General features: G+C 37.2%; 2 long non-coding RNA genes across 2 annotated transcripts; both read right to left on the bottom strand.

Annotated features, from left to right (window-relative positions):
• Positions 1 to 26,939: 26,939 nt before the first annotated feature.
• LOC116586166 lies at positions 26,940 to 59,495 on the bottom strand. Its single transcript, XR_004283921.1, has 3 exons — positions 59,110 to 59,495; positions 28,380 to 28,610; positions 26,940 to 27,080 (listed from the first exon to the last, which is right to left on the bottom strand). It is a non-coding gene; the product is annotated as an uncharacterized LOC116586166 (long non-coding RNA).
• A 6,530-nt stretch (positions 59,496 to 66,025) lies between these two features.
• LOC116586165 lies at positions 66,026 to 71,687 on the bottom strand. Its single transcript, XR_004283920.1, has 3 exons — positions 71,453 to 71,687; positions 68,727 to 68,785; positions 66,026 to 66,176 (listed from the first exon to the last, which is right to left on the bottom strand). It is a non-coding gene; the product is annotated as an uncharacterized LOC116586165 (long non-coding RNA).
• Between the last annotated feature and the right edge of the window lie 402 nt (positions 71,688 to 72,089).

The following is a 72,089-nucleotide window of genomic DNA, read 5'->3' as shown; positions in this document are numbered from 1 at the left end:
GGTAGGTTAGATCTCTAGACTGGAGTGGGGAATGAGGAAGCAGCATTTCTGGGGTAATATAAATCATATCTTAGTGATGTATGTCATAAACTTTCAATAAAATGGCACAGTTAACATTTTATGTGTTTGATAAATTGAAGCTGGTATTCCTTCCATCTCCAGAAGTGTATAAGTCACTATTTTGAGCCAGAAGGAATAAAAAACCCCATTTTCTTCTGGGATATTTTTCTAGAACTGATGGCCTCTACAACAATAATCAAAATTGCTTCCCCACATAGTTTTATAAGGTACACAGTGGAGGGTGGCAAATCTTTGTCTAAACTAAATCACCCCTTCTGGGTGTGAATGTTATTCCTATGCAGCAGCAGAGAAATAATCTCCATTGTGACTTCTCTCCTCTCACTCCAATTCATTCTTCCATGGAAATGACCGGTCAGAAACGGGCTCTCAGACCAACTGTCCAAATTCATGGGGAAAAAAGAAAGATGTTAATTTAACTAAATCATTAAGAATTTAAGTCTTAATTACATCTCTAGAACATTCTAGAACTCTACCAGGAACCAGGGCTATGAGATAAACAGGGCACAGTGACTACCCTCAAGGAGCTCACATTCTAGTGAAGAATGGAGGCAAGATTACAACCCTTTTCCCCACTGTAATTAGTGCTCTGATTAGGACAAGGGCATAATGTTATGGAATCCTTCTGGGGAGTACCTAAACTAATCTTTAGGATAGGAAAGCTTTTTGGAGTAAAGATTTAATTCAAAAGGATTATTGAAATCAGGGGTAGTTGAATATGGCCATATGGAGAATACATAGATTATAAGATCTGAAAGGTCATGCAAAACAATGTTTTTTTCTTTTTATAGGAAGGGAGAGAAAAGCTAGAGGGAATCAGGTATGGGAGAGTGGGATGAGTAGGTATCATCAGATAATTATCAGGGAAGGTCTTTTCTTGCAGTCTGCTGATCATCTGGAGAGGCTGTTAGTTAAGGAGGGCTGTTCTGCCCTAAAGCCCAAGTGTGGGGCAAAGTTCAGGAACCTAGAAGAAGAAGAGATGCCTGACACAAGTTTGTCAAGTGAAGCATTTTGTCCAGATTGGCCAGTAGGACAAAGAGTTCACCCAAACATTTAAGAGGCAAAGAATGGAATGGGACTGTCGGTGTCTGGCCTTGTCGTAAGTAAACAAGGAGGGCATCAATAAGTCTTATTTAAGAAGGAGAAGAGTGACACTCTGCAGTAAGCCCTTTCCTGGAGCACAAAAGAACTGGAATAAGGCTCAGGTAAATTTCGATATTATCAATATCTACACTGATACTATTAAGCAAATCAAGGGGGCATTTGAGATGCAGGAACAGCTGTGAGGCAGGATAAACATGGTATATTCAAGGAATATGAGGAATTGGTGCAGTTGGCCTTGGAAACAGGAGACTGGAGTCTACTGAAGCAATTCAGAAAAAAATGTTCACTTGAATTGAGGAGTGATAGTCAAGTATCCAGATAAACGTTAGCCTGTGAGACAGGGTAAAGCTGTTGTAAAGGGAAATCTAGGCAGTGTGAGCTATTAAACTACCCAAGATTTACTAAGGAAGATGTGCATCTCAGTTGAGAAAGCAATCAAAAGAGCAATCAGATCAAGAGGGTGGATACTCAGTTGGATCTGAGATAAGGTATCAGATCCTTATATGAAGGCCAAGAGGCAGAACTACATAAAACAGAACTACTTTTTGGGCAATGATTTTTTGGATATGATTGCTAAAGCACAGGAAACAAAACAAAAAATAGACAAATGGTTAAAAGCTTCCTGCAAAGGAAATAATCAGCAGAGTGAAAAGGCAAACTACTGAATGGGGGAAAATACTTGTAAACCATACATCTGATAAGGTGTTAAAATCCAAAATAGATAAGGAACTCACATAGTTCAAGAGCAAAAAACTAATAACCCATTTAAAAAGTGGGCAAAAAAGATGAATAGACATTTCTCAAAAGAAGACACACAAATGTTCAACAGGTATATGGAAGATAGTTCAACATTACTAGTTATCAGGGAAATGTAAATCAAAACCACAATGAGGTATCACCTCATATCCATTAGATTGGGTACTATCAAAAAGACAAAAGAACTGAATGTTGGCAAGGATATGAAGAAATAGGAATCCTGTTCACTGTCGGTAGGAATGAAAATTACTACCAACATTATGGAGAACCATATGGAGGTTCCTCAAAAAATTAAATATAAAACTACCATATGATCAAGCAATCTACTTCTAGGCATAGATCCAAAGAAAATAAAATCAATAGCCAGAGAGATATGATCTGCAGTGTCATGTTCATTGTAGTATTATTCACAGTAGCCATGATACAGAAATAAACTAAATGTCCACCAACAGATGAATGGATAAAGAAACTGTGGTCTATACATACTATGGAATATTATTTAGCCTGAAAAAAAATGAAATCTGGTCATTTGTGACCATAAGAATGAATCTGTAGGATATTGTAATAGGTGAAATAAGCCAAACACAGAAAGACAAATACCGTATGTAGAGTCTAAAAAGTTGAAGTTACGGAAGCAGACAGTAGAACGATGATTGTGAGGGAGGGGTAGGGGCAATTGGGGAAATGTTAGCCAAAGGGTACTAAGTTTCTGTTATACAGGATGAGTAAGTTCTGGAGATCTAACTCACGCCATAATGACTATCGTTACTAATTACTATATTGTCACTTGAAATTTGCTGAGATCTTAAATGTTCTCACCACACACATAAAAACAATAATCTGAATTGATGGATATGTTAATTAGCTTGATTGTGCTAATCATTTCACAAAGTATACATATTCTGAAACATCAAGCTGTATGCTATAAATATACATAATTTTTATTTGTCAGTTATACCTCAATAAAGCTGGAAAATAAATTTTTAAAATGTTAAAGACTTATTTTAAGCTAATTAGATGACTGTGAACCCGCTGTAGTATGATATACTTCACCACCATGTTCACATTTTCAGTATCGATAGCTTTGAATTAAGTAGTACATTTATTGCTAGTCACATTTAAAGACTTAGCTAAGTTAATATATCCAGTACTAATCCAGAGCTTTAAGTATATCACTCATGCTAGAGGCCCATGACTCAAAGGTATATTCCCATTCCCATCCCCAGGCATGGCTGCCAGAGCAATTTTCCTAAATACCATACCCAAGAAATGAAACTTCATCTTCCTAGAAGTTCCATAAAACCAAGACCACTTTCCTTCCAGACAACAAATAAAATGAATTATTTGTCAAAATCCGCTTAACATTAGTCATTGTCAACAAATAATATGTAAGCCAGCAGAGTTTCTTGGGGCATGGGCTTGGTTTTGTTTTGTTTTTGTTTTTGTTTTTTTTACTGTTTGTACGGATGAAATTAATTGGGAAACTATCACTTCTCTTATCATTAGATAGCTTTTGCATATGTTATAAGTCATAATATTAATCTTTTTAGTAGACCTTCTCTCTTCCATTCATCAATTCCACAATTACTAAGTAACTTTGATGTGCCAGGAAATGTGCTGTGTTCCAAGAATAACAAAATGACTAAGACAAGGCTCTATTCTCAAGGTAATGAAAAGGATGAGCATCCACGTAGTTACAAGATGTGTATGTACCACATACTAATTTACAAACTAAGATGTGAGCTCTTTCATTCCCTGAAATCTCATTCAGCGCCCGGCTTGTTTTTGTATGGCTGGGAAGTTAAGAATGTTCTTTACATTTTTAAAGGTTTCTAAATAAAGAAACAAAACAAAGAAGACAAAATAGACTCCTTATATGCCTACAAAGGCTAAAATATTTACTAACTGGCTGTTACAGAAAAGTTTGTTGACCTCTGCTCTTGACCAGTGATTCTTAAATGAAGGTTTTCCTCAATTATTTGTGAACTTTGTCTTTTTTTAAATACACATGCTGGATGGGATCCTGGCATTGGTATTTTTACTAGAATCGGGTGATTCGCATATGTACTGTGTTTGAGAAGCTTTGCCCTATGCACTTTGCCTACGACAGTTTCCAGAACACTGACCTGGATTTAGAGAGACTCTCAGTAAGGACTTCTTTCATTAACATGGCTTACCCAACATACCACAGAAAGCCTTTTACCTTATTTCACATGCCTAAGTGGAATAGCCCCTACCTCTTATATAATAACATTTTAAATTAACACTGTTCTTTGAAAGGCAGAAAACACATTCACATCTATTATATAATTTGATCTTAATTATGGCCTAGAATTACTACTTTACAGATAAAAAACCTAAGGTTTAGAGAAGTCAAGTGCTCAAGGTCATATAGGGCTTCGGATTCCTACTTCATTGTTCTTTCTCAACATTGTCTCCTACTTACTTTTTCTGATTCTCCATTGAAATAGACTACACAGTCTATTCTTACTACCCAGTAGCAAAATTTCATTACATTCCATAAATCTGTTAGCTAAAGAACGTAATTCCTGTTTAACTTGAGAGCCTGTATGTCTTAAGGCAGACTTGTGTTACAATAATTCCTCTAATTTGCAAGCACTTTTTCACATATATTATGTACTTGAAATAAACTAGAAGCTAACTCCTACTCGGGTATAAATGGAGAAAAAAGTATCCCTCTAGAGCATTATTCAACATAAAGCTCATGAAATAATTTGCAGAAGCACAAGGTTCATCCCGCCTAAGCAAATTAAACAATTTTGTTAACCCTGATGTCTTTTGTTAGAAGTGAAATTTATGATAACTGTATTGGCTCTGCACTCCATAGCACCCAGAAGTCTTTGTTTGCTCTCAGCTAGAGCTATTTATACCCCAGGATATTGATATTCTTCTACTTAATCAAAAAATAGTTCAACTAAAAATAAATATAAATGCCACATTCTTTTGAATATGCAAGGAAAAAACAAAGGCAAAATAATCAAAGAATTATTTACAAACATTTTGGATATATTCTTACTTCATTCTTTCTACAAGTCTTTTGTTTTTGACTGATAATTATATTCAGAAAACGTCAGAAGATAGATAACTCAAACATATCCCTTATTAGATTGTGTGTCAGTTTCATTGGTAATACTGATGTTAGAAATGAAAGCGTAACACATCTTAACCCCATATTGGCATAACTTGGAAGGATATTTAATGCTGCTATACAGGAAGCATCACGATATCCATGTTGTCGTCCAAGGTGGGAAAGGGAGGGAGGGTTCAGTTAGGAATAAATTTAGAAATTCATGCCAAAGCGGAGAATGGAAAATAGAATTCTGTAACATTCACTGTATGCAGAACACAAAGGCAATTGATCAAAGGATTCTGAGTACACTTTAAAAAAAAAAGACTTCATTTTTTAAGAGTTTCATGTTTATAGAAAATTGTGCAAAAGTATACACCTCCCTCCCTTTGCTGTTTCCCCTAACATTGACACCTGCAATGGGGTGGTACATCTATCACGACTGCTAGACCTATACTGATAGATTACAGAGCGTAGTTTTAGAGACAACAAGTTCAAGTTGTGTAAATCAAAAGAAAAGCTATTTGGGGCTAATAATTAATAATGGGCCTTTTGAAAAGAATATTGGAGGAAGTGAAGTATTAACAAGAGTTTACTAATTCAAAGGTAAGAGAACAAGACTGGCTTTTCTGGGGGCTTCAAAGAAAGAAGGTTCTTCACTTTTCTGTGGTAGCTTCCAAGAGTTAGCCTTCTCCTTCTACAGTCATTTTGCCACCACAAGAGAAACTAACTTTAAATGAAGATATTGTAGAAGACAGAGGAGAGAGAGCAACAAAATAAAACAAACTCTGTTGTGATATTCTTGAGTCATTGAATCAAACCAGTCCTGAAGCCCACTCTATATTACTTTACAATTGGATGAAGTAAATCCTCTTTACTATTGAAGCTAGTTTGATTTTTATTGCTTGCAACATAAAGAATTAAAATGATGTGATAATTACACTTAAGATAACCACAGAGTGTGTTATTTTTCTTCAGTGTTCCCATCAAACACTGTTATGGATGGATATCCAGATCAAGTGAGTGTTTACCGGACTGCTTATAATCAAGATGCTGCAAACTGGTGGTAAACTAAGTAAACTGCAACTCATGCACCAACATTTCTTCCCTAATCATTTTCATTTCTGCCTGGGAGCAGCTGCCCATGTACATGGCTGTTAACTGCTCTGGGAAAGATCGCTGTGCCTGAAGAAACATTAGGAGTATGACCAAAGGCCCAATATGCAAGGATATTTTGAAAACTCTTTACCCCAGTTACCCTCACAAAGGCATGAAAGAAGAGAGCTCACTGCCTAAATAATTCAGTATGAAAAGTAGAGGTGGGCACATACAGTGTGATATTCTTTTTGTACAGTTAAAAATAAAATAAAAACATCATCTTAACTAGTATCTACAAATGCATTAAAACATACAAAGGAAAGCAAAGGAACTATGAAAGAGAAGGTAAAAAGATAGCTATCTCACTTTGGAGATGAGTTGGTAGAGAACCACCAGCTTAATTATAGGTTTTCATCACAGTCCCAATGTCCATGTTGAGATCTTTGCAGATGCTTACCACATTATTAAAAAAACAAAACACAAATTAAACAATAAAGTTTCAAAAAACTACAGGGTAAATTCATATAAAATATATTAATATTTTTTGTTTCCCTCCTGGAATTAAACAATTTCAGAAAATAAGCTCAATAGGGGTGTCTGGGTGGCTCAGTTGGTTAAGAATCTGCCTTTGGCTCAGGTCATGATCCCAGGGTCCTGGGATGGAGTTCAGAATCCAGCTCCTGGCTCAGCGGGGAGCCTGCTTCTCCCTCTTCCTCTGTCTGACACTTCACCTGCTTGTGTACTCTCTCTCTCTGACAAATAAATAAAATCTTTAAAAAGAAAAGAAACTCCATTAAAAGGCCTAAGTAGGAGACCTGTTTCCAAAAACTTTTCAAATGAGTTAAGGATCCTTCTTTCTTTGATCTGCCTATTTGCTGAAGTTTGAATGGGACAGGTAATGGCAAATAAAGTTAGATCAGTCAAATCAAATCTCCTGCTTTCTTCCCTGCTATCTTGTCCCCCAGGATGCCTAGCAATAGATTTTCAATGACTGTATTAGAGTGCTCAGGCTGCCATGACAAAAGACTATAGACTGAGTGGCTTAAACAGCAGAAATATATTTTCTCACAGTTCTGGAGGCTGAGAAGTCCAAGAACAGGGTGTCAGCATGTTTGGTTTGTGGTGAGCACTTTATTTTTACCCTGCAGATAGTGTCCTCACATGGAGGGGAGCTAGAGCTCTCTGGTGTCCTCCAGATACCACTCCTATGAGATCAGGGCCTCCACTCTCTGACCTCATTTAAACTTGATTACTTCCGTAACGGACCTATCTACAAATACAGACACATTTGGGGTTAGGGTTTCAACAAATAAATGTTGGTGGGACACAAACATGTAGTCTTTAAGAGTGACTATTTCCCTAAAAGTCTTTTTTTGTTTCCTCCTTGGCAAAATTACTTATCTAGTTATCTTAGTCCTTTAAGTTACAATTATATATAGCTTTTTCATATTTTCATATACAAAGGCAGAGAACGTTTTGAGAACAGCAGATTATTCAAAATGGAGAATATGCTTAGGTGTCTCTGCCAATCTGGCCACCCCTGGAGCTGGTGCATAGACATTGCTGTTGGTAGATAGAACACTCTGCCCAGGTATAGACAGCATCTAAGAGGCAAAGAGCCAAAAAAGCAATATGATTTACAAAAAAGCCATAACCACAAACCAAACTCCCCTTATCCACACTTCTAAATGCGTTATTGATTATGAAATACCCTTTCAGCCACATCTTCATGTGATAGTAATCACTGTCCATAGTATTTTCTTTTAGTGTAATAACTACACATGTACATTTTTATATATGCACAAACACACACACTTAATTTGTTTCAGAAATCATCTTTTCTCTTCAACTAATCATTCCTTTTCTGGCACCAAAATACCCGAACCTTTTTATATGGTACGCAGGACCAAACAAGTGTTCCAAATTTGGGGTGGTAAAAACCCAGTTTTTAGAGTTGTAATAAAATCTCATGCATGAATATTCATAAAGTAACTTCACGTATTTTAGGCAAACAAATGGCAAACTTCGGACTTAATCTTTTGACATCCAAGTGTGAAAATTACTCTCTCTGTTTCATTTGGGAAATAGCTACTGTTCCTCTAAAGCTAACTTTTAATTTATCAATGGTGACACCATTTTTCTATTCTGAATTAAGAATAAAATTACTGAACAAGAAGCAGATTCTTGAGCGCCTGGGTGGCTCAGTGGGTTAAAGCCTCTGTCTTCAGCTCAGGTCATGATCCCAGGGTCCTGGGATCGAGCCGCATAGGCCTCTCTGCTCAGCAGGGAGCCTGCTTCCTCCTCTCTCTCTCTGCCTGCTTCTCTGCCTACTTGTGATCTCCTGTCAAATAAATAAATAAAAATCTTAAAAAAAAAAAAAAGAAGAAGAAGAAGAAGCAGATTCTTGCTGAGAAACATAGGATGTACAGGAAAAACCTGTGTGTTATGACTCGGTTTAACAACTAAACACTAACACAGTTTCAACAATAACTCTCATTAGGGGACTTTCTTGTGAAATACGTAAGAGAGGTATGGGTATGCTCTTCTTCATTTATCATTTGAGTTTGTTATTTCATTTAAAAAATATTTACAGTTCAGGTACATTTGAATCCTTTAGAATTAGTATTTGAGAATGACAGTAAAAATTAAATTAAATTAAATTTAGTCTATTTTCTCACATGGGGCCTGCAAATTTCAAAGTCCTAGCATGAATATGAGAACTTCAAATTGAGAGAACTGTTCTAGATATGTACCGAAGAAAATCTAAAGTCCTTTTCAGCGTATCTAGTTAATAGATGTGAACAAGAGACTCAGACCTGCAGTGCATGAATGGGGAAAGCGGCTTGTGCAGGGTACGCGCACAGCATCACCGAAGGTCTTATGGGTCAGAAATGGAATTTTAAAATCACTCCACTGCTTCACAAGGAACCTGTGTAAAGAATAAAGTCAGTCCCGTGTGCTCTGAGGCTAGGGAGCGACTTAACAACCTGGTGGCAACTGCCTTCAAAAGCTGTGCAGAAATGCTCCCGTCCTCTTATGTATTCCAAGGCTGGGGCATGGCATCTCCACCTACTGATCCTCAATTTTGATGAAAATACAACCAAAGGACTTGGCTTGCCCTGAAACTGGTTTCTTTGGGTGGCCTCTGCGGTTAGAGTGGAAGGTTAAAGAAGCTCCAAGTCTAGACACCAATAAATAATGACCTGGGCCTCACAAGTCAGCATTTTTGCAAACTGCAGCAGGCTGTCTTTGGTTCCGTAAGCCAGCTACAACTCCAGGCATCCTTAGTTTATGGAAATTGTAATAACCTCACCTCTAATGGACTTTTTAGAAATGCTGAAATGAATAGCATGATGATGTTTAAGGAAGTCAACTCTTTAACTATGGAGGATCCTTTTTGTGCCTAACTGGTCAATTAATAATTCTAAATGTTATACACAAAAAGTGTTTTAGAGAGGTTCTCCTTTACTAATACTATTTGTGTCCTACAGATGTTCAGATGCTTTGCTGAGACTACACTGTAACAGTTGGCTTTTCAGAGGAGGTCAAGTAGAAATATCTGAAAATTTTCAGTGATTAACAAATCAAAGCCATTAAAGATTTTGGTTGTTTTTGTGTATTTCTTGCTTTCTAGGATTAGTATTAAATGGAAAGAATAAGATCTCGTTTAACTTGGAAAGACCGAAATAATCTGATATGGACTGACTAAGGACAAAGTTTTTAGATACATCCAAATATGCTGAAAATAAGATTAAGAGGAAGAATTTAAACTTCTTAAAAGGAGGAAAAAAATTCTATTTGCCTGGTAGTGATTATAAAATTATGCTCACAGCAAAAATTTCAGGAAATGTAACATCTCATAAGAGTAACCATTAGTTACTGGTAAAATGAATAGTATAATCTAGTTGCTGGCAAAGGAGGCTCAAGCAGCTGATATTTTCATGGGAAACTACTCATTTCTGGATTACAATTGAGTTTGGAGAGACCTTTGAAAAAGCAAAGTGCTTTCAACCATGCCTTGGTGTGTTATTTTGATTAAAAAAATAGCCCCTCAGGTAAAATTTAAATACATTTTCCAAAAAAGTCATGTTATATGTTTTCTAGCAAATTCAAACAATTGCTCAGAAGTACACTCATCAGTATTAGCAATTATTAGTAATAATGGCGATTAAATATATTTATATGAACAATGAGCATAATTATTTCCCTTTAAAATTTACTTTGTAATCAAGCAAGCACACTCTCCACCTGATAAACTGTGCACTGGTGAGCGAACATTTTTTCATTTAATATCCTTATTCGCATTTTTCTTGATGCTTATTTGTATATTTCTATTGATATAATAGTTTGCAAGAAAAAGAGCTCATGTCTGTGCCTGAAGGTGGAATCTTATGAATATGCAAATAATGTTTTGATGTGATGAAGTTTTTCTTTGGAATGGAACTGTGCCTCTTAAGTTATATCCAATATTAGCCATAGCTTAGGAAGGACATAAAGCACATGAAGACTTGAGTTTTTAAAGAAAAAGTTTCTGAGAAATACTTGCTTTCGAGTTATAAATTGCTACATTGTTAAATTTGGTCTTCTTAATTTAGGTTAATGCTTTGTTATAAAAAAAATAACTGCCATTTAATTTTTATTGTATAGAAGAATAGTGACCCAGTAATATGCAAAGATGTATGGATTATCAACCTTGTATGTTATAGTGCACTTTTTAAAATGCAAATTCTGGGGAGCACCTTTTAAGACTTTTAATTTAGTGATATGATGTGTCCAGATGGTTTTTAAATGTTCCTTTGATGACCTCTGTAGAATAAACTAGCTTTTCATAATATCTTATGCTATAAAGATATTCTATTGATATTTAATTTAAACCCTAGACAAAAATTGTGCACACAAACCTATGGAAATATTAGGTTGGGGACATAACAAGATAGCAGCCTTGACTTCTGACACTGTATCAGCGTCTCAACAGGCTGTGTGTTTTCTCTTCAGGGTTATATTGGTCCTCAGTCCGAACAGCAAATCAATGGTTCTCAAACTTTGCTCAGTAGTGTCAAAATTGTAGTGTCACACTTTAAACAGTAGTGTCAAAACTATATCAAAAACACCTGGAATCTTGATAAGAATACAAAGGCTTAAGTCCTATCTTAATTTAATGAGCACACATTACTGTGTTCTTTTTTGGCTACCTGAGATTCTGATACCAAATTTTGGGAACCATTACACTAAAGGAATCTTTAAAGAAAGTATTAGGATAACAAAAGGAAGCCTATGATCGAAGTCAACCAGTTCTATAATATTTGAAGTATAGCTATAGCTAAATAAACTAATATATTTAAAGAAAGAAAAGCGTTAAAATTTTACGAGGGAACAATGAAGGTGTCTCTTTTGTTCTCACTTTATGAATCTGGAAAGATTGCCTTCTGAGTTTTAAACTAATACAAATTTACAACTAAAGAAAGAGATCAGGCCATTTTAAGTAATCTAAGATACTATGTCTTCAAGGGAGACCAAGATTTGAAACATTCTGAACACACTGGAACATTCTCAAAACACTGATCGGGATAAATTTGAATATGACTATAACAAAAAACATAAAACTTTGTCACTCATATTTCACTCCTTCTAAGGAAAGACTTGGTTAAAAAGAAAAGTGGATGAAAGAAGATACTCAAATAGCAGACACATAAGATGCTCGACATCACTTGTCACTATGGAAATGCAAATTAAACAGCAGTGAGTTACCACTACACACCTATTAGAATGGCTAAAATTTAAAAACCTGACAGTATCAATTGCTGGTGAGGATGTGGACCAGGAATTCGCAATGCAAAATGGCAGTCACTTCAGAAAACAATTTGGTAGCTAAATCATGCTAAACATGGTCTTGCCATATAATTCAGTATATCATGCTTCTTACTCAACTGACATGAAAATTTATGTTCATACAAATATCTGTACGTGACTGTTTATTCCATAATCACAAGTTGAAGCCACCAAGATATCCTTCAATAGGTAACAAAATGGAATACTATTTAACAGTGAAAAGAAACAAGCTATTAAGCCATGCAAAGACAAAGATGAATCTTAAGTGCTAAGTGAAAGAATTCATTCTGAAAAGGCTACATGTATGATTCTGCAACATTCTGGAAAAGGCTAAACTATTCAAACATTGAAAAGTTCAGTGGTTGCCAGCAGTTTTGGAGGAAGGAGTGTTTATTAAGAAAAGTACAAAGGGAATTTTAAGGTAGTGAAACTCTTCTGCATACTACAGTAATGGTAGCTATGTGACACAATGCATTTGTTGAAACCCACAAAACTTTACAGCACAAAGAGTGAACCTTAACATGTGCAAATTTTAAAATACCATTCAGGAGGTCAGGGGATCCCACCACAAAATATAGAGCATGACGTAAGAATCTATTTGTATTACAAATGTATTAAATACTTTCATTAAAGGCAGTTGGGGAATAAGTTGCAGATCTAAGATATCTTAGAGCAGAGCTTGTAAAACCGAAGACAAAAACAACTGTGCATAAGCACTATATTCTAGTTGATCAAGTTGTTCTCTATGGGGGTATGGGTTAAAATTATGAAACCAGTATACATGTATACTGGATTGAAAAATTAAGTAAATGGATGATCATTGGTGGGAGCCAGGTTTCTCAACATTGGACTGGGTGGGAAGTTACAGATTAGTAAGGAGAAAAGGCTAGAATGATCCATACTATAATAGATCAGAGCTGGCAACTTTAATATGAACTCATGTTTAGTATATTCTAGATACAGATGGATACATATAGAGATATTTATAGATATGCAAATATACACAGGTTAGTATACACATATTTATTTCCTTGCTCTGTTAGCTAAAAGAACTTAGAAGCAAGGACACTGCAGCAGAAATGAGCACATGTAGAAATCAGATCTTGGTTTCTAATACCATTCTAATAAAAAGAAGCAAGGCTCCTTGCAGAAATGGTCAATTCCAGAACTGGGGCAGGAAATACAGAATGAATTTAGAGTATCTTATAGTGCTAAAAGCAAGGAATTGCTGAAAAAACAAAAGTAGATCCAGAAAATCATAATAAGCATAGGTCAAGTAACACAAAAGCCAAATGAAAGAACTCTCAATGGCCAAACTGGAAAAATGTGAGCAACTAAAAACAAATACATAAATAATAAGTAGGAGGAAAAAACTAAGCCTCTTGTGCAGAATTCCAGTAATTTCTACAGATGCTGATCCTTTAAGGAGGTGGAGCTCGGCACCCCAAATTTTAAGTGTGGGCTAGGTATAGTGACTTCCTTACCAAGAGTTGAGTATGGAAAGGGGGAAAAAGAGTAACTTTGACAAATACCCCTTTAGCCAGATGATCAAGGGCAGCATCAACAGGGATGGGTTATATTGATATAGCAGTACCTAACCTTGATAGGATGGGATGAGAATGACACTTCACTTCGATGGTCTTCTTCCCTAAAACCCATAATCCCAGTCTAATCATGAGAAAAATTACAAATTCCAACTGACAGACATTCTACAAAATGCCTGACCAGTATTCCATAAAATTGAAGATGTCACTGAATCCAAGGAAGTCTAAAAACCTGTCACAACCAACAAGAACCTAAGGAGATGTGGCAACTAAATGCAATGTGTTATTCTGAAACAGAAAGAGGGCCTTAGACAAAAACTAACGAAATCTTTAAAAAATTTTTTTAAGATTTTTATTTATTTATTAAAACATTTTTAAAGACTTGATTTATTTATTTGACAGAGAGAGAGAGAGCACAAGGAGGGGGAGCAAGAGAGGGAGAAGCAGGCTCCTGGCTGAGCAGGGAGCCCAATGTGGGGCTCAATTCCAGGATCCTGGGATCATGACCTGAGCCAAAGGCAGATGCTTAACTAACTGAGCTACCCAGGAGCCCCTGGACCTCATCAAAATTTAAAACTCTTGTGCTAAAAATAATACCATCACAAAAATGAAAAGACAAGCCACTATACATATATATATATGTATGTATTTTTTCATTCTTTAAAATTTTGGGAGGTAGTTTCTTCTAAGAGACCAAAATACTCCCAAAATTAAGTGGGTGACTCTGTTTTACTTGATTATTTGTTGAAGTAATCTCTACCCCTAACATGTGGCTCCAATTTACAACCAGAAGATCAAGAGTTGCATGCTTTAATGACTGAGACAGCCAAGGGTCCCAGGAATTCTTAATAAAGTATGGACTTTGGTTAATAATGTGGTATCAATATATGTTTATAAAAAATAAAAAATTAAAAAAATAAATAATGTGGTATCAATATTTGTTCATTAATTATATGAACTTTTACCTCATGAAGGTAAAATGTCAGTAATTAAGAAAATTGGGTGTGGGGTATCTGGGGATTCTCTATTTCTATCTTTACAACTCTTTTTGTAAATACAAAACAGTTCCAAAATAAAAAGTTTATATATTTAATAAGAGCATGGGATCTGGAAGAAAAAAAAAATAAAAATAAAACAGCAATAATCAGATCTTCCTCATATCTACTTTTACTAAATGTTTGGGGAGCCTGAGGAGTGAACGGTGCTGATAACTTCGTATTGAATTTTCACATTCCACTCAGTCTTTCTGACTGGCCATCTTCTTTTTTCTCCCTTACTTTATTCTCTGCTGTCTCTCCATCCACAAATTCCTGTTCATTTTCAGGGCAAAGGCATTTAATTATACTGCTGTATCTTTGTTGCCTGCTAATCTCTGACCTCAGAGTTTCATTTCCATCTTAAAAAGACACTACACTGGCCAAGGCAACTCTATTGCCTCACAGGCTTCTTTACCTTTTCCTAGCTGCCTACAAGGCCTACTCCAACCAATACTCTATGTAAATGCACCCTTTCTTCTGATTACCTTCAACGCATTTATACATTTATTTTATATTAATTATATTTCTGTGATGTCTTGAGATTATAGTCTACTTTTATTTCTTGGACAGCAATGCACTGAATCATTTGTCTTCTGTTTATTCATTTATAAAAATTTACTTCTAAGTACTGTATCTTTAATTTTGAAATCGTTTTTCAATTAGAAGATAACTAAAACTAAAACGAACATATTTCCATTTTACTTATTTCAAATAGGAAGCTCTGCCTTAGGAGGGGTTCTTCAATATATATGCTCTCAAGGGTCAGAAATTAGATCCCTTATTCCAGGTAAAAAGCCAGTTTCTTCATTAGTCCTCTTTTATTAGTCTTCATGGGATACAGCAACAAAAGGACTCAAATTTTCTTAAAGAATATACCCAAACTTGCTTAAATACAACATCTCTTTTTTATATAACAGTCCAGGGCAGCTGCTCAGAATGGCAGGAATAGCTCTACTACATGCATTTATGCAGGGCCCTAGGCTACTTCCACCTTCTGGATCCACCTTCTGGATCCTCTATCCTCTAGTGCCTCCTCATCTGCATCCAGACGGCAAAAGGGAAAAGTGCCTGGTGAAGCATGAACCTGACCAGGGAGTGGTGGTATATATTTCTTCCATTCAAGTTCCATGTGCAAACCTGTCTGCATGATACGACTAGAAATGTAGTCTTTCTTTTTTCCCAAGAGGAAAGAAGAATAGTAGACATCTAGCTGTCTCCTCTACACACAGGCAATACTCTCTTAAGCTTGGAGACATTTATTCAGTAGAGACCAGAGCTGGATGGTTACGAGGTCCCCATAGTTGAGAACGTGATCAAAATCAACAGGGTTGTGGAGATCCTCTACTGATGAGTTCCAGTTAGACATTTCTGAGAAAGACTGGAAGACTTTGATACCACATTTGCCATGTCATTCATTATTAAAGAAAGGAAAGACTATCTTGGATTCATCAGTACAGCAATACCAAAGCTGATGAAGCAGTAATTGTTTCACTGACCTTATATAACTAGGTAGAAGTCCATTCAAAGGCATAGGTTTGCTTCTAGTCATATCTCTTCCACTGAGAAGAAAATAAATTACAGTTACATAAGGTGCTTTGATAATTTCAGTGGGTGGCTCAACCCTACTTGGATTTTGAAGAGAGGAGGGGCACCTACGATATGTAAGCATATATTATATCATTTGGCCTTCTCTTTTTTCTCCTAAAATCACTTTTGTAGGTTTCCAACATAGATTTTTGTTTGTGTGCTTTGTGAACAATATCCTTAACTTCTTTGTGGCAGCACCTTCCTAAAAATGCAACCTCATACACATATTTTAACAATTATGCTTCAAAGACAAAATACTTTTAGGATATTTTTCTCTTTTAAAGTCCCTTTTACAGCTAATTTATAAACCACCCCAAAAAATCAGTTATATTGGTTTATTTTTCAGACTTAATTTTTACTCAAAATGGTTAAGCTAGCTTGACCAGTCAGGTCTAATGTGATTTGAAATGATTCCTGGTTCTTTCAAAATATTAAACCCATGAATTGACACCTTTGAAGTTATATTTAAAGAACTTTGCCACAGGCTTTGAAATTTGAAAAACAGTTCCAAATATATTTCAAGTAGTTGCAACGACTTTGGACTAAGTGTCTAACTTCTTAAGGAGAAAAGCTCTGAAAGGAAACATTCATTTAATGTTTAAGTTCTGGTAAACTTGATTTCAAAACAACAAAATGAACATTACTACTTTATAGGGAACTTAGATAAGGAAGCAAAAGAGTCAACATATCTAGCATGAAAAGTAAAGCAGTTATACAGATGATTGCTTTATCTAATCACAGCTACTTTTGCTTATTTATTTTGTATTTTTCTTCAGAGTCATATATGCACAGTTTAAAATACAGATTTATTGGGCTTATTCTAGAGAAATGGCAGTCTCCTGTCTTTTCTCTCCCTGTTCTATTCCTCTTTCTCAGAAGTAATTACAACATTTTTGGCTGATCTTCTGGCTTTTACCTCCATCTCTCCAAATAGGCTGCCTCTTCTGTGCTCACAGTTTGGGGTATTGGCTATAGATCTCCTGCAACCGAAGGAGAAGATCTAACTTGCTTCCCTTCTCATTGCCCCTATAACACATGCAAAACCTTCCCATTCTTCATTCTTTATACTTCTACCTTAATTTTGTGCTGACATTATTATTACTGTGGAAACATTATTCATAGCTGTGCCACATAGTAAATCAGGATTCCTTTCCCTTTCCTGTACAACTTTTTTGAATTAATCACTTTGTGTTGTTCTCCTCGTTTTCTCTGACTTAACACTAATTCAAGCCCAAACTCTATGTCAATTGTCTAAATTTCTCTCAAGCACATTAAGATGCTGGGAATATTCTATTCTATTCCCCATTCTCTATTTCATCTTCTAGAAGAAATCTTTCTTGAAGCCTTCTGACTTTTCCCATTATGGATGTGTTGCCTCCTCAAACCTGCATTCAGGTTGTTTGGCATCCTCCCCTACCATGGTTTTGGGATTCTCTTTGCCTTATTCTGCTAAATTCTTCTGCAATCCCCTTCTTAATTTTCTCCCCTTTTTGACAGAGCAAATCCTCAGACATTCTTCTGAGAAAAGGTACATTGGATATAACTGAGATCTTACATGTCTGAAAATATCTTTATTCTGTCCTGAACCTAAATTAATAGTTTTCTAAATATGGAATTAAAGTGTAGAAGTCATTCTGTTTCATAATCTTGAAGACAGTGCTCCATTGCCTTCCAGACTTAAGCAGTGCTATTTAGAAATTCAATGCCAACTTCCTCTTTGTTCCTTGATTGTGACAGGTCCCCTCTGGAAGCTTATCAGGTCTCTCTGTGGTCCACAGTTTTCTGACAGTCTGGTGTGGATCTATCTTCAATTTGCTAGCATTCACTGAGTTTTTTTCAATCCAGAAAATTACGTGTTTTAGGTCTGAATAATTGTCTTATATTGTATCTCTAGTGATTCCCTCCCCTCCTGTGGTAGGTAGAACTTTAATCTGGCCCCCATGATTCCCACTCCATAGTAAACATGCCTTTATATCCCCTTGAGTATACACAGAGTTTTTAACTTACTTCTAACTGTCAGAATATGGCACAGGGGATGAAATTGCATGCCCCCTATGATTATACAATGTTATATAGCAAAATGAAGGGATTTTGTATATGTAATGTAGTTTCCTAATCAGCTGATTTTAAGTCAATCAAAAGAGAGATTATCCTATGTGGACTTCACTTGGCAGGTGATCCTTTTAAAATGTCTACTTATTTTCCCTACTTTCAGTATCCTATGCTCACCTTGAATCCCCACGCAGCCAAGAATCTGTGTCTCACCTTCCCCAGGGACTAGATCTCCAGTCCTCTACCAGGATTGGGGGATTTGTTGTGGGAAGGAGGAGAGAGCAGTGGTTGCTTGGATCCTGGGAGTTGGCGACATCATCGATGGATCCGACTGCTTTTTAGACTTTCAGCATATTCTCTTATTCTACCTACCTCCTTCAACCCCCATTTCCAGAGACATCTAGTGTCAATCTCTGCTGCAAAACTGAGTTAGTCTAGGGGCGCCTGGGTGGCTCAGTCAGTTAAGCGTCTGCCTTCAGCTCAGGTCATGATCCTGGAGTCCCAGGATTGAGTCCCGCATCGCATCGGGCTCCCTGCTCAGCGGGGAGCCTGCTTCTCCTTCTCCCACTGCAGGTCCCCCTGCTCTCACGTCACCCACTGTCAAATAAATAAATAAGTAATCTTAAAAAAAAAAATGAGTTAGCTGGCTTTCCTCTTTGGGAGCCAGCTTTGGGATCTGCATTCTCAGGTCCATTAAGTTCTCTTGACCACTCATTCACTTTCTTCCTAGACTCTGGGTTGTTTGCTTGGTTGCTTGTTTGTTCTTTGTTGTTGTTCTGCTCATCTGTTCTCTCTGTCTTTGTTGGTTTGTGCTTCCTAAATGTGTTTTTTACTTTCATTTCCAGGGCTTGGGAAGAAAGTAAGAGTTGATATATATACTCAATTTGCCTTATTTACCTTTAAGTTTGTTTATGTTTTGTAGGAAAAACTTTATGGTTTTGTAGGGAGAAGTATTCCAGATAATTGCTCTTGGAAAAACAAACATAGCAAAGACCCACCTGCTTTGTATTTTCTGTGGTCTGTCTGAGAAAGTACATTCTTTTCCCTCCCAAAGCTTTGACTCAGGTCAGTAATTGATTAAACAGTTTTAGAGAATGGTTCTTTCCTCTGGAGAGATAAAGAACATTTATTTGTCAATAAATATATGGACTCTGAAAAAAGTAAATGCCTTTTCATTGATAATTAATTTTTCATGCTCACATAAAACCAGCAACTTCCACTCACTGAGAGATTATTTTGGAATACTGCTGCTTGAAGCTGAGGTTTCTTTCTGTTAAGCACTGGCTTTATTCCATTGTTGACAGCCCAGTCCATCAAACCAGAAGAGCTTCTGACAAAGTGATGAAGAACCAGCAGCGCCTCTGTCTTCTTTATTTTGTTTTTAGTACTTGTTCACATAGCAACTACCCAAAACAACATTTAAGCCAATTTGTATTTGTAAAAGAATATTCATAAGTTAAAAAACTATCTCCCTAAAAATGTGGTCATATGTATCTGGCAAGTTTAAGGTTGAGATCATCATCAAAAAGATGATCACATTTGGCATTTAAAAAGCTTTTGTCTCTAAGGGCATTTTAACATCTGTTGGATTCTCCCAACATTCCAAACCTTGGCAGAGATGGCTCTGCAATATTTGTCTTTAAGAATGCTTATGAAACTCAGTTTCCTGAGTAAGGTGTCCCAACAGTGTACTCAAGGGATTTTTCTCGAAGACATTAATCTTCTATGTCTCTGAGGAATGTGACCTCCTTTCCTGTCCACCCTGTCCAAAACAGCCCCCTGTCTATAGTCCCTAGCCTATAATTCTCTCTCTCATTTCCTTTATAACACTGATCACATTCTGAAAGTATGCGACTTACAATCTGCTTGCCCTTAACTGTCTAAATGCCCCTACCAGGGGTAAAGTTGACCAGGACAGGGACCTTGTTTGTTTTGCTCTCTGCTGGACTCACGGCTCCACACAGGGCATTCTGCACTTAGTTCTTTGGTTCCAGCTTTCCTCCCAGCTGTTCACATCACTTATTCCTTCACACTCCTCCTGCCCCATTCAAATATAGCCTTCTCAGAGAGACCTCCCTGAACACTATATATAAAGTTGATCTCTCCTAATTACTGTCTATTTTCATCAGGGCCTTTAGTTGCAAGCCATCAAAGGTGACTTCAGTTGGTTAAGCAGAAAAGGAGTTTAATGAAAGGATATTTTGTGACTTACTGAATTGTTGAAAAGGCTGGAGAACTAGGCTTGAGTTAAGCTTCCAGACTAGCGTCCAAAATTGTGTTGCAGAACAGATTTGATAAAGGAATAACTCCAGCTGCTAAGGACAAGTTGGTTCTTTTATGCCATGCATTACCTTGTAGCCCCAGCTAATATTATAGGAGGGAGGGAGAGAAATAACCTGAATTATCCTCCCCCCCCCCCCACATCACTAGCATCTGATTCAAATTCTGGCATAGGTGTATCTAACTAGAGGAATCCAAGTCAAATGCCTGTGCTCTAGTCCAGATGCAAAAGGGGACATTAAAAACTATAAACTATAGGAACACCCGGGCGGCTCAGTTGGTTAAGCATCTGCCTTCAGTTCAGGTCATGATCTCGAGATCTGGCGATAGAGGCCCGTATCGGGCTCCCTGCTCACCGGGGAATCTGCTTCTCCCCCCTGCCCATGCTCGCTCGCTCTCTTGCTCTCCCTCTCCCTCTCTCTTAAATAAATAAATACAAAATCTTTAACAAAACAAAACAAACTATATAGGTGGAGGCAATCTTTATCTAACACCAACCTCAAACTATGGAGCATTCACAAACATTGAAAAGGTTTCAGATGTGTCCACCATAGTTTCCACCCAGCCTGCTTTGTCTGGCAGCAGAGGAAAAAGTTTTGGATGGCAAAACTCTATCAAAAACCCATAAGAGAACTGGCCCAGATAGATTTCTACACCTGTCCAGAGCATCAACTGTTTTTTTTTGACCTGGAAGGCTGGGGCCCATATTCTTCACTTGTCCTAACCATCAGAGCCTGTATCACTGGCATTTAGATATAGATCATGGGAAAATCCTTACACATTTGGGACCTTGGAAACTGATGGGAATCCTGAGATGGGCAGTCATCCTTAGAAACAAATCTGAAGTGGGCCCAACTCAACCAAATCATGACTTTGTGACTGCTCAGAAAACTGAAATCTTGCACTTAGTATCCTCCTCAGTGAAACCATCTAGACATACCCACGTGTGTGCAAGCGTGTGCAGACAGACTGAGAGTCACACAATAATCAGGACATTTCTTCCCAGAAAGTCAATTTTACTTAACAGCAAGTCAGTTCAGGCGCTGTTTTCTTGTAAAACAAATACGGACCTGTTACGGAATAGTATATAACAATTTCTTACATTCTCAAGGAAAGCAACCATAATATTTTATTTTTTTAAGATTTTATTTATTTATTTGAGAGAGCGCAGAGTCACTGTGTGAGGATTCATCCTCACTATAAACAATAAAACTGAACTGTTATAATTAATATCTACCTAGAGAAAAGAATCAAGAAAAAGTAATTATTCATCTGAAGTAATTCATACCATGAATGGCTGGTAAGTTCCTTATGTTTTAAAAGTAGACGTAGTAGAAATAGAATAGTTATCCAAATTAGTTCATACAGTAGGGTGGGTATTATGTCTATTTTGTTCACTCTCGGGACTCTAACAAACAATGTCTGACAGGAAATGAGTACCAAATATTGGTTGACTGACAGAATATTTGGCGACGGCAGCTTTGAGTAAGGAAAATATCTTGGTGTCCATGTTTTTCTTCAACTTATTTTGACAGGCAGGGAAAGAAGACCAGTGATGTTGATTTGGTTTCTTTCTTCACCGCCTATAGCTAAAAATTTTCTTGCACCTCATCTCTATGTTTATATAATTACAAATACATAGTATGAGTGTTTGTTTATAAGATTTAGGTTGGAGGTGGGTGTTTAACTTAGAATTTTTCTTCCTCCAAAAGATGTTTTAGAAATTTCATTCTAGAACTTTTGGGGATGTACCCTAAGAAAAGAATAAGCCCATGAACAGGGAATTCCGATGCAATCCTCTATAGTACTTAGTACTGACGGAACTGAATTTGGGAGACAATGTATAAGATGCAGAGTCTGGAATAAAAGTCCAAGTTTCTAATTCAGACTCAGCCACATGTGTGACCTCATGCAAGTCATTTAACTGCATACATGGGTTATTTTTTCTCAGTATTTCCATATCTTATCTGAAGCCTGCTAACTTGTGAGGCTTAAAATCCTTAATTAAAGTTGCAAAGTAGTCCTCCTTGTCAGCAGGGTTTTGATCCAAGACCCCCAGCAGAGGCCTGAAACTGAGTAGTACTGACCCTTACATATACTGTTTCTTCCTAAACATACATACCTATGACAAAATTTAATTTATAAATTAGACACAGTAAGAGATTAACAGCAATAACTCATACTAAAATTGAATAATTCTAACAACATACTGTGATGTGAACATGGTCTCTTTATCTCTCAAAATAACTTATTGTAATGTACTCACCCTTCTTCTTGTGATGATGCGAGATGATAAAACACCAAATGATGAGATGACGTGAGGTGAATGACGTAGGCATTGGGATCGCAGAGTCGGGCTATTATTGACTTTCTGCTGATTCATCAGATGGAGGATCACCTGCTTCCAGGCTACTTACAGTTCACCACAGGTAACTGAAACCACAGAAAGCCAAACTGCTGATAAGGGGAGACAACTTTACAAAACTGTTCCCAGAGAAACTAAAAGAGTCAACAATGACACCAATTAGACAGGTTATAAGGGTGTTACATTTCCAGAAGAAGATTTAAAATGCAATATATAAATGTCAGTTATGTAGCTGCAAAGAACAATACTAAAATTTAATCCTACTACGTTTTTAAGTGAGTTCATCCATGTAACTAGTAAAAGCTAAACACAGAATATAACGTGGCCTCATGCTTAAGGGGAAATGCATAATCATGCCCACTGGGGAAGTGGAACAATGCAGGTGTAGCTCTCACAGGGACCCTGCTTACCAGGCTTTTCCTGTCCACCTTCTCCTGCCTTTTGTCATCATCCTCTTCTGGGGGGACACTTTCACTGGCAAGGAGTACAAAAAGCCATTACAAAAAGAAAGTGGTAAAGTGATGGAGTATTGACCCAGTGGGCAAGGAAATGAATTATATAACTATAGAACGGTATGTGGGAAAATATGTACAGACAGGAGATGAATAAAAAGAGGCACTGTGCATGTTATTAACTTGGACAGGAATAAAAGAAAAGGATCTTATCATCTCACTTTTTCTCTGCCTTATTTTTCCGGATAGATTTGACAGCTCGGAATTCCTCAGTGACCTTCCCTTCTTCATTTTACATCTTTTGGTTCATCTTTCTTCCCTTCCTTTCACGGTTTTCAAGCCCCGATCTCAAACTCAAATAAATAAATAAATAAACAAGGAAGAAAGAAAGAAAAAGAAAAAGGAAGAACGCCGGGCCTGGGGCTTGCACATAATGCTGCTTCACTCGGGAGAGTCTCCGTTTCCCTCGACTGTTTTCCATCCGTGAAGTGGTCATAATAATACTTGTCCCAGCCGTGAGGCAGGAATGTGTGACTAAGGTGTGGGGAGGACAGGAGCAGAAATTAACCTCTCAGGCACCATCGTCACTATTTCTCCTCTCAGATCTCTCCTTATTCGGGAGAAGCCTTGGGGGCTGGGCACTGGTGAGGGCCACGCCTTTTCCATTCCCACAGCCACAACTCTTGACTTACCTAGCCCAAACATGTGGGGTTTTGTTATGTTTTGTTTTGTTTTGTGTTGCCTATGCTGGGATCCCATTTCATTCTTTCTGCTTCTCCGGTATTTTTAGTTGACATAAATGAACATCTCATCAATATCTATAATCCATTTATCTATGATGTTGAAGACATAAAATCCTAATCCTATATGTGAGATTAAAAGGCCAGTCCTAACTCTTCCTTGAATAGGAAATGTGACATTTCTTTTAAATCCTATTAATCATATTTATCAATAAGAAAGCTAACTTTTAATATTCTTTTATATTCACCATGTTAACAATTTCTTTCTTTCTTTCTTTTTTTTTTTTTTTTGTTCTCTCTGACCTCTTTTGAAACTGCCCTTTATAAACTCCCCATAGTGTTCCAAAAAATAAAGCAAGTAGGACAAATACCAAAACTCCTAAGCATTTCTGCAGGAAACACATTTTCTGGACACTGTCCACACCAACTGAATACCATGAAGCCATGTTTCCTCTCATCTCTACACCCTGAAGAAAAAAATACAAAGTTCCATTCCCACATTACTTCAAGAATTTAAATTTTCCTGTGGGATATGGAACTCTTGTAACACCTCCAGCAAGGCAGTCCATTCTTTTCCTTGTTTAAATCTTTACAATTATTGTTCTCAAGAAAGCAAATTAAACAAAACAAATGGTGACATTGGACTGGAGTTCTCTAATGCAAAATTATGGATCTCGGAGGGTCTTTTAAAAATGTACCTTACCTAGTTGCTATTTATTATCAAACATACCTAAATGTTTGTAATGTGTGAATATTTTAAAGCAAACCTATCAGGGTGTCTGAGTACAGAGTTAAGTCAATAGTTTGCAAACATCTCGTTGTTTCTTTACATGCATTTAGCTACTGATACATCTTTTGCAGTGAATGAGGCAGACCTGCACACATACAATAAAAGAAAGCAAAAATTACCAGGTTTGGGCTTCTCTTCACAGCCAGAAAGATTCTGTTGAGTCTGCCAGCAGGAGATCTTGCGTATTAATACTCTACCTGGAAGAGCTGACATGTTGAAAATGAGATTAACACCTTCCTGTTTTACATTAACTAAGGCTAAAGTGTCATTTGCCTTATCAGGAGAAAAAATTCAATACTGAAATGATAGGGTTGCCAGCAAGGTATGGTTTTAAGCAAATGTTAAAATACTAAGTAGGATTTTTTTTGTTGTGGTGGTGGTGAGTCTTTGAAGATAAATACCTTGTGCAAATAAAAGCCAAAATAATCAGGATGACTCGAAGACTACATACAAACACATGAAGCACAGCAACTCCTTTTCCGGCCAATCCTAATTGACATTTGGCTCCTAGTAAACAACTTGTCAGAGCACTTAAAAAAATAATAAATAAATGAATGCACCATGTCAAAGAGTTCTGATGCCTTAGTATCTGTTGGCAATTCCAAACCAGCCTAGAAACAGAAGAGCTAATATAAATGATTTATTTGTTCAGATACAAGATAGCACTTTTTAATTCCCTCACTTCACAATCCATCTAGTTATGTATTTACTAAAGATGAGCATTTAGATGAAAAAGTATTAAAAATTCTAATGTAGGGAAGTCTCGAAATCATTGTCAGCTACAGGGGTAGGACGAGCGGGCCGGGAGTGGCTTCATGTTGCTCTCCGCCAAGAGGACCCCCCAATAGGAACTGGTGGGCTTTTCTCAGGCTGGTGAGGCCGGGCGGTCATCCACACTTTGTCCTCAGGTGACAGCCCCCTTCTGCAACGTGAGGCCCACTTCTAGGCGCGGCAGGGAGTCCAGAAAGGAGGACGTAAGTTCTTTGTCCTCCAGGCCTCATAGTCTCATTGTACAGACACATCAGCCACAGCCGGAATACTATTTGGACTCCAATCAGAGCAGAGGCAGAAACACCTGAAACGGGAGCATTGAGGGAGGGAGAATTCTCCAGGGAGGATCTGGGACGCTTTCCCAGAGAGACGGTGTGAGCTGGATCCTGCAGGATGAATAGGATTTTAACAGGTGGGAAGGGAAAACGGTAGGGAGGGTTTTCTAGGTAGAATGGACCGATTCATTATATTTTGACACCATGATCACAGAGAGCATTATGGTTAAACAGACACCTAAAATACATCAACGGAAAATATGTTATTACAGAAAATGCTGTCAGCAATCTACTTAAAAAAAAAAAAAACTATCTATACATGTGTACTGAATCTACAAATGGTAAGAAAAAAGGAAAAAATGAGACTTTATTCTCCTTGCTCAATGTCTACTATTCAAACCTTAAGAATAAAACATACCAGTAGCTATTGTTTCTATTCATTTCAGAGCTTCTACTTGCTGATATCTTATGGGGTCTCCAGGAGGTGGGGGAGATGAAAACTCCTGAGATTTTCAGGAATGCCAACAATGTGAAGTTGGAATCCCACTCTAACTACTTTCATTCATTGTTCCAAAGGTGACACTGGTCCTTGTGTTCAAAGGGAGCTGGAGGAGGACAAGCAGTTTTAAGGTAGCACAAAGAAAGGCAACTTAATGCTTCCTTAAGGAGAAGCTGCGGAGGGCTGTGCTGGTGGGGACAAAGATAATACAAAAACAGCAATAAGAGAAAAAGCACGGGTGGGGTGGAGGGGGGAAGGAGTTCTGCTGACTTGGGATGAGGTAGAAGGAAGAGGTGGAAGTCACCTGCACAGGTGTTTGAAGAAGATTTGGGAGTGAGGCAAACCTAGGGACAACAGAAGCAGTGAGGCGGGATGCAGAGAGACATCCAGGGAGCTCCCAGGAATAATGGAGAGCACACGTTGCATCATCAGGATCACTGAGACCCGAATCCTCTGGGGAAGTCATGTCTTTTTTGTACTAAATGTTTTGAAGCAGAGCTTGGGGGTGGAGTGAAAGAGGAGGGGAAAATCACTGGGAAAAATTAAGCAGTCTGAAAGGAGTCTAAGATTATGAAGATAAATGTTTACCTCTCTGCTGCATTGTATCTCTTGAAATGAAACTGGTTTTGAATAGTGCTGCATCCGTACTGCAAGAATGTGGGCATTGTGAACAAATTGACTGTCTCAGATGATTTGACACATTTTGATTTCTGCTTAGGAAAATATCTGTTAATCCTATTAGAAAGAGAAGGAGAGGGTCCTGAGTAGGAATAGAAGAGATCAAATCACTTACCATCTTGCTCACACTCTCCCACTGCCAAGGTCTTAAAGTCAGCATTGCCACAAGACCTGGCGCCTCATCCCTGCCCCGCTTGGCCCCGCATGGAAACCTCTTCACTACCTGCCCCCACCCCCCCATCCTTGCCATGGCCCTGGTTAAAATCAAGACCAGACTGGATGGCTGCCTTGTCGCTGGCAAACCAAAGCAGAAAAGACCTGGCGTTATACTTTCTTTTCATGTATTTTCTTTCTTTTCCTCCATCCTCCCTTGTATTTTCCTTTTCTTTTGTCTCCTTCCTTCCCTCCCTCCCTCCCTTTCTTCTTTATATGGTTTGCTGTTTCCTAATACCCAACTCTAGACCATTCTTTGTGTTTGGCAAAGGAAGCAGTTTTATTGTTGGGTAACTCCAGGGGGGATATGGTGTCTATGATGTTGTCTGAGCCAAACCTCCCCCTGGAAGGTTAACTACCTCTCGCTTACTCTCCGAGGGGGAAGGATAACAACCACAGGCTCGAGCACCAGCCACCCTCTCTTGCCAGAAAGTGGAGCTGTTCCTGCCTGGGAGTACCTCTGCTTCCCACACGGGTGTATCTTCAGTGTTGTAGTGAGACTTACTGGGACCAGTTATCTGGACTCTGAATTGATAAGAGTACAAAGGACAAATCTGGGAAACAGAAGACATTTTTTCCTCCAACTACTTCCCGAAAAAGGTTCTGCTGGGAGCAACACCCAAGTCTGATCAAAGGATCTGTTCCTCTGTCTCAAGAGCCAACGCTGGAGCCCAGCATGCAGCTAAAAATATGCACTCACAGTCCTAGAAAATTGTATTCATTAGACTCTACCTACAGGTCCTCACCCAGAATCTGCTCTATGCCAAAGCAGCGTGCGGCTGTTAATCCTCCTTTATAGATTAGGCAGTAAAATAAAGAGGGTGGGGCTGAAATGCAGGGGAAGTCTGCACACGTGTTTGGAAAGGAAGAAAAGGAAAAGCACAGGGATTTCTTGTTCTCTCCTTCCTGTTCCGAGTTGCCAGGGTTGTCCAGACACCACGGAGAGATGCAGGGCTTTTTCACATTTACAGTATTTTCACTGCCACAGGGTTAGTGCTTGCTGCACGTAAAATGGGGAGTTAGAGACAGAGCAGATAAATGCTTTTCAAACAGTGGCACATTATTCTTTCTGGATCCCTCCTCCCCTCTTCTTGATATGTTAGGAAAGAATGAGAATCGGAGCTGACATTACGGAGCACTTACGATGTGCCAAGCACTGTGGCAAGTGTGTTGTATACGGGATCTCCTTTCCTTCTTCTAAGATAATGTGGGAGGTAGACACTTCTCTCACCACCACTTTGCAGGGGAGGACATTAAGATTGCCGAAGGGTGAACGAACTTGAGCAAGTAAGTTGCAGAGCTGGGATTTGAACCCGAAGCTTCCAGAAGTCTTGCTCTTGACATCGGCGCCATAATGCCATCTCTGAACAGTTCCTGTAAAAACGTGTTTCACAGCTTTCATTTAGGATCTTGGTGACCGCGCCTTAGTAACAATTATGTTATTATGTTCCTTTTCGGGATTTTCTGCCATCAAATGGCAGGGTTCCTTGAAGGCAGGGACTGTGTCTCCCTCACCTCTGCACCTCTGTGACCCTTAAAACCAAGTATCTTGCACAGAAGAGGAGCTAAAGAATTATTTGTTGAAATGAGCTTTAGATTACCCCTGTATCTAAATAAAGCCCATCTAAACAAGTCCATTTCCCAAAACACTGGGGTTTTCCTCTTCTTTGTAGCCATCCTCTTCTTGTTTTGTTTTCAAAAGGCTGATTTTGAACTGGAGGGACATTGCAGTTGTCTTGTCACTTAGAGTGATTTGAAAGTGAGAGTCTGTGTAGTGCTTTAGCCTGCCCTCAGCAATCAGGCCTCACACTCACAAGGCTCTGATTGTAGGAGTTGCCTTATTTGCATTGATGAGGATGAGCCAGCTGCTAGAGCATACAGAACTGCACCTGACACAATCACCGAGTTCAGGATTAGCGCGGGGAATCAGGAATCCACTGCGCTGCATGGCAATCTCAGCCCTACATTAGAGTCACTCATGCAAAATGACCCAAATTTGCAATGAGCACAATTAGCAATCCAAAGATGCATGTTAATTTGGGGGCCGATATTTTCCTACATGTCCCTAAATTAAAAATAATAAATATACTCTTTCCTAGGGCGTGGAAATAATTCAGGGGATTATGAGTTTGTAAAAAAAAAAATGCGTAAACCCCAAGAAATGTGGATTTCTTTGGGTAACTAGCCACCCCCCACACACATATATCAGAGGTATTAAGTTTGGCATCAAATATGGTAAGATCTTTGTGGTGTCATGCTCCTTTTTGAATCAGGAGAAAACAGCTATTTACAAGGATAAAAATACTAAAAATAACAATAGCTATAATATGTGGAAAAGGGAAATCAAAGCTTTCTTTTTTAAAAAGAGATTTGATATTTTCTATTATGTATTAATATTTCTGAGGCTACATTTGGGTCACACATAACCACAGATACACTCAGTGATTTCAGGATTTTCTAAAAGTGCAAGAGATTATGTTGAATTTTTATTAAACAGAGTCTATAAATCAAATGGAACCTTCTCAAACCCTGTACTGTGTTTCCATATGTCTGCAGTCTATAGGTATTGAAATGCTCACCTATACTTTAGAAAAAAAAAAAAAACACAACATTTTGCAAAAATTGAATAAATGATCATTCGAAGCAAAAGCATGCAGTTCAAAAGCTAAACCTCCCATTGGAGAACAGAAAATTTAATGAGCTTTTAATGGAATGCAATGCTCAGAGTAGTAAATTATTTGTTAGTTGACGATGCAATCAGCATGCTGATTAAGGTTGCTTGGTTTTTTACTAAACATTAACTGAATGAAAACGGGTAGTCCTTGTTCTGCTTGGGGGGCTTTAAGGAAGCAAATGGACTTTCAGAACAGAGATTGTCAATAAAGGTGAGTGCACTCCAGGTGTCATTTGAATATGATGATAAAATACTTCTGATAAATATTTAAAAGCATTTTAAATCCACAATGTTCGCCTAGTGTATTGTGGACTCTGTTTAAAGAAACAGTGGGCCTTAGCAGGCCTAACAACAATCCCTCTATCTCTCTCTAGAAAGAAATATCTAGATCTGCTTTCTTTTATTGCAAAAGAGAAAAAGGGGGGTGGTATGCTTTGAAAATATAAGCCAGCATGGACTCTGAGACCAGGAACTGTTTAGAATGTGAACCTAAAAAAAAGACAAAAAGGACAAAAATCAAAACAAAGGAAAATATTCTGACAGCAAATAAAGGAAGAGACATCTGTTTCTCTGGATAGATTAAGATAACATTTTAATTAAACAGTTTCGATATTCTGATGTTTTTAAATAACTGCCATTAGAATACATATGTATTTTTAAATTTATAAATGACGGCATTCTGAGGGCAAGAAGTATTGTAATATTGGAGTTATATCCTGCCTAATTTAAGAGGTCTGAAGGGGGAGTAAAAGAAAAAGGGCAAAAATTGAAAATAAATTATATAATGCTTATTTTTGTTGTTAGATGGTTAATACAGAATTTATAAGGTCTATCATTTACCACATACTAATTGGTATATACAGTTACTATAAATTATTGTTTCTGAGAGAGATTTTGTTACTAACTGTGTTTAAATTTCTAAATTTCTTTTCCCCCTCAAAAGAAGGGGCTTTTTTCTGTTTGTTTGTTTTGCTCTCTACCAATTGCAGAATTATGGGTTTGTAGGTTAATTTTCTTTGAACAGCTACAAAGTTCTTTTTCTATAAATCCTAATTAGTTTCATCATTGGTGATTCTCTGGCAATGATCAGGTACCCTTAAAATCCGATAAATAACTACCTCTCACTTTTAACTATTCCTGTTTATGACCCAAGAGGTTAAAAGCCTTTGACTGGCATTTGACTTCTGACCTCATATAAATGTTATCTTATCAGTTCCTGCTTGTTAACTTGTATTGAGTGCTTGTCCCTGATGGCTTTTAGATAAAGGGTTGTGGGCTTCTTTCTTTTTTTTTTCCTTTTTAATATATTTCCTATAGGAACTAAGCCATTTGCTTTGTTCTATGCCTGGTGCACTCCAGTCTAGAGAGTAACCTGCTATAAATCTGTTATAAAGCCCCAAATATACTTTTATTTATTCTCGACATTATTTTAAGTTTAGCTTTATGGGTGGGATTTTATCGTTGAGAATATATATTTATTATAATTAATAGCAGTAATTACTAGCCATCTTAATCCTTTACCATGTTAGTCAGGAAACTGGTTAGCTTGGTATTCTATTAAAAAAAATGCAAAAAAAAAAATTTTAGCTTTGCATTTACACCAGCATGAGATGAGTTAGAGAGATAATTTATGGAAATCTTGCCTCCCCAGACTTTAGAAGTCTGCCTAATGAGAGAGTCATCAGTAAGATATATCTTTTTTTAAAAAATTGAATCCAGACCATGAACAGGGCATTTTCGAACCTTTGGGGACGAAGGAGGTGGCCTGGAGCCCTCCTTTTCTCTTCTGTCCTAAGAATTAAGAAGGATTTCGGCCCTTTATTCCATTTGCAGCTGTGTGTGTTGTTCACACATTCAAGTGTGTATGTATGTGAGTCCAGTCACTGTGTACAAATCTAAATACATTTGAATGTTTGCATTTTAATCTCTCCATACCTCCATGGCATCATGAGAGTATTCTAGGCAGATATTGGTGCCTCCGAGGCTGCCTCATTTGCAAATGACCTACAATGTGATTTCTAAACAAAATATTACATTAATTTCTATGTGGAAAACAGGCAGTAAGGAGGGGAAGAAGGAAGAGGCAGCCATCTTGGAGTCCTTTTGCCTTTTAGCCTCTTTTCTCTTCCCAAGGTTCGAGAGAGTTAGAATATTATCTTTATTTTTAATTGGCCTTGAAAGTAATGCAGGAAGCACATACAAGAGACATTTGTATTTGTGTTTGGGGTAGAAAAAAGTTGTAACCTCTTTGGACTTTAAATAATAACTGCGACTATAGACAAACTACACCTATTATTCTCAACCCTTCTAAATAAATATACATATAAATGAAGCATATGCCACAGCTTGTAAGAGACCTGCACAAAACCTATTAGGGGAAACAAATGTCTATTTGGACCATTCGTTTACTGTTATCTAAAGAATTAATATGTCAGTAAAGTTATCTGCCCTTCCTCCTCCCCCATTCTTTCTTTTCTCCCCAAACACACTCTCACATGCACATACACAAACACAAGCATTCAGACACCCCCCAATCTGGAGAAATGGCAACCCTGGAAACTTGCCTTTTTTTTTTTTTTCTTTTTTAATAGGAATTTCCCACTTTCTCTTAGGTCTTAAGTCTTTAAGAAAGCAAAAAAGACCAGCTTTTATTTTTTTAATTTTAATTTTCTGTGTGTGGAGAGCTGGTCTGGCTCTGTAGTGCCCTGACACTGCTTTCATCATGCTCATATTCTGGCAACACACAGGTTTAATACAATTTGTCCTAACTTTTCATTTCAACCATTGCTTCTCTCAGAGTGGCCAGAGTTTAAAGACAGCGAAAGCAAAGGGAAAAGAAATACCACGGCAGGGGGAAAAACAAACCAACCCCCAAACTGGTGCTGGTATTCACAGCACTGACACATTCTCAAATGTTTTCTCTGTAGTTATAACACAAAAGCGCTTTCTTCCCTGTTTTGATGTGTTAAAGACGGGAAAGAGAGAGGACACTTGGAAGTGGTAAAGTAAGTATTTGGAAGCACAGAGAAGGTGTTTTTCCTTTGAATATCCAGCATGTGTCAATAACATGTAGAGGCTTACAGTTTCATATTAATTAACATTCTGTAAACGGAGAGGGGATGAAAAGTTAAATTTAAGCAAGTTGTGGCACACCGCCGAACTTTGAGCTACCAGCGTTGCCGTTTTGTGAGTCATGAGAAGTGTATCTGAAGCCCCTCATGCTGCTAGCTCTGAAATAAGGATAACCAGAATCCTGAGGCCCTCTGAAAAGGGGGTGAGGATATCCAGAACAAATTATTATCTAATTCTGGCATTTGGCAGAAGAGACCACGAACTTTTTTTTTTTTTTAACTCCTTTAATGTCAGTAATCTGAAGTAATGTCAGTGATTTTTTCCTAGCCCGTATTATTTGCAGGTTGTTTTCCTGAGTGAAACAAGTAAGGATTTGAAACACAAATAATGACCTGATTCCTAAATACTCTCTCCTATTCTGGTGGCCAAATTCTCTGAGTTGAATCCCAGAGTCCTTTACCATTATATTTTGTATTCTGGCTTTTTTAGAAGTAAAATTTAAACATGTAAGCTGGATGACTTCAAAATTGGTGTAAGTTACACTACCGCTTTTTTATATCTAATTAGCGTATTAACATATAGGGGTAAGTCTTAGTATACCCAAAGAAGAAAAAAGTGTTCACTTCAACCAGTTTCTGTATCAATCAAAATGAACTCCCTCAGAATCGTTGGTGTATTTTGAAACATAGTTAGACGAAGACAACGACGAAGGGGAATCGAGGCCCTTGGCTTTTCTGTAGAGCTGTATCGCCAAGATTTATAAAGTTACCTAAGGGTGTATTAAAATATATTGCCTTTGTATGTTTATATGTTTATAAACTTACCTCAGGAATATATTAAGAAATACAGTCCATTTGATTTTTTCCCCCATTCCTTGCCAAAAATCAATCCTGCTCTGTCTGGAAAAAAACAGAGAATTCTGTGATGTAATATCATATAGCTTTCTGTATTTCAGCAAAGACACAGAGGACACAGAACCAAAAATATCAGTATTTTTAGGACCCAAGTTACAACTATTAAGGTTTAACCCCTTCCTTTGTAAAGACCGATAGAAATGGATTTCTCATTTCTTTGGTTTCTGTCCTCCTCTTTGCACTTTTTTTTTTTTTTTTTTAGGTATAAATTAGCTTTGTGCTTTCTTAGTAAAATGTTTAATCTGGGCACATGCTTGCTTTCCCAAATAGATTCTCATGCTGACTCTCTGCAACTTGTCTTGGTTTTTGAATGGAGAGCGGTTTTCCTTATTTAAAAAGCTTTATAATTCGGACTCAGGGAGCCAGAACCTCTTTCTGTCCATCCGGACATGCTCAAGGGTCATACCCAAGATCATAAGCCATGTTTGCATCCTCCTTATGGGAAAATGGTAAAATAATATACACAAGCATCTGATACCAGGGGCATGGCCTGGACACACACCTTGCCCTCCTCCCCTTGGCCTTGCCTGCCCTGAAGAATGAATACATCCATCTCCAAAGTTGATGCTTCGAAGTGACCAGTCAGATGCTAGCAGGTCAGCTGGCTGTCCTCTTGGACAGAGGGTCCATAAATCAGAGACATGTTGGTGTGGCTGAAAGAGGAAGGTAGTCTAGCCTGAGGGAAGCCACGTAAATCTCTCCCAGTGCATTGTTCCTGGTAGGGAGTGGGGGGTGAGAGTTGGGGTAGCTCCTGGGGCCTTGCACTGTTATTAATGCCCCGGCCCTCCTGCAGTGGGTGCTAACTTGTTGTGCATGAGAGCTGCCACCACCCTTCCCAAACATCGGGCCGCTTGGAAAAGTCAAGCACTGCTGAGCCCTGATTTTCATTTAATAGTCAAAACCAAGATGCATTTGGGCTATGATGATAGGACAGCTCCCTTGAAAAGATTATTTGAACTACAAAGGCATTCATTTAGGGCTAGCGATGTTGCAAAAGGGCCTTCTAGAAATTAGCAGCCTGTCCCGGTATTTGGAGAGCAAGAGTGACAACTTATTGGAAGTTCTCAAGGAATCATTTATATTTCACACTCCACTAGGCAGCTGATTTGAGATTGTCTGTTAGCATAACAAAGGCTCTGAGCCTGTGAACTTCAGAAACCTTTCGACCTCTTAGCTGCTGGCATGAATAGCCCCCAGTTCTGCCTATAGAGATCTCCCAAAGCTCCCCTGTTCGTGGCTAAATTGTTAATCAGGGTAATTTAATATAGTTTTCAATATGCCTCATCTCTTATTGGGAAAGGTATTCACAGCTTCCCTACCCCTGAAAAAAAAGTTCTTTTATTCAAGTGTGAGAGGGGCAGCTGCAGACAGACCCCCATCTCTCGCTGCTCCCCCCACTCCTCCTCTGTAGCAGCAGCAATGTTCGGAAGGGCAACCACAGTGAAGGGCCAGAAAAAGAAACTCGAACTACGATGCCTTTGCCCGCACTCCAACCTGAACCTGAAATTCCAGCCTATTTACGCTGGGAACCGACAAAACAAAAACCCGAAGCTCAGCCATAACTGACATCTCAGAGCCAACACACACGCGTGCGCGACTGAGCGTGCGCGCGCACGCGCGCGCGCGCACACACACACACACACACACACACGCACACGCCACACCCCCTTCTCCTCCCTCCCTTTACTACCACGCTTCCCCTCCCTCTTCATCTCCCAACTAAGCCTCTCTTCTGGCTCCCGACAAAACCCACCAGACCCCAAGGCCTGCTAATTTCGTTTCTCTCACTCTTTGGAGGCAGCCCACACCATCCTGCGTTCTCCTTCACACAGTCACCCTCAGCCCGGAGCCGCATCTTCTCCCAGTGTCACATACACTTGTTCTCACCCGCTACCTCGCACACTATCAATTCACATGCACATTAGTTAGCTGAAAAGAGCCAGAGCACAAATATATTCATTTTAATCCAGTTAAGACCTAAGAGGTCTCATAGGATATTATTCAATAGTTTGAAAATCAAGTATAAAACTCAGATTTTGCTACACTGTTTCATCTCAGAGAGGTCTGCAGCCAGGCCTTTTACTTTCCTCCAGTACATAAGGTAAAAAAATAAAATAAAATAAAGTGAATAAAAAACAATCACAAGCAACCCACCCATCTTCACGCAACCACTCTTCAAGTGTTATTTTGTTTTTTTAAAATGCTGTGCTTCTCATACTCATGGGCAAAGCCAAAAGAAAAATTCCATACAAAGAAGGAAAAAATATGAAATCACTATTTTAAAAAACAGAAGGATACAAACTCTTTTCCATGCAAGAGTTTTAAAACATCTATAATCTTTAATCTTTCATTTTTATGCGAGAATTTTAAGACATCTGTAAATGTATCTGAATGTTTCCTGATTGCTTTGGTGGTGATTTTCTGTGCAATTGTGCTCTGTCTTTGTGCGAGTTGAGACCCTGTGTCTTGCTTCTTCCTGAAACAGCCATTTCTCATTAGCCCTGTCTTGGTTGGTGTACTTGTCTCTCAGCCTTCTAAAGTTGGATAAAGACAGGATCTAGTGCCTGAACTATTTTCTTTGAATCTGCTCTAGTTAGTTTGGTCCCTGATGAGGGTATGGACTTCCTTCACACACTTGGGATCCTAGTCTACCAAGCGTCTCAAAACTGCTGAGATGGGAGACAAATTCTATTTATAAGATCCAAGAAAGGATTACTAACCTCTAAAATAGGAAGTACAAATACAGACCCATAATCAATAAAACAAAAGAGCTCAGCCTCTTTCTCAAGATAATTTTTCTTGTAGTTAAAAGAAAAAGATTTAAAAAATACATTTCCTGGTCAATTTTAATATCTAAACAATGCCCAAAGGTGACACTTGGGAACAGAAAATAAAGTAAGTGTATCTGGTTATTATTTTATATGGCAATCCAAAAATATGCATTTTTCTTAAAAAAAAATCTGACTGCTTAAATGTTAATGGTGTGGAAGTTTTTATATCATAAGCATTTTTGTCAATAATATATGCATTATTCATTTTAATGACAGGCCCTTTAGTTTATTTTATTCTGTAAGTAGTGATTTTCATTTTCATGATGTCTCAAACCAAAATATTTAAAAAATATTGATAGTTACAAGTCAGTGAAACAATATTTTTGGTTTCTCCTTTAAAAAGCCACCCCCCCCCCCGAAAAAAAGAGAGAGCGAGCAAGACAGGAAGAAATCATTAATATAAAAATTAAGAGAAATTTAACTTTCAAAAGATGGTTAGAGAGAAAACATATTATGACTTTCAAACCTCAGAAAGAAAAAATACACAATTTGCATTTTTTCAGTGCTTTCGCTTAACATTTTTTTCATTAGCCTTTCTTCATTAGAATTTATGATCCATGTCCATCATTACACTTTCACATCTCTGATTTCTGTTAAATTTTCTAACAAAGGTTAATAAATATAAAGGGGGTAAAAGGCCTATTTACTTTCACCTAAAGTCCTCACTATTTCAAGGTTATTTGTATTTGCATGGAAATTTTTCCATGCTCTAATTTAAATTATCAAAATTTGGAATTAATTCTATCTGTTGTTAGGAAGTAACAGGAATTTTTCTTAAAGGAACTGAACAATGTGATTTTGCTAAATTATAACATTTTCTTGGTGTTGGGCCATCTAACACCCTTTCTAGCATGGCACAGTTTGGGCTTCACATTTATGGAAGGAAAAGGGTTGGGGGGAGAAGGATATATATTTGGAATGGTGTTTGACAGGGGGAATGAACGCAGACACCAGAACAATTATATTACAATCCCACTGGGAATGCCAGCACCAAATTTAGCCAGACTGATGGGGTACTGTCTAGACGGTCCCTTTTGTGTATCAGCTGTTTTTTCCCTGCTTTATTGCACTGCCTGAATGTGTGAGTTGAACATGCATATGGATCCCAAACATAACCATTCCTGCAACCATACATTGCTATTAAACTTCCTCTCATTTGGCTGAGAATCAAAGGTTGTATATTCCTACTATATTCTCTTTATAATATTTTGTAATTAAAATGCAGCTTCCAGAACTAGTGGTTTAACAAAGCTTCAAAGACAAAGTAGAAGGTGTTTAGGCTGTTTTTTTATATGAAAAAAAAAAATGTACTAGGTAAACATTTCTATCTTCTCAAACATGTCCACCTCTTTTCTACAGAAGTTAAAGAAAGCCAGGAAGAAAAGAAATAAAACAATGAGAAGAAAAAGGCATAGCACATGTAAATTACCACCTTTCCTTTTGAAAAGGGCAAGGATAGAAAGAAAGAATATTTATTAAATGTTTACAGTATAATTAATGGCAGTGTGTTTGGCTCCCCCCCCCCCTTTCTTTATCTCTCTTTATTTGGTAAACCAAATAGAGTTCAGGAATCAGAGTTCTTTTGAGGGCTTAGAAATAGATTCCCAAACTCTTTTAAATATATGCTTACAAGATTACTTTAGTGTTATTGGGCAGATAGGAAATCCCAGAGACATTTCACATCTGGGCAACTGTCAGGATTTTGTTTTGTTTGTCAAGATAGTGCAGGAAGGCTAGTTCTTACTGATATGTGATTACAGTATCCATACAAAACATTCGTTGTTCAAAGGAGCAAGTATGAACTCTTAAACAGGATATATATTCCATGGGTGATAGGTACTAAAGTTGGATGCCTTTGCTAACAACAAAGAATCTGAAATGAGTGCAAATTAATTATTCCAATTAACAAATAAGAAATAGAAAACATTAATGCTAATGAAAGTAGTATCAGATCTACCTCTGTCAATGAAAGGTTTATCAGCAACTTTTATCTAGAGTCACCAAAAACTGAAAGGTGTAAGAAACTGGAATTCCACAAAATATGTCATTATAAATAAAAATCTTGCTTCCCACTATTTAGGGAAGCGAACACTATAGCACAGATAACTTTACTAATATGTATACAATAGCAGGGATTCTTTATTTCATTTGCTGTAATTTTTTTCCCTTAGCAAAATGCAAAATGGTGAAAGTTTTTGCCCTGAAGGAAAACAAAATCAAAGATAGAGTTGTTGATAGAAAAAAATTTTAATAGATATATTCTGATTTCGTGAGCCAAATTTTGTCAGTGACTAAATGATGGAAATTGATTTTTAAAATAATAATTTTCCATGCCTTACCCCTAGAACTCAATAACTACCACATACTAAGGACAATGAAGATTTTATTTGCCTTTTGAGGACTGGGTATTGAAGAGGGCGCAAGAAAGAGAAAGTAAACTTTATTCCCAATTTTACTGAACAGGACAAGGCTAGAAGTCATCTGTTTTTTCACTTTGAAACATCAGATCACAAATCAACAATCATACACCATAATTAGTGACACAGGGTTGGGGGATATTTCCTGGTTGGAAAGCGTTATGAGTCTTGAACAGCTGACACTAAGCATGGAGACCCTGAGTTACACTTGTAGGCACTGATGCTAACAATCTCTGAGGCCTTAAGTTTGGTATGGTTGAGAAAAAATACAACCAAAGGCAGTGACAGAGAGCAAGAGAAACCAAGCCTGGGAAATAAGAAAGCAAGAGAAAAATGGGGTGGGATGGGGAAGAGCGGTGTGGTTTGGGGGTGGCCTGCCGGGGTAGGGAGTGAGAAAGAAAGAGGAGAGAATGGATATTCTAAGCATTGTTTTAATCTAAAACAGAGATGCTTCCAGGAGAATGCATTTCAATGGAGCTGAGCCAAAAATAATTATAGAGATTTTCTTGTTTTGTTTTGTGAATGAAGAGCATCTCTTTTCTCTGGAGATGAGAAAGAGAGGGAAAGGGAGGGAGAGGGAGGGAGCAGGCCAGGGAGGGAGGGAGAGATTGAGAAAGGACCAGAGCCAAGAGATTGAAGTGATGCCCCTCTGCCCCTTTGCTTCCACACAGCACAGTAGCAGACCTTTCTTTCTTCCCTTTTCCAAAAGCTGTTGGCACGGGATTGTGTTAGGAAGAGAGGGAAGTGGCAGCAGCCCTCAAACCTAGCTGGGTTTTCTATTCTAACAATAGCTTGTTTACTTTGATAAGGCTGAAGTACTGAAATTGGAAGCAAGATTGGGGTGGGGGGGGCAGGGACACATATTTTAGGACCTAGAATAAAATTGAGCTATTTACATCTAAAAATATTCCCCTATTTGAGACACTTGAAACTTCCTTTGTTTTTTGTTTTTATCAATTACATTTGTTTCCTTGTTTTTCATCATCAATAGCAAGCTACTAAAGGAAATAAAGTATTCTCTCGATTTTCCTCCATTTTTTTTCTGTGATGCAAAATCTTTATCTTAGAACTTTTTTTACAGGGAAAAAATTGTCATTTGTTAAAATAGCTTGGGCTATGACTGAATTTTTATAAAATAAATATACTCTTCAGGAAAGCTGGTATAAAAAATTTTATACTAATATGAAATACACAGGATTGGGGGAGAAACCCACCAACACTAACAGACTTTTGGGAGGAAAGGAAGTAATTGCAATTTAGAATTACTATCTAAAGACTCTTAGTTTTCTTAAGTTAAATTGATTTACGTACAAATCACATCATTACTTACTGTCTGAACCTGAATATTCTCTCCAAATCTCTTATGTTAGGTGTTGTGCCATGCTAATGACCCTGTTATTTTTATCATTCACAAACGTTAATTCTACAAGTGGGTTTAAGGTACCACTTTTATCTTTGTATTACCTGAATTTTTAAAAAACAAAACCTAAGAACCAGCTCCTTTCCTCCACCTTGTATTTCACAACTTGTAAAAATTAACTTTTGTTTTTAGGAATATTTGACCCGTTAAGTTTAACAATTTAGTCATCCAGTAGAAGAACAGCATAGTGTGAGCTTAGTGGGTTAACACCAAATAGGTAAACTTAATGGGTTAACATCAAAATGACCTGGATGTGAATTTAAAACAAGAAAAACTACTTGTGTTACATTAGTAGTCAAGATTATCTTTTGGGTTAAGCATAAATAACTCAGAAAGTAGCAAAGATGGATATAATTTCCTTTAAAACTTCTACATATTAAAATTGTCCCAGTTTTTCTGTCAAAAAACAATTGAAATATATAGTAGATGGCAGTAAAGTTATATGCTTCTATTATGTTGTTAAGTTTTTTTTTTATTTCTTAAAGATGGAAAATATCTTCATGTACATGGGACTTTATTTAGGGATTTTCAAAACACGTTTTAAATGTCACTGTGAATATATTGTGTAAATCTATGAATATGAGTTTTATAAATCCACATTTAATTTAATTAATCATATTGATTCACTTGACATTTTTCTCCTCCTAAATCTCCCTTTCCCTTCTTTCCCCCAGTCTCTCTATTAAAAGCAATTCATTCACAGTGGTAGACTAATTTTTGAAGCAGATTTTACAAAATAAAACCTACGATGGTTTTAGAGGAACTTTTAAAAGCATTCAACTTAAATTTGTTAGAAGTGGTTAAAATGATTATTTAAGAATTCAGAGTACTTAATCACACTAATCTTCACAATCTATGTAAAACCCAATATCCCAAATGAGCAGATCTACTTTTTTTTTAGGAGTACTTATTAATATTAAATAACCAGAATAATCTAATATGCTTTAAGGCAAAACAAGTGATGAGATTAGCAACAAATACTTATTTTGCCAAGGTTTACAAGAAAACTTTACCTCTTTTAAAATAAAACAATTTATAAAACAGAAAAATACTTAGTGATATTTAGTATTTATTAAAACCCCCAATATACACCATTTGAGAATTTATATTTGATTTTACTATGTCATTAAAATTGTTGAGGGAAAATAGTAGTCTACTAAAACATTTAGAATATGGTATATAATAATTTATTATTAAAGGCAATGTGATCTGTCATGCCAACATAGGTATTTACTATCAAGTTCTGGAACAAATTTGGAAACGAGGGGACAAAGACAGATTTACAATTGGTAAGTGTCCCAAAGATATTAGCAAAAATAACTAAGCTGAAACGAGTATAGAGACATAGGTATCTGCATCAAGCCTTCTATATATTATAAGAATATATAGATACATGTGTACAGATAGGCTAAATGCAGATACATTTATCATTCGTTTGCAGTGGTCATCCTATCATAAAATGGATTTTTAAAGGTTCTATCTTGACCACTTCTTTTCCAGCCCCAAATTACGAAACCAATTTCAAAGCTTTGCTCAGGAAAGTTATGAATCACTTAAAACCAACCATCGAAAAATTGCACCAAAAGAAGTCCTCTTTGCTTGTTCTTTTCATTTTGTAGAGGTATGGAGTCCAACACGCAACTGAGGGTGGGGGTGAGGAGAGAGGAGGCAGCGAGAAGCAATCAAAAGGATTAGGATGGAAACTTCCTCAAGCTTCACGGGCTTGTTTGCTGGCCACAGATGCCATTATGGTGTATAGATAAGATATGTTTAATATGAAGACTTTAAAAAGAGCCTTCACACTCCTGAAAATTCAGAGGCAAACCCGAGCCTCTTTCTTTAGCCCATATACTTCACTACATTGGCCCAGGAAGCCTGGCTAAAGATAGTTTCATCCAGCTCACACACTTAGGTTTTGTCACTTCATGTCATAACCTCCACATTACTTAAATGTAGTTTTAAAATGTGTTAAATGGAAATGCTGATATAAGCCTAAATGTAGCTGTACTTGCTGTTTCTGCTCTAAGTTCATTCATGGTAGTGGATTTAGTTAAAGGGCCCAGAACAGCCATGCTTAATAGTAAGGAAACAAAATCCTTCTGGCTTCCATGGGGGCTAGGTATATGTCAGAGCAGAGGGAACTCACTGTAGATATTTGAGATAAACAACTTCTGTAGAAATGGACACATTTCGTTGGTGTCCTATATAATATAAGGGAAAAGATACTACATTACAAATAAAGCCCCAATCGCCTTTTTTTTTTTTTTTTTTGGATACTAAATGCTATTTTATATATCTTGGACACAGAGAACATCCAGTAAAATTTATTATAGTAAATAGCTGACTCCAGATAAGAACTGGTAGTGATCTGAGGTGTCTATTGAATCATAATCAAGAACTACCTGGTAAGCATTAGATGACAATAAAGGGTATTCTTACTAAAATACTAGATGAATTGATAAGAGAAAATGGTCACTCTGACAGAAAAGCTAACAGAAAATAGCAGTAATTATGTGTGTCTTATACACCAGCATCCTGCATTACATCCAGTATGCAGTGTGCTGTTTAAAAAAAAAAAAAAAAAGTATGGTACCTCGTCTGGATGATACAGCTGCATTAGGAAGTTTTACAGAATGGCTTATTTTCCAGAACACAACATTTAGCTTTTCCACATGCTTTTTTTGGTAGAATTTCTCCTCCCAGTTAAAAACTGGTTTTCATCACACAACTGCATAATTATTTTTCTGCAACTAGCGATAATTACTTGTTTTGTGTATCTCTACTAGAGTGATTCAGTGTTTGCTGTTCTACCTCATAAAATGCATCTGTATTAGAGGCATGTGAAAAGGAGTATTGACCTTATATAATATATTGCTATATTGGTAGGGGCACACAGCTCTAATTCTTTGTAAAAGGCACAAAAGTCTATATTGCTTTGAGTTTTCCTTTTTGAATGCTATGTGAGTTTTCTGACTAAAGCATAAAACTGGAGGTAACTGAAGACAAGAAACCTCACAACATGGAAATTATTCAGTACACAAAGAAACTCTCAGATAAATGTACAATGGGTGACTGAATAAAAAAGGCTGTTGGAGGGATTTGTTGATAGTGGCATCATAGAAAACTCTGGAATCAGTGTTTGTGAGATCTGTCGCACCAAAAAATCAAGAACAGATTTCAGATCATTCAAGAATATTGAATCATTTTATGTTGCTCACAAAGCTCTCCACAAATACAAATGAAAATTAAGCAGAGCCCCTCCTGTCAGTCTTCTTTTATCTTACAACAGCACTTCTCTTTCTCTCTTTTCCTTCCAACTCTTATTTGTCTGAGGTTCTCCTTTCTTTCAAGTTCTCTTTAATCCTTGCTTTCCCATGTCCCTGTTTAGTCTTATTCATCAGTGATGCCAATAAAAATAAACAGTCTATTTAAAACAAGTGAGTCAATGCCAAAAAACGCATGATTGATGTGTAGCTTATTTTTTATTTTTATTTTTTAGTGAAACTACACCTTTGGCATTGTCTTATTTAATTTTTTTTATCATTTAAAAAACATAACACAAAGAAAACATCAGAGAATTGAAGGGCTATTTAAGGTCTTTGGATTTATTTATAAATATATGTAATGTTAAATGCAGTGGAATCCTTGTGAGACTACTTTCGTGCTTACTGATCCCAGGGTGCAGAAAGAATTAGCTTACCCAGGAAAACTCAAAGTCATAATTAGTCTTGTGAATTATAATAATCGGGTCTCATCCTACATTTCTTTCTCATGTGGTACTCCCAGTGGGAGTTCTGCATGAAAAAGGACTACAGGATTGGGCATTAACAATGGTATACCTGCAAAATATGAGCATTTTCCTATAGCACCAATCAATGAAATTAGAAATCTGCCCCATGTTGGTCCTCTGCCCTTCAACCAATTAAAAGATTAACATCAACAGATTTTTCAAATTTCAAAAGGAAATTTTACTCTTCGTTTTAAAAATACCTCTTAAAATTGTAAAATAAAACTAGACGTTTTCCCCCCAATGTACCTTTTATTCTTGACTCAGTTATAGCTCTATGGTGTGATTAATTTTCACTTTTAGAAGAGTTAGCAATGCTTAAGTTTTAGATAATTTCCTCAAACAAACAGAAACAAAAGAGCAAGTAAGGAAAGACTCAGTGAAACTCAGTAGAAAGCCATATGGAATCTCAAGGCTCTCAGATCAACTATTTTTCCTAAATTGATTACTCAGGGTTGACTGACTGAGATGACCAATTGTTTTGGTAATCAGACCTAGCCTAAATTAAAGAAAAAAACAAGTGTAATAGTTTCCCAATCCTGAGATGCTGATGTTTTGTCACAGAAATGTTTTTTATATGAATTACATTATGATGGACTGCTAAGTAGGCTTAGAAAAGCAAGCAGAATACAGTCATAATTGCTCATCCATCTAGAGCCCAACTCAACATGGTCCTAATAACCCTAAACATTTAGACAACAGTCCTTCAAGAGGTGACTGGATAAACAAGCTGTAGTATATTAAAACGATGGGATACTACTCAACAATATAAAAAATGAACTTTTGATACATTTTACAATATGGAAGAATTGCAACATAAATATGCTACAAGAAGCAAGACCAGAAAAAGAAAACAAATTCTGTATATAATAGTTTAGGGAATTCAAATTAATGTATAGGGACAGAAAGCAGATCAGTAGTTATCTGAGGGAATGATCAGGAGGCAGGAATTACAAAGAGGTGTGAGGAAACTTTTGGGGGTGATGGATATACACCCACTGTCTTGACAGTTTCACAGATGCATACAAATGGAAAAACTTTAAAAATTTTACAATTAAGTATGAGCAGTTTGTTATATGACAATTTTACCTCAATAAGGTTGTTAAAAATAAATGGGCTGATTAGAATGTATATAGCAGCCAATCAGAATGGATGTTTGCACTAACAACAAAAAATTCAGACTAGGTTTCAGAATCATCCAGGTGATTGGGACCATGTATATTTGACCATGAAGAATCTGAAGATTGAGATGTTCCCCTTCATCCCCTTCCTGATGTTTATGATCCCTAGTTTAGTTCAAAACCGTTTTCCATAGTCTCCTGTTAAAAATCAACGCCATTCTGACTGAAGTGAGCATCAGAAAATGTCGGAATACCACACGTGTTTGAGATAGAGGTAAACTGAAATATACTTTCTTCTAGAGCAAATAGGATCCATCTAGAAAACATTTCAATTTTACAGTTGTGTGTTCTGCCACAGCATCTCCAAAGATTTCCTCTTCCCTTTCTTTACTACCGTATGTGTGATAAGAATGGAGTGGGGACCTAAATTGTTAGGAAAACAACAGAAATTACCAGAAGATATTTGTCTCAGCTAGATATCCTATGTGAGCTGATCAATTTCTATTCAATTCAGCAAAAATTTATTAAAATCCACAATAAGGTGCAAAATTACCATAATGCAAACTCTATTCTGGAATGGAGGGCGACTGAGTTATCTACCAAAGTGCCTCATATAGAAGAAAAAAAAAAAGGGACTGAGATAACTTCAGTTTATTATTATTTTTAAAAATTTTTTGGTATGTTCCAAAATTCATTGTTTATGCACCACACCCAGTGCTCCATGCAATTATTCGTATTGTTCTATTTTTTTCTTTTTTTTTTCAAAGATTGTATTTATTTATTTGACAGACAGAGATCACAAGTAGGCAGCAAGGCAGGCAGAGAGAGAGAAAGGGAAGCAGGCTCCCTCCTCAGCAGAGAGCCTGACACAGAGCTTGATCCCAGGACCCTGGGATCATGACCTGAGCCAAAGGAGAGGCTTTAACCCACTGAACCACCCAGGTGCCCACTTATTGTTCTATTTTTATTATGTGAATGTTGTGCTTTATCTACAACTAAATTTTTAGATGCATAGCTTGAGTTTGATCAGTGTCCATATTAAGGACAGAGGAAAAATAGCCCTATGTAATTTTTAAGAACCCCAGGGACTAAACTGAAAGTCAAAAGACATATGGAAAAACTGGAAGCAAACTGAATATATATGCAAATTGACATTTTACTAAGAGAACATGCTTAAAACTATGGGTTTATCAAACATATGTCAATGAAATTGAAACCAAAATCTCTTCAGCAAGTAGAACTGATTTCTGAGTGCAGAAATACATGCGTTTTACATTACCTGAAGTGGAAACATTTTTCCATCTCACTCCATTATGATGTATTATTCTGATTTTAGAGATATAATACTAAAAATATATTAAAGAAAACATTTCTGTTTAGGGACTTACATATATCTTAGTTTTTAAAAATGTCTATCTTCTTGCCAGGGTCAATCCTCACATAGATTTGCAAAATGAAAGATGTGCCATTGATCTTGGATTTAAACTTATAACTTATGTTAGTATGTAGCTAATTCTTGAATTCTAAACCTGTGTACAATAGCTACGGTTAAATATTTTTGTGGATATTTGTCCGAAATGGAAAAAAACAAGAGAAATTCAACTTTGTGCTTTGTTCATGTCTCCCGGTTTTCTTTTTCATGTCTTCTTTCCTCTGCTCTTCCTTCTTCTTCTGTCACTTCATTACTTAGCCACTGATTTTTTTCTGCTATTGTTAATGTGGATCAGTGACCAAGACTTTGTCTTAACCTTGAAAATGCAATTGCTTTAAGCAAGTCTCCACACTATTTCTTGACTGTGCTTAGGCACTAAAAGAGCTCTTAAGATACAGTGTCTGTGATTCTGTTTTCTTTTGTTAACTTTTAGTACTGGATTTTAGTTGTGACCAGAACCAATTCAGTAAGAAAGGAATTCAAAGGTTCTTGGGGCCCCCGGGTGACTCAGTGGGTTAAAGCCTCTGCCTTCCGCTCAGGTCATGATCCCAGGGTCCTGGGATCAAGCCCTGAATCGGGCTCCCTGCTCGGTGGGGAGCCTGCTTCCTCCTCTCTCTCTGCCTGCTTCTCTGCCTACTTGAGATCTCTGTCTGTCAAATAATTAAATAAAATCTTAAAAAAAAAAAAAGGAATTCAAAGGTTCTTAAGTAAAAATAATTTTAAGAAAACAACAAAAAATAATAAAAATTTAAAAAATAAAAGGTTTTTAAGAGGTCCTACCACTGCCTGCTGTCTACGTGGTATCTGATGTCTCATATGATCTAGTGAAATGAGTACACCTTCTTCTCCTTAAGACTTTGTGGGAAGGGTCCAAAACAACTTGTCTGGAAGCTGATACACAGAGGGGAAACCCTGTACTTAGGTTCCTAGAACTGGGGACTCTTGCCAAAATAATCCAAAGAGCCTTTTGGTACAGAGATAACTAAAAAAGCTGCTTTCTTTGCTCTAGAAGGCTCAACTTCCTTTCTTCCTGCATTCTTTACCTGAAGGGAAATTTAAAGTGGCCATGATACTTCATGGCCACATTCCAGATATCTGTGTTTTTTATCTTAATTCTTTGGCAAAAACCCACTTTATTCATTTCATTGGATTTTCTTTAGGCTCAATGTGATAACGTATGTGAAATCAATTTGCAAACTATGAAGGTATGATAAAAATTTGAGTACCATTTACTGGAAACAGAACACTAGAAATTGATACGGTATAGCATGATCAGCCAGGTACATATTGATCAATTTGGGGCCTTCATTTTTTAGGTCCTGACACAAGAGTCTTGTTTGCGCATACACACTTTTTTTTTTTTTTTTTAGTTCACAGAAAATCAGATCATTAGGTAGGGCTAACAAGTTGCCCCTCATGATGTTTTCCCATGTAATCTGGAGGAAATACTAAAAGAGTTTGTCAGCAATGAACTGTTTGGACCTAGAAATCTCATCCAAAAAATCTTGTCTTCTTAGAGATATGTGAAAATGTCTATTGGCAAGCAATTTAGATGATATCATTAACAAATCCTGTCCTCTATTATCACATACCCACTCTCCTGAAAACTTAAAGACCCTTCTTTTCCTCTCATTGATCCATTAACATAAAATAATTTTCTAATTCACTGTTATAAGTAATTAAAATTAGAATGGGTTTATTAATTAATGTCTACTATAACCATTATTAATTAATCTTAACTATACAGCATTTCATATAATTTGTTCCATAACTCTTCATCTTTCGAAAGACAGAATTCAGTGTTACCTCTGAGGACAGTGGAACCCACAAAATCAGTTAGGAACTATAGATAGAACAAAGAAATAAAGTTATTTGGCAATTCAAAATGAAGAGCTAAACAGATATAATAAATCTTCATATTTATCTTGCCTGATGCATTAAATTACTCAAGATTGGAAAAACCAATGCAATCTTCAAATTCTACTTTGGACATTGCTTTTATTCATCAACTATCCAAGGAATATGATAATCTCAAATTTTTACTTATATAGATGTATAATATTTAGACAATAAAAATTTTATCTACTTTCATTAAAATTTCGGCAAAATACAAAATCAAAAGAAAGTACCTTTTTAACCCAGAGTCTGAGAATTATTTGCAAGAGATTGGTGTTGATTAGAAAACAAAATACTACTTTACCATATGTCTGAGGAAAGTTATGAGAGCACTTTAAAATACCCACGTTCCATGTATTTACTTTACCTAAAATGACATCCTTTGCTAACCACATTATTTATCTGTAACTAATTATTTTTCCAGGTGTTTACTGTCCTATCCAAAGACCAACATATCATGGCGACCCTTTTTCTAAGTAATGGCAAGTGGCAAGAATAAATTTTACAGCATCCTGTTTCAAAATAAGCAGAGTTATAATGTGAGGATGCCTGATGTTACCTAAGCAGATATAATAAGCAGACACAGAGAGTTAGATATGGGATAAAGGCAAAGTTCTTTTAATGGATTCTAAAATGAAGCTGAATTAGAGGAGAATACAAAAGACATATAATTATGCCTACATTTACCTTTTCCCCAAATAAGTAACTCAGTTATTCCTTTCTACTGACAACTGATTTATCGCTCAATCCAATAATCTCCTACCTTTATACACAGTAGAAGGTGCTGGCTGCATAATGGAAAGGGCTTGAGACCATGTACCTCAGGAAAGGTGCTACATGATGTCTTTAAACATGTCACCTGGTCCATTAAAAATGACCTAGATAAGAAATGGGATATTCTGCAGAATCCTACAAATCTCTCCACTGCTCCTTCCTAGTTTCTATCTGTTACCTTGATTGGTTTAAAGAGTCACTGATATGTGGTTCCTGATGCTACCTCAGTTTTTGGCATTTCCTGTATGTCTCTTGATAATCAAAATGAGGAACTCGCCATGACGCACCTGAAACTCTACTGGTTCTCTCACTGCCTTCTCCCACAGTCCTTCTGTACCAGTCCCATATTATACATAGTCTGACAACTATGTCTGGTGTTTTCTTTGATCTATGTTAACATATGTATCTGGTCAATTGAGAAAAATAAGCAGCTTATTTTTAAATTCTTTTTTAAGATTTCACTTATTTATTTGAGAGAGGAAACAAGAGAGATAGAGAGCACAAGCAGGGAGGAAGGACAGGGGGAGAGGGAGAAACAGGCTCCCCAGTGAGCAGAGAGCCCACCAGCAGGGCTGGATCCCAGGACCCTGAGATCATGACCTGAGCCGAAGGTAGACACTTAGAGTCACCCATTGACTCTGAGTCACCCATTCACCCCTAACAGTTTATGTTAGGACTGAGTCACCCATTCACCCCAACAGTTTATGTTAATACTTAGTTGACCACCCAGGCCGCCAATTAGGAAATAACTGCATAAAACAGTCAAAAGACTGTATAATTCAGAACTAAGATGATAGCAATAGGGAGGAAATATTATGGGCTTAAGAGCTGCTGAAGGGATAGAATCAATAGGGTTTGATGACTGACCGGTTCACAGAGAAAAAGGAGAGCGAAAAACTATGGATCATGTCTTAATTCTAGCTCAAAAAATGGAGGAAATCCTGATGCCATTTATTAAAATTGGAGACACAAGAGGAAAAGCAGATTTTGGTTGAAGGAGATGTGATGAATTCAGTTTTGCATAACTGAATCACAGGTGTGTCTGTAAGACTTCTGAGTTGTGGTGCCCAGTGTATAGTTAAATATAGGGTCTGCAGATCAAGCAAGAAATCTAGCTCTGCAATGTACATCTGAGAATACAGTATTTTAAAAAACTAAATGATCAATTATGTTTAAAAAAAAGTCAAAAAGTCACATAGGATATGGACTGAAATCCACTGGGTTTCCCACAAAACGCTGTTGATGAATATGGCTAGTGGAGTTTTAATCAAATGATGGAACAGAAGTCTGGAGGAATAAATAGAAAGTGGAGGAATGAAACCCCTTATCCTTTCAATGAGAACAGCCATCTTTTTTTTTTTTTTTTTTTTTTAAATCTCAGGATTAAGAACCAAAATTGCTTCTGTGGTTTCTAAAACATTTAAAATGAAGTCTTCTACCTTTTCTTCCCATCTAGTAATGCTTAGTTTGATGTTCGGACTGAAATGAATTTTCATGTAGCTTTTAGAGAGTTACAGAATTCAGAATATGTTGCATCATATCTCTGATACTCTCTGGTTAAGACAGTGCTGTGCCTTTGCCTTGTACATAGTAAATGTTCAAATAATATGACAGCACTTAGTAAATGCTCAAGTAATATAACTGTAGGCATTCCTAAGTATCTGAATCTAATCTACTTCTGAAAATGTGTGGGAAAGCAAATTTTTTTGTAGCAAACACAAATATTTTATTTTAAATGGGAAAAATAATAATGCATTCTTCATACAAGCAAGAGCCCCAAACAATTCCCCTAAACATCATCAAAACACTCTTAAACATATATACAATAATCTACTAAGGATTTATGCATTATAAATCCTTATTTATAGGGATTTATACTTGATTATTTAACATTTAATACACTCTAGTCAGTACATTGGTGTAGGTTACAGACAGTATCAGATACAGATTACATTTTCCTTCTACACTGCAATGAATGTGTTCTAATGTAAATAAGCAAGAAGATACATTAAAAAAAATACTGAATGCGAGTAACAACAAAATAAAATAAACAAACGAAGGCATTTTTGTTTTAAGTGGTTACTTTCTGATGAGAGTCAGTATGATATGGGAGACCATTTCACCTGATAATGCATAACTCCTCCAAACAAGGCAAATGCAAAGCAATTCCTTATTCAAAGAGTATCAGAGATATGAATGTGATATATTCTGTATTCTCCTATTAACACTCTGAAAGTTACATGGAAATTCATTTCAGTCTCAGCTTCCAATTCTAAACTTGGGGTAAATGTTTGTAAAAGTTGCTGTTACCATTACTAGTGTTACTTGGACCTTGGACAAGGTTGCTTTTGTTATAGCACATGTGCAAAGCAGAGCAGTGGTTCTCAACTGGTTTTCATAAGATAGAGTGGAGAAGGGAGTTGGGGGAAATTGGAAGGGGAGGTGAACCATGAGAGACTATGGACTCTGAAAAACAATCTGAGGGTTTTGAAGGGACGGGGGGTGGGAGGTTGGGGTACCAGGTGGTGGGTATTATAGAGGGCACGGATTGCATGGAGCACGGGGTGTGGTGCAAAAATAATGAATACTGTTATGCTGGAAATAAATAAAAAATATATATAAAAAAAAATGAAGGTGATTGTCAAAGTGAATAAAGAAGATAGATTTTGATATGTTGAAAAAAAAAAAAAAAGATAGAGGTCAGGGATGCTGTAAAACATCCCACAATGCACAAAACAGACCCTCCTAACAGAACAAGCTAGCACAAAATGTTAATAGGTGGGGAAGCCCTGAAGGAGAGAAAGACCAGAATCAAACCAATATTTCAGAGGAAACCTCAATTAAAATAAGGAAGAGATTGAATATTGCAAAATCAAAAGTTAGAATGAATTGATGTTATTAGCTTGGGGAACCAAAAAGCAGGTCTCTTCATCAATGGCACCAATAAATCTAAGAAAAGGAGCTACTTTGGGAGGGACTATGAGGAAAAATATTAAGTTTAGTTTTTACTATGTTATACTTCAGGTAGGGGTGAAACACCCAAATGCATGGAATAATTTTAAATAATTTTCATTCATATAAGAGGTTTTGTCTAAGTTTTGTAGTTATTTTTTAAAGCGTTTAGATAGTCTTCAGGTTACACATCAACTAACACATCTAAGCTCTAACTCCGTACCATATATCATACTTTTTTCACATGCAAGCTCAACCTCCAAGAAGTTGCTGGAGAATGATATTACCACCCCATTTAATGGATGACAGAGATGAGGCTTAGAAAGGCTAAGTAACCAAGGTGATACAGCTATAAGATCATTATACTAAGATTTAAACCAATGTCTTCTAAGTCCTGAGCTTTTTGCTAAAATAATTTTCTTTTTGTACTCATGCATGCTCCAATTATTTCAGACAATCCCCTATAACCACATCTTCACTGAGCTTAATAAGTAACTTCCCCCAGCTACACACACACACACTCACGTACACATACACTTTTAAATACATTTTTTTTGTTGTCCTTATAAAAATAATCTATGTCAATGTAGAAGTTTGGAAAATATAAAGTACAAGTCAAGAGGATAAAAATCATCATTACTTCTACCACTTGGAAATACCTACTAATAAACAACTTTTAGGTAATGATTTGAATTTTTACTGTTTTTCTCTGCTGATGGTTTTGCTGATATGCAGTGGTATTTCTAAAATTAATCGTGAGGAATTAGAAAGAGGAGAGAAAGGGAAAGATGGTACACAAGCTAGAGAATTAGCTCTCAAATTTAAAAAGAAGAACCTTGGGTGAGGTGGGGGTGGGGAGAAAATATGGGGAGGGTAATTTCTAGAGCCTCTCTCTGCGCAAGGAGTTCTAGGGACTTAATAAGCCTTAGTTCATCTGTCATCTCTATGTTCCATTAATGACAAGATTAAATGGAAGCTACACATTCCAGGGTGCTTATCATTTGCAGACTCAGTACTAAGAGCTTTACTCACATTATCCCATTTTATCCCTGCAGCAACTTCGAGTAGGATATTATTTCCAACTTAGAGAAGAAACTTGGGCTTAAAGCGGTTTTAAAAACTTGCCGAGTTCCAAATCTAGTAAGTGGGGAAGCAAGAATTCAAAAGCAAATTTGGCCACAGAGGCAGTGTTCCTCCTCTTTGCTATGGTGTGTCCTCTCACTGCACACAATCAGGTGTGGCAAAGTGCCTAATTCAAGCAAGCGAGAGCAGAGCATAGAATACTGTCTCAAGGTTTCTAGTTTCAGACTTCCCTTTCTTTTCTCTTTGTAGGAATGGGATGACACACGCCTTCTGGGATATGGTTTGAAGATTCTGTCACCAGATATTTTACATTTGATTCCACTGGAAAAATACCATGTGATAAGTTACTTGCATGAGAAGATTAGTATGCGCCCGACACAAGAGTTTGCTGAATGAAGGGTCAGAAGAAAGGAACTCTACCAAAATGAAGGTCCCTTCTCTGGAGTAACTTTAACAACAAGTTGAGCAAGACTCCTACCAAAGTTTACCACTTATTTATCTAGAGTAGCTGTATTTTAATAGGTAGATGTTGGCTGACTAAAATTACTATTACTTGCTACTTTTCTTGAGGTCAGACTACTGCTCATGTAAAAGAGATGAATATCAGGTTAAAAATGTGGAATTATCACATTTTGTTCAAATTTAAAATGAATAAGCACAATTTCCCTGGTTTTGACAAACATTTGAAAAATGTAGTCTTTGGTTTTTAGCTTTAGCCTGTAGGATGGACCTGTTGTAAAAAAGGAAAGACCTTAAGTGAGTAGTATTTTGGATACATTTTTTTCAGCTAGCTCTCTACCTTGGGGATATTCTATGGTCTGTTGAAACATGTTCTTTCTGTGAAGCTCAATGTAGATCACTGGTTTTACATGAAGGCCTCTATTAGTCACTTACAGACATTTTTACACATAACTGTTGGGTAACAGTGTGTGCTTATTTTATGATAAATGTTTCAAAGCTACTGTTCTCTGGAGTTCTCACATAAAAGAAAATATTTATCTCATTGGAATTTTAACCACACTACAATTAAAATGAAATGCAGTCGACAAAATATTAATGCAGGTATGTCTGAAGATCAACTACTTAATGGTTAGGTCCCTATCTATCATTCTCTGGCTTTCCGAAGGTCAATATATAGCAAAGCCAATGAATTAACCTGCAAGTCAGAACATAGTATCTGTGTAACTGTGGGTCTATTATTAATTGCTTAATAAAGTGTGTGACTTATTGATGAGAGTTTATGCTTCCTGTTCTTTTTAAAATTCAAGCCTAATTCAAGCAAGCTTATGCCAGGCTGGGTTGTTACTTTAAAATCTCAGATAAATGAAGATTATTTTTGATGCTAGATATCACTGTTAACACTACAGGAAGTAGATACAATCATAGGATGAGAAGGAAAGAAACGGATATATAGTCTCTTCTCAACTTTTCTTTTGGAAAAGGGGATGCTGAAAATCAGTGAAGACAACAGAGTTGCTCAATGTCACATAGTTAGTAGTAAAGCTGACCCAGAACTCAGGTCTCCTATTTCCCAGGCCACTGCTATCCAAGACACCAAGCCACTGAATTTCAAGATTCTAACCCAGGGTCTGGTTTTGCAGATACTGCAGGTAATTAACCTTGCAACTTGTGAGTCTAGCCTTTTGTTTTCTGTGTTGTTTTCTATGCAAAGTGAAGTAGGAATTAAGTAGGTAAGGCATAACGGAGAAACAGAAGCTTGCACTAACTGGAAATTGTAGCTCACAGTGGCAGGTGCCATGAAAATTTTTTAAGGCTACGTTTGGTGAGGATGAGCCACCTATCTCCCACTCAGCAGTGAATGTCTGAAATAACTAGCACCAACTTTAATCTTACAACAAGTACTACCTGTGGGTTCCAGGCAGAAGGATGGAACTCTGTGCAGTCTCTGCCAAGTAAAATGGATTACTGAAAAATAACGATACTTCAATTGCCATTATGGTTTTTATGTTGGCAGTAGAAGTCAAAAAATAACAATGAATTTTCCCACTAATTTTCCACTGCCACTTTCTATGTGAGTCAGCTTTAATTATTCATTTTGCATAGTGCTGGATAACAAAATGATTCAAAGCTTTGGTAACAACTCTATCAGCACTCTACAAAGGAGAAAAGAAAGTTCTTGAACTAAGACTTCACTCTAATTATACAAGACTGTAGCAAAACACACACACACTCACACACACAAACAAAATTATAAACAGAAATGGCTATTCATTTCGGTTTTTAAAAGATTTACTTTGGGGCGCCTGGGTGGCTCAAGTGGGTTAAGCCTCTGCCTTGGGCTTAGGTCATGATCTCAGGGTCCTGGGATCAATGGGCTCTCTGCTCGGCAGGGAGCCTGCTTCTCCTCTCTCCCTGCCTGCCTCTCTGCCTACTTGTGATCTCTGTCTGTCAAATAAATAAATAAAATATTTAAAAATTAAGTAAATAAATAATAAAACACTTACTTTCATCACGCAAATGGTCACTGGGCAGTTAAAAGTTAAAGATATTAAGTTTGGCAATATTACCCAAATTACATCAATTATTTTATCAAAATAGAGCTACTTTGTCAAACTGATGCCAGAATTTGACTTTCAGCTCTGCCAAAAAAAGTTTCAACTGGCTTAACATTTCTCCATTTGATTGTTAAAGGTCTTTGGCAACAATCAAATCAGATTGGCCAGCTGAATCCTAATTCCTGGTCTTATTCACACTTCCTCACTACCTTTTCATGTCTGAACAAGTTAGCCAGAGTTAAGGAGTAGAGAGGAGTCAGCTTTTCCTGTAAGATGTTTGTGTATCAGCTTTTCAAAGCACCAGAAGAGAAAAGTACTTCTGTGTCTTTTGCGTGTCTGTAAACTGAAATGACTGGTTTGCAGTATAATAAAGTTACAGCTGACATAAGTCTTGGAAATATTCAACCCCGTGTTTCCCAGGTTGAGATCATTTTAGGAGGCATATCGATATCCAATAAAACAGTAAGGAAATTTGTATCATTTCAGGCTTTTTGAACCTTGCAATTATATCAGGAAGAAAGTCTCAGGCTGGTGCTGACAAAGAACTCTCGAACAGTTTTTTCTTGCTTTTTAAGAAATAGAAAGCAAGCCTCAGGCTCAGTCTTCAGCAGACAACTCTTTGGAGCTAGAATTTAATAACACTGTATGGTTTTCATTAAATTGATTTTGTCCATCTATTTATGGCAGGGATACAAATCCACCTTTTAAGATACATTCAGTTAATTAAAAAAAAATTTTTTAAGTTAATTAAGGACAAAAATTAAGTGAACATTAGTTTGGTGAATATAGCAATGCAAATATTACATGAAGGCTGTAGTCAATGATACAGTAAAAATCACAAAGCTGCTGAGGAGCTGGAGATGGACTCCCTGAACAGATGGGAAACTCAAAGCCTCAAGAGGGCAGGACATCCATCAGGACTGCAATCCACAGGCCATTCGCCAAGTGGATGCCACCCGAATCACTTCCAAAAAATTACTAATTTGAATAATTTTCTTTAAAATAGCCTTTTGCCCCATCACTTTGTAATATACATTCAGTTTGAGTTTGAAAAACAATAAAGGACAGGAGTGATTTGATGCAATTATTTCAGAGGAAATGTCAATATTAAGAAAATTTATGAGACATGAGTTAACTTCTCAAGTTTAAATTACAAACTTGTGGGTTTTTTTTCTCTTTTGAGGCTAGTTTGCTTAAGTAAATCAAAATATGTTCTCTTTTGTTTTAAATTTACATGTCCTGAATACTTGGAAACAACAAGACTAATTTTCTAAGCAATGTATATATTTTTTTAACATGTACAGGCTTTCATTGAAATACAAACCTAAATGCTACTAGAAAAAGGTTCAAATTAAGGGAAATTATGTGTTTTGCACTCTTAAAAATATCATAATTAAACTTGCAGTTTGAGAAAAGCAATCTAGAGGTTTTTGTGAAATCCAAAGATTCTTGACAAAGTATTTCTGTGAAGTCTGGGAGGGATGGAGGAGCAACTCCCTTTTACTGACAGAGATTCATGGCCTCTTAAGGTAGAGGCCACTCAAGCTGAGTAGACATTCTGGACGACAAGGAACAAAATTTGAGAAAGACAGAATGGTCACTGAATTACTGACTTCTAAAAATAAATAAACAAAAACTTTCCTCTTACCATCTTGTCCACTTATTATCTCTGAACTGAAGCCTTTTTATACCATTGGGGAAGGGGAAGAAGAGAGTTAATGGGTAGCAGGATCAAGGTAGTTAATCTTTTGTAGGTTAAAATCTATGTTGCATATGGAAAAAGGTGAAACAGAGTAAGGTATTTAAGTGGGTTAAGCCGCTGCCTTCGGCTCAGGTCATGATCTCAGGGTCCTGGGATCGAGTCCCACATCGGGCTCTCTGCTCAGCAGGGAGCCTGCTTCCTTCTCTCACTCTCTATCTGCCTGCCTCCCTGCCTACTTGTGATCTGTCAAATAAATAAAATCTTTAAAAAAAAAAAAAAAAAAAAGAATAAGGAACTAATTCCTTAACTTTGCTCTGCCTCAGTTTCCTTTATTCAAACACTGGGACTAAGAGGCATCTGTGTTATTGGGTTGGCTAAAGAAATAACTAACATTTATTAGTGAACTAGAAAGACCTAGGGCTAAAATGGGAAATAATTAAACTGATTCTCTTATTGCCTCAATAACATTCAGGTTGTAAAGAGGGAAAAAGAAATTCACTACCTTTTCCAAGTAACTAATACTCTCCCATATCAAGGATTCCCATTTTCAGACCCACTCTCTGGGCCTAACATTTTCATTCTTGATGCTGAGAGCCAGCTGAAGAGCCTTCAGAGAACTTTCAGCCTCTGGGGAATTCCAAGGTGCATGTCCCACCCCCACTCCATGCACAGCACAGAATTTGTGTAAGGGAGTTCCTGGGTATAACTCACCAGGGAAGGAAGGTGCTGTTGCATCCTCTTTGATTTTCTTCTAAGAATTTGTGAGCAGACTCATTTCTTTTTTCTTTCTTTTTTTATTTTTATTTTTATTTTTTTTGCAGACTCATTTCTGATGCAGAGTATCCGAGGAGAGCAAAAATGATCCCTTTTAAAACTGGGGATCACTTGTGAACCATTCTCACAAAGGTCTGGAACTCATCATTACAGCCCCTTGACTCATTCATGAGACTACCATGCACGACACGGTGCCCGGAGCATTATGTTCTGATGCCAGGAACACCCCACACCATTCAGACTTACGTCAGGTACCCACTCGTTATAAATCTCTCTCCTGCAATCTCCCCTGAAAAGGGGAATGAAGGTAGACTAGAAGCAACACTACGTGTGAAGATTTCACAACATCTCTTTAAGCAATCTAGGTCAGTGTCAGTCAGTTTAGTTTATGTGACCCACAAACAATTTTTATGACTTTGCTTTTACTTACCAGTTTCAATTGTTCTGTACACCCTGAAAAATCTCATTTCATCAGTGAGAAATCAGACATTAAGAGCTACTTACTTACCAACACCAACTTATCCCATAGCTGGGTCATGATTGGAATCTACTCCAACACTCAGCCTCCCATTCAAATGTTTCTTCTTCAGTGGAATTCCCAGCAGTGTTCTCCAGGTTTCCCCTGTCCAGGTGAGTTCAGAAAAGATTGTTAACCCAGGTCTACCTGTCCTCATCATTTACAAAGGATGTTACAATGGCCCCATTTACAAACCAGGGCACTGAGTCTCAGGGAGACCAAAGGACATGCCCTAGCTGACAGAGAAGCCCCTTAGTTAGCTGTATAAGGTATCAATTCCTTTCAGCTAAAAAAAAAAAAAAAAAAATCACTTATCCTTGCTTGCAGGGTTTCTGACCCAGGGGATCCAGTCTTGCATGCCAATCCTCCTTAGCTGGCCTACTTCTTGGTTCTTCTACTGAGCAAATATGAGTCATATGATTCAGCTGAATTGAAGTCACCTGGCAGATTTTTCCACTCTCATCAGTAGCATACATACCAATTGCCCTTTAACCAATCAGAGAAGAATTTTCTTTTTCTTTATTATCTTATAAGCATTTGAAGAGAGCTTTAAATAATTCTTCAAAGGAAGCCACTATCATTTGCAGCTTTAATAATCCATTTATAAAAAAGTCAAAAATTTGTAGTGAGACAATATAAATTGAACACATTATTTGATCCTTTGGTTTCATCCTATTTGCTTGAGGAAATGACCAGGAGCTTAAAATCTGTTCTAATGTTGACAACCTCAGATATATAATCATCAAGGAAAAAATAAGACCTTGGAATTGTTGGAATTTGGTTTTACCAAGACAGATGCCTTCATCTTGTACAGGTTTTTTCCTTCTTTTTTAGTAGTACAAGCAGATAATTATAATAAAATAGCCCAGAACCATGAGAATTAAAATAGTCTGTATATTAATGTGTTTGATTTTCACCCACTTTGCAAGGTCAGAGATGTGGACTCTCCACACAAGGTCCAAGGAGTAATTTTTCTTTTTTTCATTCTTCCTTAAAAAGTAATTTTGTGGGGTGCGTGGGTGGCTCAGTGGGTTTAAAGCCTCTGCCTTCAGCTCAGGTCATGATCCCAGGGTCCTGGGATCGAGCCCCGCATCTGGCTCTCTGCTCAGCAGGGAACCTGCTTCCTCCTCTCTCTCTGCCTGCTTCTCTGCCTACTTGTGATCTCTGTCTGTTAAATAAATAAATAAAATCTTCAAAAGTAAAAGTAATTTTGTTAATAATAATAATAATAATAATAATAAATTTCAGGTGACTTTCTTTTTTATGACTTAATTCTACATTCCATTCTAGGAAGAAGGAATTGAAAACTTCTGAGAGGTGGTTTCACTCATTAATTATTTACATTCAACATAATGTTTGCTGAATATCTACTATGTACTACTTAAACACTCTCTTCAATGTTATATAGACATGTAGATGACTAAGACATAGGCCTTAATGTTTGACCAAGAAGGTATGTAAGAAAAATTAATCACAAGCACATGTTCTAATGACAAAATTGAGAAACATTTCACAAAGATCATAACATTGGATATAGTCCCAAAAGACTGAGCTGCTGTCCTAGGAGGGCAAGAAGAACATTCCACAAAGAGGGAGCAATTATTCAGAAGTGCAAGAATATGAAAATTGGGGGCAACTGGGTGGCTCAGTAGGTTGGGTCTCTGCCTCCGCCTCGGGTGATGGTCTCAGGGTCCTGGGATCAAGCCGCACATCGGGCTCTCTTTTCAGTGGGGAGCCTGCTTCCCCCCCTTTCTCTGCCTGCCTCTCTGCCTACTTGTGATCTCTCTGTCAAATAAATAAATAAAATCTTAAAAAAAAAAAGAATATGAAAATTGGAGATTTTAAGTTCAGGAGGTAAATAACTCAAAAACTCAAAATTTGAAGTCAAAGTTCATCAAACAGGTTTTCTCTACTCTAGTCGTTTAAGAAGCCTAATTTGTTAAGTTAGTATATCACTTTAATCCAGTGCATCATTTAAATTGCTTCAATGAACAAACTTAAATAGTCTTTTCACAGTATCCCTCCTCCACAATCTCTGGTATGCCAGAAAGGTGCCAACACAGAAATGAGCTGACATTAGGAGGCCTACATGGTGACAGACTGTTCACTTTCTCCAAAACACAGGTGTTCATGAAAGAGCATGTAGTAAGATGCTGAGCACCATAATATATATACAATGGAATGCTATGCAGCCATCAAAAGAAATGCAATCTTGCCATTTGCAACCATGTGGATGGAACTAGAGGGTATTATGCTTAGCGAAATAAGTCAATCAGAGAAAGACAGCTATCATATGATCTCCCTGACATGAGGAAGGGGAGATGCAACGTGGGGGGTTTGGGGGTAGGAAAAGAATAAACGAAACAAGATGGGATCAGGAGGGAGACAAATCATAAGAGACTCTTAATCTCACAAAACAAACTGAGCGTTGCCAGGGGGAGGGGGATAGGGAGAGAGGGTGGTGGGGTTATGGACATGGGGAAGAGTATGTGCTATGGTGAGTGCTGTGAAGTGTGTAAACCTGGTGATTCACAGACCTGTACCCCTGGGGCTAATAATACAGTATATGTTAATAAAAAATAAAAATTTTAAAATTAAAAAAAAAAAGATGTTGAGCACCATAGAACTGATGCTATTTTACAAAACCACATGGAATCAGTTCATAAAATCCTGGGATTGAGAAGTTTTAAAATTCATATAGAATCAGGGGTGCCTGCGTGGCTAAGTGGGTTAAGCATCTGCCTTCAGCTCACGTCATGATCTCAGGGTCCTGTCCAGCCCCATATCAGGCTCTCTGCTCGGGGGGAAGCCTGCTTCCCCCTCTTTCTCTGCCTGCATCTCTGCCTACTTGTGATCACGCTGTCAAATAAATAAATAAATAAAAGCTTTAAAAATAAATACATAAATTCATATAGAATCATATATTTGAGGTGGGGAGATGATATGAAAGTGGAGGACAGTGATTTTTCACAAAGGATTATGCAGGGTAGTAAGGTTGTCACAGAAGGACTCTGTATCAGAAGACATTGGTATGGCATGAAGTGACTGTATATTTTTTTTCTTTTTTTTAAAGATTTTATTTATTTATTTATTTGACAGAGAGAGAGAGATCACAAGTAGGCAGAGAGGCAGGCAGAAAGAGAAGGAAGCAGGCTCCCTGCTGAGCAGAGAGCCTGATGCGGGACTCAATCCCAGGACCCTGAGATCATGACCTGAGCCGAAGGCTGCGGCCTAACCCACTGAGCCACCCAGGCGCCCTAACTGTATATTTTTTAAAAGCATGAGGATTATGTTGTTTACTTTCCTTATGATAGTAATTTTACAGTTAGGTAATCAAATATAACTGAACAGCAAATCTTCTACTTTAGGTATTTCCACACAGTCATTCAGACTGATTCTATGGAGCACATACTTGGGTGCTGGGCATACGAAAAAGAAAGAAAGAAAAAAAGCCAGAATTCCTGCCTTTCAGGTGTGACCATTTTGAGATTCAGAAGAACATGTTAATGTGCTAAAAGGCAGTGTGAAGACTATGGACCATGCTTACTTTGGGGAGGTACTACAGCAATGGGAATGGTTAAAGCTCAAGATTAAGAGAAATCATTCCAATGGAAATCACACTCCACACAGTCATTTGAAACCTATGTTCTTTAGAATGTGTGAACTTCTTTTCTCATTGGATTCAGGATCAGTAAACCATCACACGCTGAGTAGTCTAGAAATCTCAAGATGCTATAAAAATGGGTGTCTAAATCACATGACTAGAAAAACACTTTAATCCTTACACCATTCGAATAAAGCTAAAGAATCCATGCCCTACTGCTCCTACTACAGTCACACCCATTAAGTGATCCATCAGAAATAGCGCTTTTTAAAAAGATTTTATTTACTTATTTATTTGACAGAGAGTACCAGCACAAGTTGGGAAGGGGCAGAGAGAAGGGGAGAAGCAGGCTCTCTGCTGAGGAGGGAACCAGACTGGGACTCCATCCCAGGATCCGGAGATCATGACCTGAGCCGAATTGAGACACTTAATCAACTGAGCCACCCAGGCACTCCGAATTTGTGTTCTTTTTGATGAGGCAATAATGAGCAGACATCTAATTTTACTATATATATCATAAGTAAATTATTAGTTCATGCCAGTATAGAGAGGGTGGCCATGGTCACTCATATTCATTTGATTAATCTTACATAATACAAAGACCATCCAAAGGCTACATGCAGGATTTTCATCGGACTCAAGGAGTTTTTGCACCACATTTTGAAAACCACTACTCCATTGTGTTTATGCTGATATCTTCTTGGACAGTGTATGTCTATGATATACAGATGGAGAATTCATGCCTCTAGTAAGGCAAAAGATGGAAACTTTTGGAGTGCAACTTTCAGGAAAACTTCAGAAAAGCCGCAGGTTAATATATTCACACTTTACTCACTAGATTGCCTGGAAATGATTTTTGGTCAGAATAGGTTTTTTGGTTTTTTGGGTTTTTTTGAAAGTGTAGGAAGTTGCTTTTTTCTCATCTGTGATATTCAGCATTCCACCCATATATGCACACTTTTATCAGAGATGCTTAATCATTTCTTGGTTTACTTTTCAAGAAGCCTGAAATGAGTTTGAGTATTCTATGACTTTGGTAAATAAATATGTAGTAGAGGGAAAGTCCACCTCATTTTAAATTTGCATTTCTTCTCCAGAGACAGCATATTTACCAGTCTCTAGTCTTTGTCACCACTGCAATAATAAAACACACACACACACATGCTCACACTCCCATGCACCTCTCCTACCATGACATAAAGTTTATAGGAGTTTGTCATTTTGTTTGCCACTGGTTGAAATTCTGATTTCAGAAATTATGAAACAACTGGAAAAAACCTTAGATTTTGTATCGTCCATGCACCTAGCAAGAGAGATAAACTTAATTTGAAACACGGTGGTGATAAGGACTAGATTTCCTATCCAGCAGGGAGATTTACAGCATGAATAAGATGCCAGGAAATGGACCAAAAGGGTACAGCATATGACTGTTTTAAAGAGGGGGGAATATTCTACAGGACTCATGAGCCATTATTTCAAATGCTTGTGCAAATATGGTTTAGTTCATCATCACTTTTTCCAATTATGTGTATGTTCAGCTCCAAAGTACAGCCTCTGCTTTCTTGCTTGAAATGCCACAAACTGAACTAGCATTTTCATTAATACAAGCAACGTTTACAGTGCCCAGAAATGATGGTAGGAATATAGGAGTTCTTTTGTTATTTGTAAACTAAAATACCTCAGAGAGGTGCCCTATTAGTTTTAGCTTAGCTTTTTGAACAGGGCCATTTAAAACATTACAATTTTTAGGTTCTTCATGAAATTTTCATATTTCTATAATAATTATTATCATCATGTAAGTAAAGCAATATGTTTTATTTCTAAAAGTATAACTGCATACTTAAAGAGATTAAGAATTAAATCAATTTCTTAATAAGAACAATTTTATTTTTCAGGTCAGTTACAGACCCACTAAATACTTGGAAACTACCTATAGCTTTGTTTGTACTAAAAGTTTATTCTTAGAAGACTGTAAAATATTTTAACTGCATTAAATATTTAAGCAAGGCATTACTGTGTAGCAGTTAAGAACAAGGACTTGAAGAAGACGGCTTAGTTTCACTAACAACCTACATGACTTTGGGAACTTCCAGAACCTCTCTGTGCAGTTTCCTCACCTATAAAATGGGGATAATAACAGATCCCATCTCAGAGGTTTGTTGTGAAGATTAAATAAATAAATATTTGTTACAGAAAAGAGTGAAACAGAAGCATTTACTTATGCTAATATGGCATATCACAATAGGAAACAGGGGTTCAAGAAGGAATAAAATGAGAACTATGTAATGTATGGCACAAACAGAAAGAAGACTTTGGAAGTGCTAGTTTGTAGAGGATGCCTTTACATATTTGGTCTACTCCAAGAACTAGAATACTATCTATAAATAAAATTGAACCTTCCTGATTTGGGCATCTTTCCTTAATAATACCTGAAGACAATGGTTTTTTGTGTTTTTGTTTTTGTTTTTGTTTATTTACAGAGAGAGATCATAAGCAGGCAGAGAGCAGGCAAAGAGAGAAGGGGAAGCAGGCTCCCCACTGAGCAGAGAGCTCAATGTGGGGCTTGATCTTAGGACCCTGAGATCATGACCTGAGCCGAAGGCAGAGACTTAACCCACTGAGCCACCCAGGCACCCAAGACAATGTTTTTAACACTTAAAAGATCATCAAAAAGTTAAGGAAGACTACCTGAGCACGCAGAACTCCCCAAGGGTCCCTACTGTCCAGGGTCCTCTGGTCTTCAAGTTTGATATGTTTGGCATTTGAGTCTTTTCCCTTCCAGTGCTCAGCCATTGACTCATTTGGGCTTGCTTTCTCATCATTTTAATTTAGTCCAAACTTAGATCATAATCTTTCTTCTTTGTCAGCTACTTCTAGCTGTCAGCTACTTTTTGGTTCTCACCTGAAATCTACCTTTCTCAAATTTCAAAAGATTTTTTAAAGGAATGTATGCTCTCCCACCCCATCTGGTTGCTTATATCCAGCTGTCCTGCTTCTATAAGCACAAGAGACAAACCATGTGTCACTGGAGTGAGTGATGGTTACTGCTCTGCTAGTTCTCAGTTGTAACAATCTTAGTTGATTCCTCACCAGCACCTTTAAATCAAAATAGGAAAGAATGGTTTTATGGTACAATATACTAGTTTAAAGATATTGGTCTGCTCTTACTGCTTAAAGTCATAGGTTAGAAGAGGAGAGAACCGTTTATCTTTGGATCTGAACTGGTGTCCTAGACATGAGTTCTAGCGTCTGTTAAATATATCAGAGCTCTTCTAGCCCTAAAAGTGATTCCTCACTGCTCATTTGAGAACAGATTTTAAGGAGAAGGAAAAGGACATACCAAAACCCAAACATAAAATTCAGAAAATCACCTAATACTTGCCCAACTATGCTCAATGGGAAAGCTTGCTCTATTGAATCCATACTGTATTAGAATGCCTTCTATGAATACACCCTGTTAAAAAAGAAAAAGAAAAAAAAAACCTTGTTTAGCAGAAAGCATTATATTTTATTTTATTTAAGATTTTATTTATTCACTAGACAGACAGAGATCACAAGTAGGCAGAGAGGCAGGCAGAGAGAGAGGGGGAAGCAGGCTCCCCGCAGAGCAGAGAACCTGATGTGGGGCTCGATCCCAGGACCCTGAGATCATGACCTGAGGCGAAGGCAGAAGCTTTAACCCACTGAGCCACCCGGGCACCTCCAGAAAGCATTTTAGATAATAGAAGGAAGAAGAACCAAAGATGGTCTATGTCACCATACTTTCTTTGGTCCTTTTTTCACTGAAATTCAGGAAAAATAGCTTGGAGGGCAGAATGTGGTGGTATAGTGGAAAGAACTCTGGACTAGGTGATGGGGTCAGGGTGTGGGTCCAAGATCTGCTTCCTGGAAAAGCCACTGCTCTCTCTGAATTTCAATATCTATTCAGATGAGGAGGTAATAACATCTACATCACAGAACTGTGGTGAAAATTGAGTGAGACCTTTGTATGCTACAGTAGTAATACCGGACATCATTACTGGTTTCTATTAGCAATAAATTGATGTTTCAGATCTGAATAATTAAGGTTCCCAAACCATGTTTTCTACCAAACTAGATGTATGATTTCCTTGATTTTTTTTTTTTTCGTTTTTCCAGAAATTTATAGTCTGCATGTCTTCTGGGATGCAATAGAGTGCAAAGAGCTCAAACATTGTAATAAAAGAGATCTGAAGTTGGGGCACCTGGGTGGCTCAGTGGTTTAAGCCTCTGCCTTCAGCTCAGGTCATGATCTCAGGGTCCTGGGATCGAGCCCCACATCGGGCTCTCTGCTCAGCGGGGAGCCTGCTTCCCCCTCTCTCTCTGCCTGCCTCTCTGCCTACTTGTGATCTCTCTCTGTCTATCAAATAAATAAATAAAAATCTTTAAAAAAGAAAAAAGAGATCTGACGTCTAACTGTGGTTACGTCACTCTGAATTCACTTACTAGTTAGTGCCAGTCAAGTCTTTGATCCTTGGCTTTCCTTTCAAAATATGGGGCTAATGACACTCGTTTTCCATAATTGTGGAGAGGATCAATGATAATGCGTCAAGGAGCCTACCATAAACAACCATTTCACAGTAAACAACCATTATACTATAGGATTTTTTTTTGGTTTTTTTTCATTCCTTCTTATTATTATTGACAAAATGGGTTTATCTTTGTTCACAATTACTCAAGCAATGTGCTTAATGGGTACTAACTGCTGACAAGATTACACCTTGAAAAAGATGAGTCATTTGAATTAATAAATCATTAAATGGTAATATGGGGGGCTCAATTATTATTCTCCCTTTAGATATCCAAACTGGAAATTCTTTGGAAATTCAAATTCTTGAAGAATGTACACATTGATAAGACATGGTTACTGCCTTCAGGAAGCTTTTATCCTAGTTGGAGGCATTTTTTTCAGTAATATCTATGTTCAAGGGTTGTCTTTGTACGGTGACTGAGCTGTGAAGTAAGTAAAAAATCCTTTCAGAAATTAGACAAAAGTCTGTGAAGTCATCTTTCTGTCAAAGGGGATGGGTGAGGAGGAACTGGGTAGCAGGGAGAACTAAAATCTGTTAACTATATTATGTGTCAGGCACAGAACCAGGCAATTTATGTTCATTGTTTTACTTAATCCTAAAAACAGTCCTATGAGAAGGGCTGCAAAATGTAGACTTTGTATTTGCAAACAACCTTATTTAAGATCACACACCTAGTAAGTGCTAGAAATGGGATTCCAATCATTAACAGGGGAAAAGGGGTTAGGAAGTGGGTTTTGTTCAATTTCACAGATTTTTTTTTTTTAAATCTGAGCATTTCCCCTTCTCCAAAAATGTCTTTTCTTTCATTGATTTTTTTTTTCCCTTTCCTTTTCTGTTGGGCCCAACAATGAGCTTAATTCTAGACTTCAGAACCCTCTGATCGGGGTGTAGCTATTTTTTCTGTGCATATTGCCCAGAGAGCTTATTTTATTTTTTAATCTACAAAAAGAACTGGTAGCCATGTCACATATGCTAGTGTTGCTAGTGTTTAGCATTCAAATAAAAGGCAATTCAACCAACATTAATTTAATTGTAGAAATATGGTATAGAACATATCTCAATTAAGATATATAGTTCAATCATTTATCTTTTAATTTACAAATATTAGTGATTATTGCTCCCAGCCCCCAATAAGTCATAAAACTTCATAAAGCAGTTTTAGGGTATGAGCATAATCAGCCACAAGTACCAAATTAACATGGCTCACCAGAAGTTTTTTTTTTTTTTTCCTTTTATGTATCAACCAACCTGAGGATGGTTAATCTAAGATAGGTAAAGAAGAAAGGTAGAGGGTTGAAGGAATCAGAAATATGTTTTCCTTGCTCCATGTGTGTGTGTGAGTATAGAACATTTGTCATGAAGTCCATCCTCTTAGCTAGAGCGCTGCTGTACAACTGAAACTGTCTCTTTTTAAGAAAACACTCCGAGAAACCCAGCTAGCCACTTCACTTTACCTTTCAGTCAGAATCTATCACATGGCCACTCCTGGGAGAAAGAAGATCTCTGTTGTTGTCTGGAATGTAAAAATTAGAAGAAAAAATATTATCAGAGAGACAAAAAGAGGTCTTTTTAGAATGTTAGGAATTTTAGTTTTCCAGCCTCTGTAAGAGAGAAACACCTGGTGGAAAGGGTACAAATGGCTTTGAGGAAGTTACCAGGTCACGTATGCTGCTGAATACTGGAAGCTACTGCTCTTCCCTGAGCCACGTTTGGTGCCACAAAGGGCACTGTGGTTCTACTATTTACTGTGAAACTGCATTCAAATTTCTCTTTTTTTTTTTTTCTTTAAGATCTCACTTATTTATTTGATGTAGAGATAAAGAGACAGAGACAAAAACAGAGACAGAGCATGAGCGGAGAGAAGGGCAGAGGGAGGGGGGAAGCTGAATCCTCCCTGAGCAGGAAGCCCAATATAGGGCTTGATCCCAGGACTCTGAGATCATGCCCTGAGTCAAAGGCAGATGCTTAATTGACTGAGCCACCTAAGTGCCCCCAAATTTCTTGACTTCTGTCTAGCTTACCTTCCCTATTTATAAAACATAGATAACCAAAGTGTTTATTTTAAAGTATTCTTGTGACCACATTCTACAATAATGAATGTTAAGTGCTTAATGTATCACCTAGCACATAGTAAACTTCAATAAATATGAACAACTATAAAGAGAATCATTGATATTACTAAGCATAATACTGATACTTCTCCTTGACCAGAATGAACCTTTTTACATTATCTGCATATTGCCACTGGTTTTCTGCCTTTTTTTTTTTTCTTTTGTTTTAGGAATACCCATCCTGACCTTTGGATGTGTCCTCTGAGAAGGTACCCATGACAGACCACACTGGACACGTGTTCAGATATTGGGGAAAGGTTCCATGACACTTGAGTGTGAACCTGTCCATCACTGAGTTTCCTGACGCAGAGCCACCAATGTCTCTTTTTAGCTGATGGAGGCTGGTGCTGCTTTGAAGCATTGAGAGATGCCATGCCAATTCACAGCAAGGTCTTTATTGTTGAAACTCTTGCATAATGACATCTTTATTCATGTGAAAATACAGGATGAATTTCAACTATATGATATTGTTTATGTTCATCAGAAATGTTATTTGTCTTTACAAAGTCTGGTTTCAATGAACCGGCTATGTAATGGATATTAAATAAACATGGAATTTTACACATTCATAATATTTGGTTTCTTGTTGTGATTTTGATGAACTACACTTTCAAGCACTGTCAATTCATCCTTATTTACAAACGAAACATTTGCTTGTAGCAGAGTGATATAGTGTCTTGCTTTATTTTAAGCTAAGTCAACTCTTCTATTCAATGTTTAATGTGAAACTGACTCAAAAATGTTCTTTTAGACCACAATTACATTTCTCTCTGTATAACATGTATTATACTATTTTAACTTAATGCTGTGAGCTATATAAACCAAAGACATTCTAATTCTGTTTTTAATGTATTTTTCCCAAGATAAATAATTCATAATGTACTAATAAAACTAAGGAGCTCATATTAAAAGAGTTATATCATATGACCTACTGAAACTCATCTATGGAAATTGACTCTCTTGAAAGTAATTTTGTGAAATTATTTTGTATCAAATTGACTTTCTTATATGAATTCTTGACAACAAATATAAAACAAAAAGAACTTGAAATTTCTCTCTCCATCCTTCTACACACTGAAGAGAAGTAAGTAATCAAATACTTTCTAAACTTTATGATTTGGGGATTTCTTAGAAAAAGAAAGGAGATGAATAGCAAACATTTCAGTTATGCATATCAGCCTCTGGCTACCTCTCTAACATAAAACTCCTTTTCAAAGTACACCTAGTCTTTTCACATCTTTAAAGTGATAGAGTTTCATTTATGGGTTTATTTGTAAAATGTTCTCATTTTGCCACCCAGGGGAAGAAGTGCCTTTTTTTTTTTTTTAAACCTGAAAATAAGTAACCCTAAGCTCATGTTCCCTCATCCTGATAGCACTGGCTCATAACAGGCACCCTTAAGCACTCATAGACATCTCATGAGGTAAGGAAAGCTCTGAAAGGGCAAATAAATATTCCAAACATTAGGGTTCCTCTTACCTTGAAAGGGCTTATTTAAAATGGATACTCACGGCATACCATGAGCAACTAACGTCATCATGCAGGCATGTATTTGACACTGCCTTCACAGGGAGCCACCAAGAAGATGATGGGGAAGGGAAAGCTGACTAGCCGCAGAGAGGGTTCAAATAACAGGGAGAAGGTGTCTTCACACCCAGCGTCTAGCCTTCAGTTTCAAAGCTTGGGGTGGTGGGACTAGAAAAAGAAGGGAGGGGGGAAGTGGAAGAGCAGAAGTGAAGGAATGGAGGAAGTCTGTTGGAATTTTAGGGACAGAACGCTGATTCCTGTGAGCATACTTCTCACATACTGTCATTCTAGAGTAGCATTCTAGCACCAGCATGCAAGGGCTGGAAGAATTATTTGAAAGAGAACTTTAGAGTCCATAAAAATGTTTTTCTACACCATTTCGTGGATTGGGCTACTTTTGTGGGTGACTAATCTCACCCATTCCTAGGATTCTTTCCTTTTGACTAGTTCCATTTTTCAGGCAGCGACCTTTCCCTGACCTCAGCCCGAAACTCTGGGTCACCTTGCTATAGCCTTGGTGTAGCACTGAATAGAGGTCTTACCAGATTGTTGGCACTGGATGAGTGGTACTGAGCACAATCGTCCTCTTTCATGAGCTGGAGGGAAGTTGCCTTTTCCAGGGTTCAGAGAGCTGAGCTGACTTATGCCTCCTTTTTATTCTGTTGCCCAGTAATTTTCCCTCTGGCCAGGTCTGTAAACTGGTTGCCTTGCAGGAAGGTGACATGCATCACTGATGCAAAAAGGAAAAAAAAAAAAGAGAGAGAGCGACTATTGGCATCAGCACAACATTCAACAGTACTTCAAAAGTTTCATTTTATGGTGAAATAGGTCAATTATTTGCTCCAAATAATTAGAAAGTTTAATTGCTTAACCTTAATCTCAGATATCTTTATATTCCTGTGTTGTTATTTAATTATACTCTTCTTCTGAGTAGAATTACTATGTGAACACCTGTTTTCCAACCCATCCCCCAAATTATCCTAATAACTCTTCTTAACATAAAAACAGTTTTTCCCAAGTTTTCAAACACCAAAAAAAAAAAAAAAAAAAGAGTTTGATTATACTTCAGAGACTCTACATAACCTTGGTCATTGGCCTCCATGTTGCCAGATAGCCATGGCTCTACCAGCAGGATGATAATTTCTGATGTTCTAGACTGTTCTGTGTCTTTTCTAGGGA

Source organism: Mustela erminea, chromosome 3 (assembly GCF_009829155.1).
Source record: "Mustela erminea isolate mMusErm1 chromosome 3, mMusErm1.Pri, whole genome shotgun sequence".
Lineage (NCBI taxonomy): Eukaryota > Metazoa > Chordata > Mammalia > Carnivora > Mustelidae > Mustela > Mustela erminea.
The sequence above is the reverse complement of the archived record's forward strand: the minus strand, read 5'-3'. Positions and strand labels throughout refer to the sequence as shown.